Source organism: Manis javanica, chromosome 10, assembly GCF_040802235.1.
Source record: "Manis javanica isolate MJ-LG chromosome 10, MJ_LKY, whole genome shotgun sequence".
Classification (NCBI taxonomy): domain Eukaryota; kingdom Metazoa; phylum Chordata; class Mammalia; order Pholidota; family Manidae; genus Manis; species Manis javanica.
In genome coordinates, this window is record NC_133165.1 from 73,217,540 (window position 1) to 73,289,628 (window position 72,089).

General features: G+C 38.2%; 1 protein-coding gene across 1 annotated transcript; it reads right to left on the bottom strand.

The window, feature by feature from the left end:
- Positions 1-12,409: 12,409 nt before the first annotated feature.
- LOC140843576 (endogenous retrovirus group K member 7 Env polyprotein-like) lies at positions 12,410-20,386 on the bottom strand. The gene is made up of 2 exons (XM_073213339.1): positions 19,933-20,386; positions 12,410-14,871 (listed from the first exon to the last, which is right to left on the bottom strand). Exon 2 carries the CDS (start codon positions 14,221-14,223, stop codon positions 13,039-13,041), a length of 1,185 nt encoding a protein of 394 aa, XP_073069440.1. The 5' UTR covers positions 14,224-14,871; positions 19,933-20,386; the 3' UTR covers positions 12,410-13,038.
- Positions 20,387-72,089: the final 51,703 nt, after the last annotated feature.

Genomic DNA, 72,089 nt, shown 5'->3' on the forward strand with positions numbered 1-72,089 from the left:
AGTTGCATCAGATATCAGACATTCCGAAAAAGTCATTATCCAAACTCTTGACGGCGCCTCTTCATCTTCTTATTCCTCCTACTCTTGGTTACAGCTCATTCAAGACACCACCATCTTTCTCAACCACACCCTCAACACCGCCAATTGTTTCTTGTGCGCATCACTACAGCGCCCACTGCTGGCCGCTGTGCCCCTTAATATTTCCAACTACTCCTTCCATGCAGAAGGACAACCCCTCCGTCCCCTGGCAGACATACCCCAATGGAACCAGAATACCCAGATAATCTCACCATCCACCACTGTGTAGGCCCAACTCCACCCCCCTCCAGTGCATTTCACTGCCTCTCTATCTACACCCCTACCTCCGGCTCTAAGACTTTTATACAACCGGGACATTTCTTTTGGTGTAATGGCAGCCTTTTCAACTCACTACCTCTCAACTCCAATACACCCTGCATTCTCGTCACCCTAATCCCACAGTTTACACTTTACAGCATGGCAGAATTCCTTGAGCTCCAACCTCCCTTGCACTCGCGCACAAAAAGGGCTGCTTTCCTTCCCATCATGGTCGGTATCTCTTTAATCACCTCAGCCATTGGGGTGGGGTTTTTGGGAGGAGCCTTGGGTCACTCTCTATGGGCAGTTAGAGATCTCGACGCCAAACTTGAGGGAGCCCTGACATCCACTGCCGATTCCCTAGCCTCTCTCCAAAGACAGGTCACTTCGCTAGCTAAAGTCACCCTTCAAAACCGGCGGGCCCTAGATCTGCTTACAGCCGAGAAGGGCGGCACCTGCGTCTTCCTCCAGGAAGAGTGCTGCTATTACATCAACGAATCCGGCATTGTAGAAACTCACATCACCAAACTCACTGACCTTGCCTCCAGCCTCCACTCTGCTTCCAATTCCAACCCATTCTCTTCAATACTAACAAACCCCCTCCTCACCTGGCTCTGGCCCATTGCAGGCCCCATAATAGTCATTCTTCTCGTCTGTCTCTTCTTACCCTGTATAATAAAGTTCATCAAATCCCAAGTCGGAAAAATCTCTAATCAAGCTTTCAACCAGCTTTTACTCAGGAACTACCAGCTTCTGGCCACGGAAGACCCCTCACTCTCACGTGACCTCCTCACCACATGCTGAGATGGACCCCTCTCTCCGCTGGAAACTGTTGCTGGAAACAATGGCCGCAGACGCCTGGCTCCTGACACCCATATCCTCTTGGCACCATTGGAATCAACAGGTCCTCAACCTATGGTTACAGGGAACCTTCATTGATTTCCAACCTGAAGAAGTCCACATCTACTCATCCTTACTGTGGGGAGTCCTATCAACCCTTTCCTCCCAATCCTCAAACCCTCACTCCCTTCTCCGCCCCTGTTCAGCAGGAAGCAGTCAGAGAGAAAGCAACGTCCACAAACCCATAGAGGAGAAAGGGGGGAATGAAGGGTCCCCACCAGTAAGATGGCAAACTTCCGGCTTCTTTTCGGGGTCCTCGGTTCCCGCCGGCGCCACCTGAAGCCCAATCACCTCTCGCCCCCCTCCTAATCCCAGCACCTAGCCAACAGCCACCAGCCCCGTAGAAGTAACACCACAATCACCCTATGCCCCATCCTATATAACCCAGTACCTTTCCCTAATAAAGCGGAACTCTCCGGTGAATTGCTGTTGTGTGTCGCTCCTTTCCTTTCAGCTATTTTATTTCTTTGTCCTTTGACTCTTTACGTGGAGAGCAGTGCTGACAGAAATGTAGTAGAAAACAAATATTCAGTGGTTGATATATGTGGGCTTTTCTTGCTAGCTCTGTGTGGCCTTTTTCTGAAATGCACAAAAGAAATTGCTTGAGATACCAAGACAAAGCATTCATGCTCAAGTTTGTCAAAGCACAATGTAAGTCCAGGGAAAGAAAATCCTGGGGCAAAATACTCTAAAAACTGAAATCAGTCAAAGGGAGAAATAAAGTTTAAAATCCGTTTATTGCTCACAAACTGCAGTCCAGGTTCATCTCTCTCCTCTGCTCCTGCAGAAGCAAACAAGCAAGCAAACTCTCAGGTTCAGACATGCCCTCTGGTTGCCCAGGTAATTACCCGTTGACATGGAGATGAACTTCTCTTCTCTCCCACCTGAGGATATGCAAATGCACTAAAGCCATACTTCTCTCCACCCTTGAGTGCCTGTTGATATGCAGATGAACTAAAGCCAGGCAAGATATTCTTGAAATATTACAATTTTTCCCACACACACGAATCTCCTTGTATCGTAAAAAGTTATATTCAGTTTCCTTTTGAAAGAGGATTAGCTCTTTTAAAGGATAAAAGGGTGTCCTGTCAACAGGAAGATTCCAGGTTATTATGCTCAATCCTAAAGGCCTGAAGTAGAGGTGAATAAAATAAAGATGTTATATAGAAGTTGACTTAAGTGACTTGATCCTTGAAGTTATCCAATTTTCAGAGCTTCTCTCTCATTATAAACTCAGAACTGCTTCAAACTTTATATATATATAAGCCCACAGGATCCATAGTTTTCTAGAGGGACCTTGGTTGAACTTTAACACCACGTATAAACTTTCAATATTCTTTTCTTGGTGTTCCAGAGACAACACATATGTTGGACTCGTCTAAGGCAAAACATTAACTTTTATACTTCCCTGACAATTCTAAGGCTTTAGAATTGTTTAAGTCCATTTCCTTTTGTGGTAAATTGGACAATATTCCCCAATTCTTCACTTCTTCCCTATGATAGACATAGATACCCATAACCTTTATGTTTAATGTTGGAATACCCCCACTAGAGTAAATTTATTTCCTTGACAGTCTAGCCAAGCAACTTGTGTCAGCCAGTGGCATGTTACTGAAAATAACATGAGCAGAAATTTTAAAATATGCTAGCATATTTTGTCTTGTACACTTTCCATGAGAAGGGAATGCCCTTAGGAAACCCATGATCCAAGAATAAGACACATGGAGTATACCTGAAATCAAACTGCAGTTTATAGCCAAGCCCAACTGACCCATATACTCATGAGTGATATATACACATATATGTTTATAAATACGTAATAAAGTTATATATTTATGTGCCAGTGAGATTTAGGAATTATTTGTTATTTTATTATAGCTGATTAATAAAACCCCTGCTTAGTATGTTTGCATTTTATTAGAGAACAATTGAAGAAAAATAAAGTATAAATTGGCTTCTTCTTAGTGGTAGCCTCTGTAAACTTAAAAATTTTTCCCAGTACTGACCACAGCTATTTATTGCTCTATTTTTTCCTAACTGATATTTACATAATGTTAATTAAAAGCACCATTCTAAAATATCATTATCTATAAATTTCTCCTTAAATAGCTATTTAATTTTCAAACATTTAAAAATTTTTACCAAAGTTTTCTACTACACTAACAAGCATATCTTTCACATATATTTCTAAGTATTTTTAATGCTGTACTCTAGAAATTCCTCTATTTTTCTTATCAATATTGAAAATGAAAATCATGATTTGCTCCTACTATTGAATGAAACTGTCTGGAGCTCACTTAAAATAAAATATGTTCTGTAGAGTAATCTATGTAATACTGAATGTAGACTTTGTAATTACTTAACCGTACCTCTCCCCAAATGAAGTGTGTTGTTAATACTGTTAAATTGCATTCATCCAACCTAATGTAAAGCATCTTGATAAAAATCTGAACTGGAGATACTGTTAGAAATGCTGTGAAGTGAAAATTATAAGTTAAATATGTTCAATGAATGTTTGGAAGCCAGGCACACAAGTTTGGAAAAGGATCTATCAGTATAGCTTGGATACATGTGAATACAAAATTACTAAAGAAAATTACCCTCCTCTCCATTAATAAAATAGGGATACCAAATAGCAAAGTAGGGGATGAAAGGCTAACATTGGTACTTGAGACCGGAATGAAGTTAACTCTTCAGAACTAAGACTGAGAAATGAAAACAAAACCTGTTACCAATGGTGAAACTCTTTCAAGAGAAGGGAGTGTCATGAGCATTGCAGGGGAAACTGGAAAAGTTGGGGTTCCCAACAAGGAACCCCAGCTCCAAAGGAAGAGAAAAGTTTGCCTCAGGAAGTATGCAAGTGATCTCTGGCCTCACTGGGCCCACACTAGTGCCTGGCACCTGGAATCTGTGCAAGGTATAGTGGTAGTAATGAGAACATTACCCTAGGGGATAAAATGGCCGCTGTGGAGTGTCCGCAACAGTGGACAATTGAACTGCCAGGGGCAGGATAACCAGCTGAGAGCTTTGAAAGATGAGGAGGATCCAGGTCTAGAAGGACACTCTTGGACCCACAGTGTTTGGCTCTATAATTTGAGGTTATAGAGTTAGAACAGTGTTTATTGGGACTAAAAATAATTTCTTTTATGCTGTCTGATTCTAATGATTAGTCTTAATCCAAGGTAAATAAAGAAATCCTGTCACAAATTTAGATGCCTGGGCTACCAAGCATTCATTTCACGTAATCGGCAAGATGAAGCTATAGGCAGAGATATAGTAACCTGGTCGGTAAGGCAGGCTCTAAACCAGACTACCTAGATTTGAATCCTAACTGTCTTGGGCTGGTAAATTCCTCTGTGCAATTTCCTCATCTATAAACTGAAAATAATAATGGCAACTTCTTCATGGGTTTGGTAGGACAATTAGTTAACTCCTAGAAAAGATTTAGAGCAAGTCTGACACTAAGTAAAAACTAAATAACCGCTAGTTATTATTACTGCCTGTTTTATCAAGGAGAGTTTATAGGGCCTCCCCTGTTTTCTCCCCCTGCCCCCCTGAACCAAGAAGACCACAGTGAGAGTACCAAGGAGTGGCTGACAAGAACCAGATGTGACTGATAAATTCACAGTATTTTTGCCTTTGTGTGTGCTTGCTTGTGTGTGTATGAGGAGTAAGGGAGATACCTCTCTTCTTCCATTCCTCTGGCTGCAGCCTGGGAAACCAGTAGACAAGAGCAATGAATCTCACATTGTGGAAGAAAGAGACAGATGACAGAAATACCTTGGTAATGCCCTGGCTCCTGGATGGGAGGGATGTTTGCCTTTCTCTCCATTCTGACTGTAGGAGTTAACTGCTTTCATGAAACAGTTCAGCTCTAGCACATTCATTCTGGAATAAACATTACTAAATTTGGAAGAAGAACAGTCTGAAACTAATGGAAAGTGGCCAAAGAAAAATGCAAAATCCAAATTACCAAAGTTTGTTGCACAGGGGAATAGAAAAAGCATGAATGTTACTCCATATTACAATACTATATGTAATTATTTCTAATTTTATGCATATGTAATCAAATACTCATAGGCTAGATGACTCTATTATGTATTAAAAGAGTGCATATAAATAAAAAATTTATAATAGAGATCAAGTCTTGCAAGGAACCTGAATGACATTTCCTAAGAACAAAAAGTTCAGGGAAAACTGAATGTGAGGGTTGAGTAAATAAATCATGGCAAGAAATGGACTAGTCATTAAATTAATGCTATAGCTCTATGTTTTCTGGAATCTAAATATGTCTGTGATATTTGTTCTGTGATGAAAGCTGATTATAAAGTTGTCTTAGAGCATTAAATAATTTTAATTATTTAAATTAAAAAGCAGAGGGCAAGATGGTGCGTGTCCCTACAAGTACATGTGCATGCCTACCAAAGTTTTGGAAAGATGTATATAAAATGTTAATACTGGTCATCTTTGCATGATAGGAATAATAATGATATTTTTCTTTGTAAAGTATCTGTTATCATCATCTAAAATTGTATAAGTCTGTGTTTATATGTATTCAGGGGAAAATAACATAAGGCAATTTCCATTTTTATAAAATTTGATTGAAAAAGTTAAGCTTACTCATAAAATTTTAAATCTGATTCTGTGTTTATATGAGTCACTCTTGAAGAGCAGTTAAAGTAGTGACCGAAATAGATGGCAAAGATTAGGGAAATGAGTAACATTCACTTTTTCAATGAGCAAACTTGAATCAGACTAGACTTCCAGGGAAAGGATGGTATGAGTATACTTTTGCATAACACTCTAACCAAAATAACAAGCACAACAGAAAACCATAAAGGAATCTCCAACTATAAGGAAATTAGCAAATTACCAAAATTCGTTACTATAGAACCTAAAATAGATTTGCCATTTACAGCAGTATTTGATCTAAATAAGAGAAAGATGCTCATCTTCGACACATATCTTCCACAATCAGGAGTAGGATGTTTGGGGGAAGAAAATGAGCAGGATCCCTAAAATTCCTCAGCTTGGAGAGGGCCCCTTACATTTGGGTGGGTCACAGGGAAGTGTGGGTTACCACTGTGGATCCTTTAAACCACGGGCTCTGTGAAGTCAGGGACTGTAATGGTTTTCGTCAACAACCTTATCTTCAGTTTCTGGCATATAGTAAGAGCTGAATAAATATTTGTTGAATAAATGCCTGGGACTGCCTTCCTCCCACATAATGATAAGCAAAGGAAGGAGAAATGAAATGGTAATTTCATTTTAATTTAACCCAACCTATTCCCATAACCAAGAGGAAACAGCTGCTCAGTCACAGAGCAAAGTTAACCAAACGGACACAGATGAATATTCATCCATCAAGTGAAAATCTTGTGAGTATTAGAGTAGTAAACTGATAAGGAAATCTGTCAGGTTTACTTGATAGAGGAAAGTTGAAATCTAGAGACTTAATATTTGAACTTGAACCTTATGCTTTTGATCATTCTATTGTACTGCATCTTTAAGGAGGATATAAGTTATCTTCCCAATGACTAAATTATAATAATATAGTTGTCATAAGATAATATTAGACTAAAATGCTATCTTGCTTTTCTAGATGGCCCTCAACTAATTAGAGCAATAAGAGAACTGCTCTGATGAAGCTTTAATCAAAGGCTTGGTGATTCAGACCATCTCCTGAGAGACTGCACAAAAGCTGTGTGAGACTCACAGGAAGTTATTGTGCAACCTACCAAGATCTGGTCTCAAGCTGTGTCCTATGCACCAAGAAGTCACAGGGTCCCACTGGGTTTTGGAATAGACAAAAGATTTTATGGCCATGCCTTTTAAGCATGAGGAATTCTGCACCAAAATAACTCCACTAGGCCACAGATTTCTGTACAAGTTTTAACAATGCACCTAGTCTCCTCTGCAGTAGATAGCTGCCCACCATAATTTGTGATTATCAGTACAAATAGCTAATTAAAGATGCTGGCAATGTAGAAAGCCTTATAAAGGAAACTCTTGTCAATACAAGAAAAACATGACAAAGTAGTAAATAATTGTAACAAAGTAAGCTTATAAGAAAAATCCATAAAAAGAAAAAAATGCACAATTTAAATAATTTATATTAATACAAAAGCAAAACGTTTTGAGGCAAAAGAGTTCAAAGTTGTGGGTCTCTTGCTCTACAATTAACTGGTCCATTATACTTTTTCATAAGAAAAGGAAAGGAGGATAGCCAAATTCCTTAAAAATGAAATAGGAATGATTATATTTATATATATATTAATCTTTTTAATAAACTATATATACAGATACCCAGAATAAATGCCATATGGAATGCATAAAGTAGCTGAAACATAAACAAAGAAAAAGAAAATTAACAGACATTGGAAGAACAACTTAAAACATCTAATTGAAGTATGTTAAAATCAACATGGTATGTTTTACTTAGGAACTGGCAGATGGTATACCATACTAGTCACCCTGAAGATGCATCCCTCAGATGACAGGAAGCTCTCCTACATGTTTTATTTCAAGAGGAAGCATGTGTAGGTAAAGCCAATAATGATACACTGGTGCACTATTCAGAAATATGGGGAAAAATTTTTAAATAAGCATTTTCAGATCAATTCACTGGAGAATTTATAGGAACACAGTGATTGAAAGCTTTAAAATGATGTCAGCAAACCAGTGGCCCCAGTATTCCCAGCAAATCACAAAGATTTACAGAATGTCAACAATGTGAAGAGCATTGTGCACCAGAGGGCGGAAGCCAGTGAACCACAGTTTACTTAATTACTTTGTCTTATAATAATACTTTTTTAAATGTTTAGTATTTGGAAAAAATTGAAAAGCATAAGAAAGAAAACATAAAAGCACCTAAAATAAACATGGTTAAAATTTTTATGTTTTCTATTAAAAATTAAATGTGTTTTTGTATTTATATGTATACATAAATTAAAACGGATATATACTTTTTATAAACTGTTTTTGCAACTTTCTTTTTGCCCATCTATGTCAGGGTTTGCTTTCTTTTTTCCCTATATTAGTGAATATCCTTTTTAAAACATGACTTTTGGAATATATTTAGTGTCCTATTTGTGGCTATAACCTAATTCATTATATCTGCTCATATAATGGATGGTAGGTTATTTCCAACCTAAATATTTATTTTGTTCATTTTTGAAATTCATGCAATGGTAAACATCCTAAACCAAAAATGCACTGGTCATTTATAGGGCAGCATACCATCTATGTCCTCAGAGTTCCTACTCTGCTGGGGAATAAAAGCAGTATAAACAATTACATTAACACAAGGAAAGTTCTAACAAACATCAACTCCTGTGCAAGTATAGGTGATTTACCTGCCTTCTGCCTACATAAACCAGCGAAGGTCTCACAGAAATATCACTTGCCTGAGCCTTCAAGGTGAGGTATGAGCTTGTTAGACAGACTATTAGCTTAAACAATTTCAGAAAGTAACACACGCAAAGTGGCGTCTGAACTGGGCTTGTTTTCTTCTTAAAACATTCTCTTCTCCTGATTTCTAGGACTCCAAACTCTCCCTCTTTTCCTCCTGTATCTCTTTGGAGTAGTGCATGTATTTCCCATTTGTTGGTTTCCTGCAGATGGACTCACACCACAAACTGAAGGCCTGGTCCCCAACCCCTTAATCATGCATCTCCATGGACAGGTTGGCAGGTTCTCTATGGCGGGAAGCCCTTGGTCCATAATTCATGTCAATCAGCCTCTATCACTGAGGGTTTGAATGTTTTTCTTTCCTTCTTTCTCTACCAGACCAGTGGGAGGTAGAAAGGTTAAGTTAGTTTCTCAACACCAAATCTACCTACAGAATTTCCTAAGACATAGGTGGGAAGTCTTAGAAGAAGAGGGGCTACCATGACATTCTAGTCAGTCCATTCAGGTTAAGAGTGTTAGTGTCCAGAAATCCGTGGATTTCCTGAGAGAACAAAGCACACAGGCATGGAGATGTAAGTACAAACAAAGCCTTTATTCAGCCAGCTAGCTGGGGCCAACAGCACCTCCCTTGACACACAGGCCGGGTCAGAGCAGTCGACCCCTAGGCAACTTTAGGTACGGATTGTATAGGGTTTTCACAGCCGTTACACCTAAGCCCGCGCATTTCTACAACCAATAATTTTAAAACACATTCTATATTGTAACCAATGGGAAACATTGTAACCTTTTAGGGAACGCGTCAGTTGCCTGACTGCTTCAGTTGTTATCTCTTGCTTACCCAAGCATGACTACATGACTTATCACGGATCACGTCCCCAGGCTGTTGCCCACTTCTAGTTATCCAACTTAGGGCAGGCGCATTTCTAAGAAGCCTCGGGTAGTTTACACAAAACTGGGTGGCTCTTGCTCTAGGCAGGCAGGTTAAGTGTCATTAGTTCTTTTTCCTGACTCTTGATGCTCTCTGTACTCCTTTACAAGAGTGACTTCAAGAGTTTAGAGCAGTTAAAACAAATTATAATCTCTGTTTTCTGACACCCTATCTCTCAACTGGTTCTGCACTGGACAATGAAGTGAGGATATTATATACTGATGACCTAAAATCCCAGTAATTCATATCATACTTGAAATTATATTTTGTGTGTTGTGAGAATTGGCAGTTGGTTGGATTTGGGAAATGAGGGAGAGAGAATGAGAATGACTCCCAGATGCTAGAAGAGAAACTTTCCAGAAGGGGCAGAATGGGGTGAATGCAATGATTCTGTTTCTTGAGCTTGACGCAACTCTGAGGTCCATAATGGGGAAGGTAAGAAAGAAGTTATAAGAAGAGTTACAGCCTAGTCATGTGAGATGCCAAAAGTTGATTTCAGAGTACATCATAAAGTTGATCATAAACCGATAAGAAAGTTGACCTGAAGATTACTAGAGGCCACACGACATAATAAGAAATAGCAACCATCTCATAAAAACACTATAAGTCCCAGAAGAAAAAGTTTAGGAATCAAAAATACTGAAGGAATTTCATTAATTTGAAAAGGTGCATAATCTGAGGAAAAGTAGCAATGACAATTATTTACTGACATCTCTATTTCTATAAAGTGAAAGTATGACAGTCTATTCCATGTCCTTGTCCTGCCCTGATCTCAACAGTGTTTCTGTTGCATATTTAACCAGAAAATGTCAGTGGCTTGGCAGCCTAAATTAATCTTAGCAGGCTAGGTAAATGAAATGTTCTAGGTTATAATTTGATAGGTAAACTCTAACAGCGGGAAGCATGCCAGCTTTTAAAGAATAATTTATGACTCAAAAGTAGGAAGGAAAGTACCTAGCAGGTACTTAAAAATACTAGCAATGAAGATAAAACATAGCTTCCAAGAGGAATCTATTTGCAGGAAGTGACAACCTTTCCTATCATTTTTGTCTTAATAAATATGTGTGTATTTATAGCACTTTGTCATTTAGCTGGTTCTCTAAAGGTTACACACAAGGTGTCACATAAAGCTTCATAATATATGTCAACCCAGGCTTCTGTAAGTTTTCAAACCTGTAAAACCAGTTTACTATTTCACTGTGCTGACAAACTTGTATTCTGTATAAATAGCATAAATAAAATCTGCAGGATTTAAAGGGGAAATCACGTCCAATCGAGGAACTGAAGATTTCAGAGAAGAGATGGAACCTACACTAGACAATCATGGATTTTGACAGAGGAGGATGTGACAGAAAGAAAAAGATGAGAAATATGGATGTTTCTCAAAGTATATTGAACATTTCTATCGCGTCCCGCCACCTAGGGCGACGGCAGGAGAATGATCACCGAAGGCCTGGTTCATTAGGAATCTTTATTATGGGCGTCTGAGCATCCATCTAGCAAAAGGCAAAAGCAAAAAACAACAACCACACCACTTCCTCCAGGGCAGCAGCTTATATAGCATATCCCAGCCAATCAGCTGACTGATCACACGCCAGGTTCAGTCTTATTGGAAACATGTGAAAAGCATGCTATGAGCACAAGCACGGAAATGGGGACAAGCCAATCATGGAGACTTCCTTATGCGCTGAGCTGTAGGGCCAGGAAGGGTGGTGTCTAGGAAGCAGGCGCCATCTTTAGGGCATTGTCCAGCTAGAGTGGGGCTCAGCCTCGGCTGTAGTCCGGGCCCCCACACATTTCAAAATGAAATTTGGTATTTTGAAATCAGCTTTTTCTTCATCCTTGCTATGTTAACACTATGCACTCAAATCAGCCTAACCTCCTAAGAATGAAGATTAGCCTCAGGTCTTTTTTGAGTGATCCTGGCAACCAGCAGTGGTGTCGATTCCTTCCTAACATGCTCTTAATCTCATCCTTTTTTTTCTATCCAGCTTGGCCCTGGCTCTTACTTGAAACTGTATTTCACCTTTTGCATTGAGGTGTCTATATTCAGTTTCCCTGATTTTTTGGTTATTAATTCTCCTTAGTAATTTTTTGAGATATAGTCAACCCTGTGACACTTGCCACTCTAGACTGTCTCTGGAAGGATGACTGTCCTTTGTTTTGGCCTTTGGGACCCATCCCCTGTGCCAGGAGTGGTTAATACCCAGGGCAGCCTTAACCCAGACCTACATGAGGAAGGGTCCTGGACAGTGTCAGTCCTGGAAGTTACTTTTGTTTTATTGCTACTTATTATTTTCTGGTAATAAAACAAAACATATGTTCATTGAAGTATAAAAAAGAAGGTAAAGTCACCTGCAATTCTACTGCTCAAGAACACTATTAACTTGTTGATATTTCTTTGTCTTTTTTTCCTATGTATTTGTTTATATACACATTTTTTAAAAATAAAACTGTGTTCATAGTATATGTACAGTTTGAATCTTGCTTTTACATACTTATCATTTTATCATGACCATTTCCCAGTATCACTAAATAGAGCAGGAAAAAAAAAGGCTTCTTAATGGCTGTACATTTCAACATATAAATACAACATGATGAAACTCTGTTCCTCTCATTTAAGTTGTTTGAGATTTTTCACTATTGTGCAAGAAACCCTAATACCCAGTGGCCTATGCAGTGCAAGCCACAATGAAGAAAATAAAGCTAAATGTAACTGAAGATAACACAAATACTAAACTTGCATATTTAAAACATTTTTAGGGAACCCATTCACAGGCCACTTGTCGCGTGCCCTGTCCTCGCTGGCAAGAACAGCATGCAACAACAGCAGGATTCTTCTGCAGAAAGCTTTATTCTTCAGCTCTTTGTGAAACAAATGAGTTGGGCAGGACCCAGAGGGGAAGGAGAGGCTTGCTTATATAGTTCTCATGCTCTGACCTGGTTGGTGCGGCTCCATATGCCTTATTAGCATAACCATTTGGTGGGTCTCATTGGTCCTTATGCCAAGGCACAATTAGCATGTAGTTTAGTGGTGTGGGATGATTTGTCATTAGGAAGTTCGGGGCCTTCCGGCTGCCCTGCATTGGGCGCTATTTTCTGAGCGTGGCTGCCAACATCTCCCCCTTTTTTGTCTAACAGAAGCTCAAGGCGGAACTTGCCAGCAGAGGCGGAGACAGAGGCCTGACCTCCATCATACTTCCTGATGCCCCCTTTTTGGAGAGGGGTTCTGGGCATCTACCCCTATGCAGTCAGGCATGCCTCTCAGAGGGGTCCAAGACCTCTTGCAGTGCTTTGCCTCGCATCCTCTGGCTGGCGTTGGGACCGCTTGGTACAAAGGGTTTGGACCCTTTTTCTCAACCCTCTTGCACCATGAGCTTCTTAAAGAAAGCTGTGATTAAGCATTGAGGTACTCGGGCCTGGTGCAGTGCCACATGGGCTCAGGGTGCAAGAGCTGCCTCAAGCTAAAGCCGAGCTTCCTTCTTAAGCATGTTGAGCCACACTTGGGGAGAGGCGCCAACGTCTATCGCCATTAGGGCTTGAGCAAGGATCACCTTGTCCTGCTTATGTTGGTTGCGGAGTCTGCATAACAACCAGAGTAAGAGCATGAGACCTCCAAGCAGGAACACGCCCATCCCAGCCATGCCCGCCCACTCCTTGACGTGGGAGAGAGCTCTGAGGAACCAGGAAGAGAGTCCTTCTGCTACGGAGATATCTAGACGGGTGGAGTTGATGTGGATAATTTCTCGCCGCAGCTCTTCTAGTGTCCCATCGAAGTCTTGGGACCAGTTTCCTGAAAGATACTGGGACAGGTCTCGTGACAGATTAGCTGCCCGTGTAAAATTTTTATATTGAATGCTAGTGATGCAGAGGGCACGATATTTCCGCTCACATCCCAATTGGGCCATTTGCCAGAGCACCTCTATTTGTTCTTCCACGAGATCTATGCGTTGATTGAGGATCATTATTCCTCCTTTCAGTTTGCCATCAAGTGTGGACTGTTGGTCCAGGGCAGAAGCTACTGAGGCTGCAAGGTTATTGAGCTCTGTAGCCGATTTGATGGAGGTGTCTAAAGCTATACCAGCGGCGGTGGCTGCGACCGCGGTCGCGGAGATCAGGAGCACTATGGCGGCTGTAACACCGAAATCGCGCCTTTCTCGAAACAGAGTCATGGTGTTAGGGGCGTCTACGGGAACAGGGACCCAACGGGGGATGCGGACTACCAAAGCATTGGTAAAGTTACGCGCATCCCAACACTGAGACAGAAAGCAGGTTTCATTGGAGCAGGAGTCAAAGCTACTATTGGATAAGATAAACAGAAATGGGGGGTATACGCATACTGGAGAAGGTGGAAAAAGGGAATTAGGTGACTCTGGACCTGATTTTGCTGAACACGTGTAGTTCTCGTTGTTATGGGTCATGATCATGTTCCAGTGTGCGCGCATGTGGTTATTCTCGCACCAAAAGGTGATATTTTTTACACCGATTCCCCCACCCTGGAGGGCGGAAAAGGGGGAGAGGTCGGTACACGAGCCATTGACTCCACACAGCATCCATTTATGGAAGGGGTTCATGCTCAGCTGCTGACGAAACTCGCCTTCGAGCACCTTTACTGGCCACCAAGCCTCATTGGCTGGCCGTCCCTCCATATCTGGGGAGATGGTAAACTCCTGCCTCTCAGTTGCCCACGTTACTACAGTTGACTGACAGTCCAGGGCCACAGCTCTCCCTCATAGTCGCCCACACAATGGGAGGCATATTTGGGTTGACGAGGCCTGTCGGTGGAATTGTTCCTGGGAGAGTGTACAAATGTGCCATTGATCCAGAGAACCATCTGGTGGATAGTCATGTTCTTATAGGGCGGGCTCCCTTCCTTATTAGGCCCTTCAAATTTAGCTGACATAACGGGGAGGCTACTGGCCTCTAGAATTATGTCACTGAACCATCCGTATTTCCTCCGTTTCAGGGAGATACAGCCAGCTAGATTCTGAGTGGTGAAGCATAATGACCCATTAGTTACGAAGGATCGGTTTTCTCCCAGGGGAGCTACTAGGGTGTCTTTAACTAAGTAGGGCAAGTTCATACTAGCATTGGTAGTGAAAAAGCGTGGAAAAACGGCTGCATTGAAACGGACAGGCATAGGCTTAGGAAAGGCAGACAGGATTCCCCATCTCAATACTCCCTGAGTCGGGGTCTCCAGTGTCAGGAGCAGGGTCAGGAGGTATAGCGAAGTCATCTCCTTTGTTTAGGACTTTCCTCGTTAGGCGCTCGGGGATCCAGAAGGGATTTTCTTCACCCTGGGGGAAAACACACACAGCTCCCCTGGATCTGATTATGATTGGATCCGGGCCCTTCCATTGGTTAGATAACACGTCCTTCCATTTTACTAGTTCTTGTGGGTCTTTTGGCCACTGATTATGGCGATCCGCTGCTGTATGGCCTTGACCATCCAGATTCAAAAAATTTATAGTGAAAAGTGCTAGGGCTATGGCAGTTTTTGGTGTGGGGGGTATATCTTCAATTCCCCCTTTTTGTTTAAGTAAATAGGATTTGAGCGTGCAGTTCGCGCGTTCCACAATCCCTTGACCCTGTGGGTTGTAGGGAAGGCCAGTGATATGTTTTATCCCCCATGTGATGACAAAATTGAGCAAATTTTGTAGAGGTATAGGCTGGGCCATTGTCTGTTTTCAGAATCTGTGGTAACCCCATGCGCTCCAAGCCTCAAGGCAGTGCTGGATGACACTCTCCTGACAATGGGGAGGCAAAGATGACTCCTGAACAAGTATCCACGGATACATGTACATATTTCAGTTTCCCAAAAGACGAAATATGCGTCACATCCATTTGCCAAACTTGTAAAGGCCTAATACCTCTGGGGTTGATCCCAACATGAGGTGTGGGAAGGAAGCTGCAGCAATGTTGGCAGCTAAGGACAATGTTCCTAGCTTCGGCCCTGGTTATGCTAAACCGCTTGCGCAGTGTTTCGGCAGTGACATGAAATTGTGTATGGAATTTTGAAGCTGTGGTGATAGGGTCTAGCAGGGGAAAAGCTATATTTCTGGTTGCGAGGTCTGCCAGGTGGTTGCCTTGGGTCATAGGCCCGGGAAGGCCTGAATGTGCTCTGATATGAGTTATATACAAAGGAGATTGCCTATGAAGTAGTGCTGATTGTATCTGTTTGAACAAAGTGGCTACTGGGCTGGACGCTTTGATTAGCCCGGCCACTTCTAGAGATTTGACTGCATTAACTACATAACAGGAGTCAGACACAATATTTAAAGGTTCAGGAAAGATTTGTAGGACCTCTAAGACTATGCGACATTCCACTATTTGTGGAGTGTCAGGCGTGTAGCCTTTTGTCACAACTTTGCCATCATGGACATAGGCACCTGTGCCTGTCTTAGACCCGTCCGTGTAAACTGTTTTTCCATGAGGCAGCGGGGTTAGGCTAGTGACCCGAGGAAATACTAGGAGATGATTTTTGGCGAAGTTGATGAGGGGATGTTTAGGGAAATGATTATCAAAGGTTCCTGAGAAACTGTAAGCAAGTATGGCCCAATCATCGTTCATAGCACATAATACTTGTATCTGTTCTACGCTGTAAGGGGTTATAATTTTAGCTGGAGCCTCTCCGAAATGTGTCATGGAGGTTTTTACTCCTCTCAAAGCAAGTTTGGCCACGGCTGCCGGATAGTACTCTATTGTCCTAGCCTGAGAGGCTTGGGGATGGATCCAGATCAGTGGGCCGTGCTGTCATAAAACTGCTGTTGGCAGCTCCGGGGTGGGAAGCACACACAACTCAAAAGGTTCATTCGATTGCACTCTATTTAATTGTGCTGTCATCAAAGCCTGTTCTACTTTGCGAATGGCTTGTAATGCCTCAGGTGTGAGGGAGCGCGGTGACGTTAGTTGTGGGTTTCCTTCTAGGGTTTTAAATAGTGGAGTCAATTCAGTGGTGGGTATCTTTAAGTATGGGCGCAACCAATTAATATCCCCTAGGAGTTTTTGGAAGTCATTCAAATTTCGCAATTGATTATGTCTTATCTCAAGCTTTTGGGGGCAAATTACATCTGTGTAAATGGTTGCTCCTAGGAATTTGCTAACACTAGATTTTTGGACCTTCTCGCTTGCTATATTCAGTCTCCAATTTTCTAGGGATCTAGTGAGATCTATATATGCTTCTTCTATTTCCGCTGGTTGTGGGGAGCAAAGAAGGATGTCATCCATGTAATGGATGATCTTTAGCGTGGGATAGGTCTTACGAATTGGGTCTAGCGCTCGCTGAACGTACAGTTGACATATGGTGGGGCTATTTGCCATTCCTTGAGGGAGGACCTTCCACTGAAATCTGGCATCGGGTTGTTCATGGTTAATAGCTGGCAAAGTAAAAGCAAATCTTTCCCTGTCCTTGGAGCTTAGAGGTATAGAAAAGAAACAATCTTTAATATCTATTATGAGCACTTTCCATTCTTTGGGTAAGGCAGAGAGGAGTGGCAGTCCCCGTTGTACGGGTCCAAGCATTCTCATTTGAGCATTTACTGCTCTCAGATCATGAAGCAACCTCCATGATCCTGACTTTTTCCTGATTACAAATATGGGTGTGTTCCATGGGGACACAGAGGGTTCTAGGTGTCCCACTTGGAGCTGCTCTTGGACTAAGCAATGAGCTGCTTCTAATTTTTCAGAGGATAGGGGCCACTGAGGAACCCATACGGCCTCCTCTGTGAGCCAAGGTATGGGCATGGCATCTTCAATGGCCCCTATGAAAAACCCAGGCCGTGACGGTCATTCTTTACTTTGGGCAGGATGGGCTCTATGTGTCCCTGTTGGTGTTTCCCCAGCCCCTTGCCAGGGATGTATCCCATGTCCATCATCATGCCTTGGGCGGGGGTGGAGTATTCATTAATGAGTTTGAGGCCTAAGTCTCTCATGACATCCCTCCCCCATAAATTGACCGGTAGAGGGAGTACATAAGGGGTGACTGTACCCTCTTGTCCTTCAGGGGCTCGCCATTTCAATGGTTTGGCACTAATTGAAGGGCTTGACTCATATCCTAAACCTTGTAATGAATGTGAGGTTTGGGTCACAGGCCACTTGGAGGGCCACCAGGTTGCAGAGATAATACTTTTATCTGCTCCAGTGTCTAGGATTCCCTCAAAGCTCTTTCCCTCTATTTGAAGAGTTAATTTTGGTCTGTCTGCTAAATCTAATACTATGAAGGCTGAATCCCAGTCAGAGGAGCCGAAGCCCCTTTCTCCCCTCTCCGTGTTGGTAGCAGGATAATTGGCGTGGAGACTAGGTAAAACTAAGAGCTGGGCTATGCGGTCTCCCAGAGATATAGGGTAGATTCCTCTGGGAGCCGAACACATGATTTTTACCTGTCCTTCATAATCTTGATCTATAACTCCGGGATGAACTACCAGGCCTTTCAATGCAGCAGAAGAGCGCCCTAGGAGTAACCCAATGGTATTTGGTGGTAGGGGGCCTTTAAAGTCTGAAGGGATAGGCTGAACTCCCATCTGTGGAGTCAACACTATTCTGGTGGTGGCACGGATGTCCAATCCCGTGGAACCTGAAGTGGCTCTCCTTGGGGGGCCTGGTTGTTCCCGAATGACACTTGCGTGCTGGTTGCCCCATATATTTGTGGGCCCTGGTGATGGGGGCCCCTCTGGGCGTTTTTTGGCAGTTCTAAGGGTTTCCCTTCTATATCTTTAATAGACCGGCACTCATTAGCCCAATGCCTGCCTTTCTTACACTTAGGGCACAACCCAGGGGTCTTTTGGGTTGTTTGTTCTGAAGCTGGGCTCCTACACTCTCTCTTTATATGTCCTAATTTCCCGCATTGAAAGCATTTGATACTTCTGTTAGTGATCCTGGCTTTTTTGTGGCTTTGTAATATGGCCGCGGCTAGGCCCGCATTGGTGAGTGGCCCTCCTATTTCTCTACAGGCTTTCAACCAGGCATGTATCCCTTTTTGTTTCCAGGGTGTTATTGCCTGTCTGCATTCCTTGGTACATTGTTCAAATACTAATTGCTCCACTAGGGGCATTGCTTGTTCCTGATCTCCAAATATTCTGCCTGCGGCCTCCATCATACGAGCGACAAAGTCAGAAAATGGCTCGCTCAGCCCCTGAATAATTTTTGTCAAATTGCCTGATACTTCTCCTTTGTTGGTGAGGGCTTTCCATGCCTTGGCGGCACACGTGTTTATTTGTGCGTATACCTGTAAGGGGAAGGTGGTCTGGTTGGCTACCCACTGTCCTTGGCCTGTCAGCATATCATATGACCACGCAGGCTGTCCTTCGGCTGCGTTTGCGCGTGCCTGGGTCATGCTGATATCATGCCACAATGCCTTCCATTCTATGTATTGCCCCATACTAGAAAGGCATGCCTTAGTTACATATTGCCAGTCTGCGGGTGTCATGGCTGTCTCTGTTAATCTCTCAACTTGTGCTATGGTATAGTTAGCACTGACTCCATAAGCCCGAACGGATTCTGCTAACTCCTTAACTTGTTTATGGCTCAGGGGCTGGTGAGAGCGCACGCCATTATCCTCAAATACAGGAAACATTTGTCTAATTGCCTGAAGAGTATCTGGGTGGCAAAAGGAGAGTGCGCCACTCACGTAAGGTGGCGGGGCAACGGGCGTCGGGGGACACCCTGCTTTCATTTTTTCCTTGGTCCGCTTTTCAACTTTGCTGGTTCCCTTACTTCTGCACTCTGCGGTTTTATTCTCTTCCCCTTCCTCTGCGGACGTTAATTCCTCCTCAGATTCCCTATTGGAGAGTTGGAGGTCCCTCAACTCTTTCCAGGGGTATTTACTATTTTCTCCAAGGCGATCGTCACTCGCTTCTCGGGGCTCTTTCGCTTTTGCCCTAGGCGGGCTTTCTCCCTCACTCTGAGGTTTCTTTACCTTCGTTTTTGTGGCCTTTTTTCGGCCGCGCGCGCTCTCTGTTTCCCGTTCCGTTTCTGACATGCTCTCTTGGATATCTGTCAATGCTCTCTGACCTTCTTTTATTACCTTTTCACATCTCTCATCTTGCAGACAAGCTCTAATCAGTTTCCAGAGGGGCCTGGTGCCTCCCCTCAGGCTACCCTCCTCCTCCTCTCTATCAAGATCTTTCCCCAGTTTGTCCCAGCTCGGGATTGAGAGGGACCCTGAACAAATGAACCAGGGGGCCACACGGTCTATCTCCTTCACAAAAGATCCTAAGACTTTGCTGGAGACCTTCAAGTTTCGCTCTTTGAGAGCTGTCTGCAGCGCCGTGACTAATGACGGTGCATTCCCCATGGTGCCTCCTTATTTACAGAGAACCATCAACCATCATCCTAAAAAGCAGGGGCCTCTCGGAACTTACCCCTCCGGGCTTTCTTCTGACCTGCAGTTCTGAATCCTCTCCAGAAGTCTGAAGGGTCCTCCCTGTGCCGGTGATGTTCTGGTTCCCGGGATTCGGCACCACTTGTCGCGTGCCCTGTCCTCGCCGGCAAGAACAGCATGCAACAACAGCAGGATTCTTCTGCAGAAAGCTTTATTCTTCAGCTCTTTGTGAAACAAATGAGTTGGGCAGGACCCAGAGGGGAAGGAGAGGCTTGCTTATATAGTTCTCATGCTCTGACCTGGTTGGTGCGGCTCCATATGCCTTATTAGCATAACCATTTGGTGGGTCTCATTGGTCCTTATGCCAAGGCGCAATTAGCATGTAGTTTAGTGGTGTGGGATGATTTGTCATTAGGAAGTTCGGGGCCTTCCGGCTGCCCTGCATTGGGCGCTATTTTCTGAGCGTGGCTGCCAACAGCCACTGAAAATTTCTGTAACACTCCCTAATTGTTTGAGTCTATACAAATATCCTATTTCTCCTTAAAGCTTTGCCCACTAAGAATAGTATTCATCAGTGGATCTGTCTACATCAAGCTGTTCTAATGGTGATTTTCTATTTCTGACTCTATTATTTGTAATTCTTCTGTAAGGAAAATTTATCATTCCCTCTCCATTTATTTATGTATTCAGTCATTCACTTATATCAGTATAGATTCGTATATTGGAGGGATTATAATCCAATAATATTGTTCTTTATTTTGTTCAAATCATTCTAGCATGGACCATTTGGAGCTCTTTCAGGTAGTCCCCCTTGTCCTTTTGATAAGACTCCATCTGTACATCTTTTTCGTCCTCTTTCTCTCTCTCTCTCAATCTCTTTCTCTGTCTCTCTCTAGCATTTCCTTACTTTTTAGTACTGTACAATGCTTTAGGCTTATTTTGCATTTTCCCTGACCAGCCCTGCTATCAGCCATTTCTCTAAGGAGCCCACTTTTTTGAGAAATGTATTTAGAAATCAAGATCTAGGCACTAGGGATATTCATTGCTACCAGGATGTCCCTGTTTATAGGTCTTCTCAGCAGACAAAACTAGGAAACAAGTGTTTGCATGCTAGCTACCTATACATATATATATATATATCTACATCTATATGTATATATATACCTATATTAAAATAAACATGAGCTTATTCTGTTATCTCAAACTCTAATCCAGCACCATCAGATTCATTCTAGTCTTCCCCCAATTTGCTCAATTGTAAATTCTTTTTCTGGAAGTGAGAGAAATTAGCCACAACAGCAGCAATATGCAGAATAGTTCCATCACCCTAAAAATTCCATTGTGTGGCTCCACATAGCCATTTCCTTCCTTCTTTCCCAGTCCCCAGCAATCTGATATCTAGTCCTACAATTTTCCTTTTCCAGAATGCCATGTAAAGGAACTATACTATTTTGTCTTTTGAGGTTCTAACTTCTTTTACTGAAGAAAATTAAGGGGGTGCTTTAAAACTTTCTGCTAAGCCCCAAAGGGTATAGAGGTATTGCACATCCCAACAGGAGGTGAGAGGGATATAAAATGAATAGCACATTGAATCTTCTTCTACTCCTGCTTGATCAGAGTAAAGGTGTCATCATTATGTATGGGCTTTCATATGCCATTTTGTTTTAAATCTTTTTCTACTGGTTTGAAAGTGTTTTATAAACTATGGTTATTCTGAAATAAGGCAGCATTGGTAGTAACAGAAAGCTGGGAGCTGTTGAGAAAGGTATTAAAGAGGGAGAATTGAAAAAACATAAAAACTGGTGTGAATGTTTTGATCAAGTGTACTAAGAAGATTCTCAGGTATCTGGGTTAAAGAATATATATATGTAGATATCATTCATCAAGACAGATTCAGGAGAAGGGAAGATCTAGAGGAGCTAAATTCTAGTCTGAGTATTTTCTAAATGGAGAGATACAATAATCATTTGAAGCTCAGCAATTAAGTATGGGTTAAAGATACAGATTTCGTAGTTACTGATTCATAAGCATTAAGAAAATGTATGGATATGGATGAGTTACCACAAAGAGAGGGTCAAAAGGAAAAAATAATAAAAGCTTAGGCTGCTGCTATATGAAACACTGATATTCATTAAGCAAAATATGGGAAGACCACACAGGGGAAAAGATAGCGATGGAGAAGAAAATCCAGAAAAGAATCATACCACCGACTTCAAGAGAAGGGGGCGTTTCAAGGATTAGGGGGCTCAACAATGTCAAAGATCAAAAAAGTTAAGTGAAAGACACTACCAGAAATGCTCCCTCTAGTGCTGACCGTTAAAGGTTGCACATGTCAGAAGCTGAAACTAGATAGCAACTGATTAGTAATAAAAGAAAATACAGGCATATTAGAAAGAGTGAGGATAGTCTATTCTCTCTAAAAGTTTGAATTAGGAGAGAAAGAAATGTGATCTGGGGAATTTAAAGCTCTACTTTAAAACATTTTGAACATAACTTGGCTTTTCAAGTGTCTTAAAAATAATCGCTATCATTTGTATCTCAAAAGTACTATGGTAAATGTTCCTTAATGTGCTTCAGTTAAATTTGTACTCGTTATATAAGAAATAAATAAAATTAGATAAAATTACATCCAGTTAGCAACAAATCCCTAGAATTTCTGGAGTTAGATAAAGTAAAAAAAAGTTGGGGGGAGAGTGTTAAAAGTGTCAAAACTTACAACTGGCTCACTACGGCAGAAATGTTAGATTTTCTATTACAGTTCTTCAGGTTCTTTTTTCAGGGTTTGTTTTCTTCTTCTTTTTCAGTCTATTCAGTCTATTTTCTCTGTTTTCAGACTGGATAATTTCTATTTTACAATCTTCAAATTTACTGGTTCTGTCTCCTGTCCACTCCATTCTATTATTGAATCAATCCTTTGAAACTCTGTTTCAATTATTATTCTTGTCAGTCCTAAAATTTCCATTTGGTGATTTCTATTTTTTTGTTGTTGTTGAGACTTTCTATCTTTTCATGTTTCAAGCACGTTCATAAATGCCCACTGAAGTATTTTTATGATGGCTGCTTTGAAATCTTTATCAGTTAATTTCAACATTTGTGTCATCTTGGTGTTATCATCTACTAATTGTCTTTTTTCATTCAAGTTGAGATTTCCTGGTTCTTGATTTGACAGGTTCTTTTCTGTCTTCCAGCCAGAGTGGTGTCACCAGACACATAGCAGGGAACATCTCTGCTATAACAAGGTATTCCTCCCTGCTAGGATATCAAAGAAGACTGAGTGGACAACTGAGACTAGCATGCCCCACATGTCAGAAGAGGTCTGCTAAAACAGAGATTTCTATTAGGTCCACAGTACATAACATAATACACAAAATGTGCAAGACACAATAAAAAAATGTGTGCTTCCCACATGACTTCCACTGACACTGAGGTGGGAGAGGGCTCCTTACTACTTGGTTATTGTGAATGCTCAGGCTTCCTACTTGGTGTTCTCTGACACTGGTGGGAAGAAGGAAGGTGGTCTACATGGCTGGATGGCAGTAGAAATCCAAAATCCTCTCATGGCCTCCACTGAAATCATGGGATACAGTACCCCCTCATCACCAGGCAGGGATGAATGTCTCAGCCCCCTTCTCAACCTTCTCTGACCCACCCTGGTGAGGAAGTGAGGCACCTCATCACAGCCAGGTAAGGGCTTCCCTTTGGGCTTTGGCTGTCTGGGATTGGGGAGGAACAGAGTCTTTTCTCTGAAATGTTTGGCTAAAGTAAGGCAGTATTGTTCTAAAGGTTTTCTGTTTTGCTGGGTAACCCCTCTCCTGGTCCTCTGTCTAGAGAGAGTGGGAAGTTTTTGTACTTAGTTGTACCTAACAAGACGATTAGAGGGAAGTATGCCTACTTGATCCAGAACTGTGTTTTTAAAATTTGATTATTTCCACTCTGTATGTCATGAACATTTTCAAATGTTGTTACACCAATTTTCAAATATCATTTTAACAGCAAAGATCTACAGTAGATAATAAGAGAAATACCTCTGTCTAGTAGAATTGCATGTGATTTTTATTTTCTCTTTTTTCTTCTCTTTGATGTCTAAATTCCCTTGTAATTGCTTTTGTGAAAGCATACTACTAGGTAATTTTATTAATAAAAAAGTATTTTTCTAATCAGATTAACATTGCATATATCAATTACAAATAAATAGCACAATATTATAGAGTGAAATCACAGGAACTCTATACGTAGTATAAGATTTGACAGAAAAGTTCTAAGAGTGCTATGTCTAAGTACCATTAACTTTGAAAAAGTTAAATTCCTAATTCCTACTTTATAATTCAGTAATATTTAAAGCATATCCCTCTGCATTCCCTCTCTTCCTCCATCCCCGTTTACCCACCTAGGTATAGCATAGAAAACATTTCATTTTTTGTCTTCTCTGTTTTTACGTTTAAAAGAACAAAGTTAAGAATATCCTTAATAATCTGGGTAGGGATAGATGGTCATGCAAAAATAACCAAGTTTACCAAAATGATGGCAAAAATGCCACATTTCTCTGAATAGTCACTGAGCAATGGAAATAAAATTCAAGAGTTTTATGCCCCCTTCTTCAGAACTGAACAGTAAGGTAAAATAACACTATTGGACTCAGTTAAAAGAATACTTTCCCTGTTTATTTCACTTTATCAGATAAACTAAAGCTTTAACATACAAACCGTTTGACCTCTATCTCAATAGTCTGTCTAGTCATTAAAAACCCGCAGGTTATGTATGTTCTCTTTTCCCTCTGTCCTGCAGAGGAAAATAGGACTTCTTAATTTACTTTATCTTTCAGTTTCCTCCTCTGTGAAATAAGGATTGACATCCTGGAATTTTTTCCAAATCTGAACTGACTTTTTACTCTGAGGTGAGGAAATGGGAGTGGCTGTGACTTCCTGGGAAGCCTCGGACCTTGTTTTCATTCTGGTCACACGCTAACACACCCCACACCACATAGCTCAGCATCCTTTGCTAATTTTTATTAAGCTAAACATAGTTTTTACTTAAGTGATAAACTAGGCAACAGTTGATTGAAGAGAAGACTTTGAATTTACTTAAGTATTATTTTAATAGCAGTATTCAGTAATTTTAAATCTCTAGTAGAAGACTGGGTTCCATTTTTCTGATTTTGGTCAAAGAACCTCCAAACATTCAAGTAAGGTGGATCTAGGCATCAAAAAGAGAAATTTCTCCATTTCTAAGACAGAATCAAGCTGGCAGAAACTTCTTAGAGTCAAGAGAACTGTCTTTTAGTAAAATGATTAGGAACTTTTAGTAAAATGATTAGCAACTATGTGGTTAAAAAAAATTTTTTTTTAAGAAAAGCACTGTTGTACCTTTTTTTCATGTTGATAAAGTCCAGATCTCTAAGTTCTTTTCATTCATTCGTTCATTTATTCATACATTCAACAGACATTATATTAAGTACTAAATGATAAAAGTAAGACATCTTCATCACATTTATGAATCTTTAAACTTTTTCATTTATGCTGGAATCTGTCTTCAGAAAAGATCAATTAGTAACTTAGCTTGTCTGTTTCTGTAATGAAGACAGCTCCAAAAATGTGCTAATGGATTTACAAAGTCATAAAAATAGGTGCTAGTGAAAAAAGATAGAGAGGGGAATCATTCACCTTGTCCTGAGGAGGTATTTCCTATAGAGGACCATCAGTGAATACAGACAATTATTCGTTGTCTATAAAAATGATCTGGATAGGGAGAGGAATGGAGGGAGAATTTATGTAGAAAAGCTGACAAAGGATCATTTCTTTGCAATCCCATATTAAATTTTACTTTCTCATTGAACTAATTTTAGTGATGTTTCCAAGATATTAAAACTCCAGTCCTGCACTGCATCTGTACCTCACTGCATTGCTTGCCACTAAAGGTGACTGAGCTATATGACACTAGCTATACCTCAACAAAATGTATGAACATGATTCCTTGCTAAGGCTCCTCCCCCAGATTTCTGCCACATGAGTTAGGCTGTTTATGTCATAAACATCAGAGATCCCTTTTGCTTTCATATATATTCCTTCAAGTCTAGTACACAGCTAGTCCATCTCCCCTTGATCCCTTCTCCTTTGGTCCTGTGCTGGCTCCAAATGGCCATCGAGTGCAGAGGACCTCCCACACTGTTTTACAATCCTATTGAGAGATATTGATCCTCTGTCATAGAGGATATCCCAAAAAGAAATTGCCAATTCAATCATAACATTCCACTGGAGAAGAAAAATCATGGGGAGAAAGGGCTCTGATTCTCTTTTCTTCCCCTAAAAAGCTCCATCCCTGTGAGAGATTTCACTGTGTATCAATTAACCATCCACTTCACTAGCCTCTCTCTGAAGCTAAAATGATGAGGGCGTGGGAAGTTATCTTTACTAAAATGAGTAAGATTACAGGAAATCCAGTGTTTTAACCATGGCATTCTTTAGCCAAACAGAGGAAAAAAGAGAGAGAGTACCTAGTCAAAAGAAATTCTTGGGTTAAAAAAAAAAGCTGCTGTCAAGATTTTACAGAAACGACTGTCTTAATTCTATCTTTGTCCAAATAGTACTGAGCAAAAAATGATGGCAACTCTGTTTCAAAGTCTGAATGATGAACAGTTCCAGGTAGGGACATTAAGAGTAGTGGGCAATTATATTTAAAGTCCCTGAATCTCCTCCCTGATAAAAGGGAAGTGATTATTTCAATTCAGACAAGGATTGACACAGAGTTAGAAGATGGAGAAAGAATTAAATGTTTTAATAGAAATAAAAATCAAATAGTACTGATTTGATCTCTTTAGAGATTTTCCTTGACCATATATGCCTAAGGGTTTCACCATGGAATCCAGGATGGAGATTCCAAAGGACTGCATTATTTAGGGCAGGCAGTACTAACAGTTATTCTCAAGATAACATATATATATATTTTTCAAGTCTTAGTGTGCAGTTGACCCTTAAGCAATGTGAAGGTTAGAGGCAACAACTCCTTGCACAGTCAAAAATCCATGTATAATTTGACTTCCTAAAAACCTAACTACTAATATCATACTGTTTACCAGAAACCTTACTGATAAGAGTCGATATACACATATTTTGTATGTTATATGTGTTATGTACTGTATTCTTATAATAAAACAAGCTAGAGAAAAGAAAATGTTTTTTTCAAACTGTCACAAATCTCCAAAAAATTTCCAATATATGTATTGAAAACGTCTGCATATAGGTGGACCCATGCAGCTCAAAGACCAACTATAATTAATTACTTTCAAGGTATTCTTACCTTATTTTTTTATGAAGTCCTAAGTAAAGTAACTTTAAGCTTTCATTAAAGACAACTATTTAATCCAATAGATACAAAGGAATTGCTAACATTCAGATGTCAGATGTTCTGAACAGCTACAGGACCAGAGCCCTCCAAGAATAATGCTTCAATATTACTGATTGCTACTAAGGCAGGCAGTGAGTTCCTGGACAACTGTTTCACAGACCCTGCTACCATTCAGTGAATAGGAGAAAATTCTTTACACAATTTGAAATCACCAGTGAGCTTGTTTAGGTGCTTTGATTGTCACTGAAAAGAGTTCTGCTTTCCTAATCAAAACTGTAATGGAAAAAATAGTAAGTAGCAATAAATATTACTACTATCTAATATAATCCTAAAACATACAGTTTCACATTTAAATAATAGATTCTAAAAAGCACTTTAACAAAATAGTAGCTGTCAGTGACAGAACTGATAACTTAATGCATCCTGAAATTTATTCTATATATAAGGTGCCTCTATTTTCTTCTAATTTCAGATATACTAGCTATTCCTGTGTGATTCATTAAGACCAACTACAAGTACTATGTCTTTGGTGAAGCTCTCTCTATCCTCTTTGCAAATACACACTTCTTCTCCAGCAGTACTCATTGTTCTCTAAATAGGCTCTTAGAACACTTTGTACATAACTGTCATAATTTGTTATTAGTTAGTTGTTGTTACATATTCTTTTCCCACTAGCTGTGAAATTGTCTAAAGCATGGACAGCACTTTATTAGCATGCTTATCCCCAGTGCTTAATACAGTGTCCAAACTGAATGGTCACTTACTAAACATGGATTTGGAGGAATAGCAGATATGCAGCCAGTTCCACTGAAAAGTGACTATGGATTATACTAGCAGCTGCCACAGATGATACTTTTTGGCCATAAAATTCTACATTCAGTTTATTTGTCTTTGGCCTCTTAGATCATGCTCCACACGCATCTTTATTTTCAAAATTCTCTGTGGATTATGTTCAGCCAAAAGACATAGAAAAAAGAAAATGCTTTTTTGAGCTCTCTTCTCAGAGCTCTTAAAGCAACCCTCAGATTGTGATGACTTTACAGTTATGGAAATAAATTATGAAATGTATTGTCAGTGGAGCACAGAGAAGACAAGTAGTGACCTTGTGGCATCTTACTACACTGATGGACAGTAACTTCAATGGGGTATGGGGGGGACTTGATGATATGGGTGAATGTAGTAAACACAATGTTTTTCATGTGAAACCTTCATAAGAGTATATATCAATGATACCCTAATAAAAAAACTAATGTATTATCAGATACATTATATGTCTGGATCAAGTTTTTAAACTGTATTTTATTTAAAGTCATGATGATCCATCAGGAAACAAATCCACTCTTAAAAAACAACAACAAAAAAAACTGTATGCAGCCACTGAAGGACTTTATGTGATAGATCAAGTTTCCTTACAGCCCAGTAAAGGGTGTCAAAGAGCTTCTGACTGAATTATAAAGGAGTTCATCTTCATAACCCTTGTAAGAATGAAATAATACATTCTGATTAAGTAGTGTCTAGCTGACAATAGGGAGTCCTGAGTTCTTCTGCTGATAAGGCTTTACTCCGAACTACCCTAATTAAAGTTGCTTTCAAAAACCTAGCTCACTGATGGGAATGTGACAATAATCATGAGCACATGGTAATCATTAGTCTCACCAGAAACAAGATTTTCCTTTTTTGTAATTATAACCATTCTTTCTAGCACATTTATTATGGCTTCCACCTTATAATGTTTTTGCTGGTTTGTTTATAATGTTTGTTTAGATGGAAACAATGAGATTTTTTGGTTAGGTACAGGATACAGAGAAATGCATTAGGATTATGCTGATGTTTTCAATCTAGGCCACACACAGAAGGCAACACTGTCAGTGTCAGTGCCATGCCCTCAGTGCATGAGAAGATGACAATATAGAGACTGAACTGAATTAGTAGTGAAGTCTAATTTAACAAAATCCTGTAATATTCAGCTATTAAATAATTACTCCCATTAGGAAAAGAAGAATACTCCTCATCTACCAGTGAGACATCAAAGATAGCATCAATTTCAATCTTAACTCCAGCAGGCTTTTATAGAGACATTGACAGGCTAATCTTAAAATATATATGGAAATGCAATAACCCAGAATCTCCTACATAGTCATCAGGAAGAAAACCAAAATTGGAAAGCCTATGTTACCTGATTTCAAGACTTAATATAAAACTACAATAATTAATCATGTGGGTCTGGCATACATATCAACAAATAGTTCAACAGAACAAAATAGAGAGTTCAGAGTTGGAGCCTTTACCTAAACAATCCAATGATAAATGAAAGTCTTTCTAGCAAATGGTGCTGGAATAAATACATATCCACATAAAACAACAATCCCTTACCCATACCTCACACCATATACAAAAATTAATTTGAGATGGATCATGGACCTAAATGTAAAAGCTAACATCATATTTATAGAAGAATATAGAAAAATAACTTTGTAACCTGAAGGTAGCCAATAGTTTCTGAGATAAGACAGAGAAGGAAAGAATCATAAGATTAAAAATGATAACTTAAATTTCATCAAAACAAGAATTCTACTCATCAAAAGGAATTTTTCTACCATTAAGAAATTTAATAAGTCAATTGAAAGTAGGGGGTGTGGAAATATGGTAGAGTAGGAAGGCAATGTGGAAACCTCCTCCTACACACGCACCAAGCAACTACAACCCAGAAAACAACCTGAAGACTGCAGAACAGGCTACTTACACCTAGTGAAGACCAGACTGAGAAAGTTAAAGTGGCAAAACCATGATCATTTGGGACCTCTGCCCTTCCCCCCATCCCAGCCCACAAGCAGAGGAAGAGGAATGGAGCAGGGAGGGGATAAGCATTTAATAACTCTGACAACTAGCCCTGGAGATCTGCTCTGGGAACACAAGTCCACATTACACTGGGCTTTAGTGATTAACAGGGCTAGATATAAGGGAGAGTTGGAGCACTTTGGGAGGCTGACTCCAGCTGCATGTATAGAACAGGCATACCCCACTGAGACTAAACACAGATGTAGCAGTTAGAAAGATTTACCAGCAGCAGGAAGGGTACGAGAGGGGCAAGGGTTAGATGGAGCTCTCGCACAGGAGAAAGGGCAGGTGACTGATACTTTCCCAGCCCTCCCTCAGCCTAACTAGTCATGCAGTGGTGGGAGCCCCAAATGCTCCATCACCCTTACTGGTGGCTCAGCCCCAAGGTGCTTCCCTGCCCACCTGCAAGCCTGCCTGACTGGTTTGGCCCATCAGCATCAGATGTTGCTGCCTGGCAGGTGGAGGGAGACTTTGCTGCCTGGCAGGTAGAGGGAGACTTTCCCAGCTTTCTCAGGCCTCTCTAAGACCAGCTGGGGAGGTAACTGTGGGGGCCAGCTCCCAGCATTCCTTCCTTCTTACTAGTGGCCCATCCCACCACTGTACACCTGCCCTACCCACCCCATTAGCCCAGCAGCACCACCATTGCTGCAGGACAGGCAGAGGGTGGCCCAGACCACACGGATCCCAGCAGAAGCACCACTGCTTGGCTCACAAATGGCTCATAAAAGGCCAGCTGAAGTGAGCTGCCATATGCAAGGAACAGTGATCAGCCACTGCTACCAGACAAGGAAAAAGTCAGCCTCACCTACAGCCCACCAACAGCAACTGGGGCTCCACTTCAAAGGAGAATGGGTGCTGGTTAGTAAAGAGTTTTGAGCTTTCTGGCACCTCAGGACACCTTTCATAAAACACTACTTTCTAGAGCAGAAAACAGAAGATCTATCTAATGCAAACAAAGAAACACAGAAATCCTGACAAAATGAGGAGGCAGAGGAATATGTTCCAACCAAAACTATAGGATCAGACACCAGAAAGAGGGATAAATGGAAGAGAGATCACCAATATTCTTGATAAATTTCAAAGTAACAGACATAAATACACTCACTGATCTGTAAAAAAGTATTGACAACCTCAGGGAGGACTCCAACAAAGAGATAGAAGGGTTGGAAAAAGAGTGACTCAGAGCTGAAGAATAGAGTAACTGAAATGAAATGTACAGTAGTGGAAATGAATAATAGATTGGTGCAAGTAGAGGAGACAATAAAAGATGTAAATTAGAGGACAGGAAAACAATGAAACTGAGGAACAGAGAGAAAAATAATCCTTAGAAATGAAAGGATGCTAAGGGAGCTGTGTGAAAACTCCAAATGAAACAATATTCACAAAACAGGGGTACCAGAAAGAGAAGAAAGAGACAAAGGAGTAGAACGTCTCTTTGAACAAATAATTTAAGTGAAAACTTCCCCAGTCTGGAGAAGGAAATAGACACACAGGTCTTAAAAGTGCAGAGAACACTTAACAAAAGGGGCCTCAGGATGAAATCACCAAGATATATAATAATTAGAATGACAAAGATTAAGGATAAGGTAAGGGTACTGAAAGCAGCCAAAGAGAGGGAAAAAATTGCTAATAAGGGAAACCCATCAGGCTATCAGCAGACTCCTCAGCAGAAACTTTACAGGCCAGAAAGGAGTGACATGAAATATTTAATGTACTGAAACAGAAGGACTTTCAACCAAGAATCTTCTACCCAGTAAGATATCATTCAAAATTGAAGGAGAGATTTAAAATTTCCCAGACAAATGAAGGCTGAAGAAATTCACCACCACTAAACTGGCATTACACAGGAGTAGCAGTACTTATGTCAGATAAGATAGACTTGAAATCAAAGAAAGTAACAAGAGAAAAATAAAGAGATTAGATAATGATAAAGGGATCAGTCCAACTAATGGATATAACAATTATAAATATCTATGCACTCACATAGGAACACCTAAATAAGTAAAACAAACACTAACATAACTAAAGGAGGAAATATAATGCAACTCATTCATATTAGAAGACTTTAAACCACCACTTACATCAACGGAAAGATCAACCAGACAGAAAATAAATAAGGAAACAGAGGGACTGAACAACACATTAGATGAGATGAACTTAAGAGATATATACAGAACATTCCACTGAAAAGTAGCAGGGTGCACATTTTTCTCAAGTGTACATAGAACGTTCCCCAGAAGAGATACATACTAGGCCACAGAAAGTGTCCCAATAGATTCAAGAAAATTTAAATTGTATCAAGCAACTTCTCAAACAAAAATGGTATGAAACTAGGAATAAATTACATGAAAAAAAACCCCAAACACATGGAGGCTAAAAGCATGCTTCTAAATAATTAATGGATCAATGAACAAATCAAAACAGAAATCAAGCAATACATGGAGACAAATGAAAACAGAAATACAACAGTCCAATATTTGTGGGACACTGTAAAAGAGATTCTAAGAGGGAATTCATAACAATACAGGGCTAACTAAAGAAATTAGAAAAATAACAAACAAAACCCAATGTTAGTAGAAGGAGGAACATAATGAAGAGCAGAGTAGAAATAAATACTGAAAATAAAACAATAGAAAAAAATCAATTAAGCCAAGAGCTGGTTCTTTGAGAAAATAAACAAAATAAACAAAATAAACAAACTTCTGGCCAGAGTTATCAAAAAAAAGAGGAAACCAACAAAATCAGAAACAAAAAAAGAATAGTCACAAATGACATCACAGAAATACAAAGGATCATTAGAGAACTATATAAAAAATTGTATACCAATAAGTGGGACAACCTAGAAGAAATGGACAAATTCCTAGAAAAGTAAAACCTTCCAAGACTGACCCAGGAAGAAACAGAACATCTGAACAGACCAATTAACATTATCAAAATTGAATTGGTAACCAAAAAACTCACAACAAAAGTCCAGACCCATATGGCTTCACAACTGAATTCTACCAAATATTTAAGGAAGAACTAATAGCCATACTTCTTAAAGTATTAGAAAAAGTAAAAGAGACGGGAATACTTCCAAACCTACTTATGAGGCCAGCATTACTCTAATACCAAAACCAGACAAAAATGGAACAAAAAAAATCATAGACTAATAACACTGCTGAAACATAGATGCAAAGTCCACAATAAAATATTAGCAAAAAAATTAAAAATACATCAAAAGGATCATCCATTATAACCAAGTGGAATTTATTACAGTAATGTAAAGATAGGCCATATTCATAAATCAGTCAATTTGATGCACATTGATTAACAAAAGGAAGGATAAAACCCATATGATCATTTCAGAATTGCTGAAAAAGTATTTCACAAAATTCAGGATCCATTCATGATAAAAACTCTCAACAAAATGGGTACAGACAGTATGTAACTCAAAATAATAAAGGCCATATATGAAAAACCCACAGCTAACATTATAGAAGAAAGCTTTTTCTTTATGATCAGGAACAAGACAAGGATGCCCACTTTCACAACTTATATTTATTTATTTGTTTGTTTGATTTTGATTATCTTTTTGTTATTTTATTTTGGTATCATTAATATACAATCACATGAGCAACATTGTGGTTACTAGATTCCCCCAATTATCAAGTCCCCACCAAATACCCATTGCAATCACTGTCCATCAGCTAGTAAGATGCTATAGAGTCACTACTTGTCTTCTATGTGCTATACTGCTTTCCCCTTGCCTCCCCCTATGTTATGTGTGCTAATCATAATGCCCCTTATTCCCCTTATCCCTCCCTTCCCACCCACTCTCCCATGGTCCCTTTCCTTTTGAAAACTGTTAGGCCATTCTTGGATTCTGTGAGTCTGCTCCTGTTTCGTTCATTCAGTTTTTGCTTTACTCTTATGTTCCACAGATGAGTGAAATCATTTAGTACTTGTCTTTCTCCACCTGGCTTATTTCACTGAGCATAATACTCTCTAGCTCCATCCATGTTGTTGCAAATGGTAGGATTTGTTTTCTTCTGATGGCTGAATAATACTCCATTGTGTATATGTACCACCTCTTCTTTATCCATTCATCTACTGATGGACACTCAGGTTGCTTCCATTTCTTGGCTACTGTAAACAGTGTTGTGGTAAACATAGGGGTGCATATGTCTTTTTGATACTGGAATCCTGCATTCTTAGGATAAGTTCCTGGGAGTGGAATTCCTGGGTCAAATGGTATTTCTATTTTGAGTTTTTTGAGGAAGCTCTATACTGCTTTCCAAAATGGTTGAACTAGTTTACATTCCCACCAGCAGTGTAGGAGGGTTCCCCTTTCTCTGCATCCTCATCCACATTTGTTGTTCCTAGTATTTTCTATGTTGGCCATTCTAACTGGTGTAACGTGATAACTCATTGTGGTTTTAATTTGTATTTCTCTGATAATGAGCGATGTGAAACATCTTTTCATATGCCTGTTGGCCATCTGAAATTCTTCTTGGGAGAGATGTCTGTTCATATCCTCCACCCATTTTTTAATAGGGTTGTTTGCTTTTTGTTTGTTGAGGTGTGTGAGTTCTTTATATATTTTGGATTTTATCCCCTTGTCATATATGTCATTTACAACTATATTCTCCCATACTGTGGGATGCCTTTTTGTTCTATTGATGGTGTCCTTTTCTGTACAGAAGCTTTTTAGCATGATGTAGTCCCATTTATTCATTTTTTATTTTGTTTCCCTTGTGCAAGGAGATGCATTCATGAAAAAGTTGCTCAAGTTTATATTCAAGAGATTTTTGCCTATGTTTTCTTCGAAGAGTTTTATGGTTTCATGACTTACATTCATGTCTCTGATCCATTTTGAGTTTACTTTTGTGTATGGGGTTACACAATAATCAAGTTTCATTCTCTTGTATATAGCTGTCCAATTTTGCCAACACCAGCTGTTGAAGAGGTTGTCATTTCCCCATTGTATATCTATGGCTCCTTTCTCATATATTAATTGACCATATATGCTTGGGATTATAACTGGGCTCTCTTGTTAGTTTCATTGGTCTATGGTTCTGTTCTTGTGCCAGTACAAAATTGTCTTCATTACTGTGGGGACATAATCCTCCCGCTTTATTCTTCCTTCTCAGGATTGCTTTGGCTATTCGGGGTCTTTTGTGCATCCATATGAATTTTAGAATTACTTGTTCTAGTTTGTTGAAGAATTCTGTTGGTATTTTGATAGGAATTGAATTGAATCTGTAGATTGCTTTAAGCAGGATGGCCATTTTGAAAATATTAATTCTTTGTAGCCATGAGCACGGGATGTGTTTCCATTTATTGGTATCTTCTTTTTTGTTGTTAACAGTTCTTAGTTTTCTAAATAATATAATTATCAAAAAATAAAATATTTTATTTTCAAAATAATACTTGAATACTTTAATCATTACCAGTAATAATAAGTAAAATATATAATTATTTTACCATTATACAATTATTCCACAGTGAACATGTAAAACAAGAAACATAATAAAAAACATTCAATTCAATAAATCAAGCATTATTAATATAAACATCCATTCATGTCAATAACCATTCTGTTTATATTGTTAATTTTTCACGAAATTTACATCTTATTTCTTTTTTTCTTTTTATTTTTTTATTAAGGTTTTATTGATATACACTCTTATAAAGGTTTCACATGAAAAAACAATGTGGTTACTACATTTATGCATATTATCAAGTCCCCACCCATACCCAATTGCAGTCACTGTCCATCAGTGTAGTAAGATGCCACAGATTCACTATTTGCCTTCTCTGTGGTACACTGTTCTCCCCATGATCCCTCACACCGTGTATACTAAATATAATACCCTTCAATCCCCTTCTCCCTCCCTCCCTACCAGCCCTCCCACACCCCTCCCTTTTGGTAACCACTAGTCCCTTCTTGGAGTCTCTTGAGTCTGCTGCTGTTTTGTTCCTTCAGTTTTGCTTCGTTTTTATACTCCACAAATGAGGGAAATCACTTGGCTCTTGTCTTTCTCTGCCTGGCTTATTTCACCGAGCATACTACACTCTAGCTCCATCCATGTTATTGCAACTGATAGGATTTGTTTCTTTCTTATGGCTGAATAGTATTCCATTGTGTATATCTACTAAATCTTCTTTATCCATTCATCTACTGATGGACACTTAGGTTGCTTCCATATTTTGGCTATTGTAAATAGTGCTGCAATAAACAAAGGGGTGCACATGTCTTTTTGAATCTGAGAAATTATATTCTTTGGGTAAATTTCAAATTGTGGGATTCCTGGGTCAAATGGTATTTCTATATTTAGTTTTTTTGAGGAACCTCCATACTGCTTTCCACAATGGTTGAATTAGCTTACATTCCAGCCAGCAGTGTCATAGGGTTCCCCTTTCTCCACATCCTTGCCAGCATTTGTTGTTCTTAGACTTTTCAATGTGGGCCATCCTTACTGGTGTGAGGTGATATCTCATGTGGTTTTAATTTGCCTTTCCCTGATGATTAGTGAGGTGGAGCATCTTTTCATGTGTCTGTTGGCCATCTGAATTTCTTCTTTGGACAATTGTCTTTTCATATCCTCCACCCATTTTTTAGTAGGGTTATTTACTTTTTGGGTGTTAAGGTATGTGAGTTCTTTATATGTTTTTACTCTTAACCCCTTGTTGGATATGTCATTTACAAATATATTCTCCCATACTGTAGGATGCCATTTTGTTCTATTGATGGTGTCCTTTGTCTCACAGAAGCTTTTTAGTTTGATGCTATCCCATGTGCTCATTTTTGCTTTTGTTTCCCTTCCTCAAGGAGATGAATTCAAGAAGACATTGCTCACGTTTATATCGAAGAGATTTTTGCCTATGTTGTCTTCTAAGAGTTTTATGGCTTCATGACTTACATTCAAGTCTTTCATCCATTTTCCATTTCGAGTTTGCTTTTGTCTACGGATTAAACAATAATCCAGTTTCATTCTCTGGCATGTAGCAGTCTAGTTTTGCCAACACCAGTTTTTGAAGAGGCTGTCATTTCCCCACTGTATGTCCATAGCTACTTTATTGTGTATTAATTGACCATATGTGGTTGGGTTAATATCTGGGATCTCTAGTCTGTTCCATTGGTCTAATTTTCTCTTAAACAAATTGTCTTGATTACTGTGGCTTTGTAGTAAAGCTTGAAGTCAGGGAGCAAAATCCTCCCAGCTTTATTTTTCCTTCTCAGGATTGTTTTAGCTATTCATGGTCTTTTGTGGTTGCATATGAATTTTAGAACAATTTGCTGTAGTTCATTGAAGAATGCTGTTGGTATTTTGGTATGAATTGCATTGAATCTATAGATTGCTTAGGCAGGATGGCCATTTTGACAATATTAATTCTTTCTATCCATGAGGATGGAATGTGTTTCCATTTATTGGTATCTTCTTTAATTTCTCTCATGAGTATCTTGTAGTTTTCAGAGTATAGGTCTTTCACTTCCATTGTTAGGTTCATTCCTAGGTATTTTATTCTTTTTGATGCAATTGTGAATGGGATTGTTTTTCTGATTTCTCTTTCTGCTAGTTCGTTGTTAGTGTATAGGAATGAAACAGATTTCTGTGTATTAATTTTGTATCCTGAAACATTGCTGAATTCAGATATTAGATCTTCTAGTTTTGGAGTGGCTTCTTTAGGGTTTTTATGTACAATATCATGTCATCTGCAAACAGGGACAGTTTGACTTCTTCCTTGCCAATCTGGATGACTTTTACTTCTTTGTGTTGTCTGATTTCCATGGTTAGGACCTCCAGTACTATGTTGAATAAAAGTGGGGAGAGTGGGCATCCTTATCTTGTCCCGATCTTAAAGGAAAAGTTTTGAGCTTCTCACTGTTAAGTATGATGTTGGCTGTGGGTTTATCATATGTTACCTTTATTATATTGAGATACTTGCCCTCTATACCCATTTTGTTGAGACTTTTTATCATGAATGGATGTTGGATTTTGTTGAATGATTTTTCAGCATCTATGGAGATGATCATGTGGTTTTTGTCCTTCTTTTTGTTGATATGGTGGATGATGCTTATGGATTTTTGAATGTTGTACCATCCTTGCATCCCTGGAATAAATCCTACTTGATCATGATGAATGATCTTTTTGATGTACTTTTGAATTTGGTTTGCTAATATTTTGTTGAGTATTTTTTCATCTATGTTCATCTGTAATTTTCTTTTTTTGTGGTGTCTGCCTGGTTTTGGTATTAGAGTGATGCTCTCCTTGTAGAATGATTTTGGGAGTATTCCCTCCTCTTCTACTTTTTGGAAAACTTTAAGGAGGATGTGTATTAGGTCTTCACTAAATGTTTGATGAAATTCAGCAGTGAAGCCATCTGGTCCAGAGGTTTTGTTCATAGGTAGTTTTATGATTACCAATTGAATTTCCTTGCTGGTAATTGGTCTATTCAAATTTTGTTTCTTCCTTGGTCAGACTTGGAAGGTTGTATTTTTCTAGTAAGTTGTCCATTTCTTCTAGGTCATCCAGTTTGTTAGCATATAATTTTTCATAATATTCTCTCATAGTTCTTTGTATTTCTGTGGTGGCCATAGTGATTTTTCCTTTCTCATTTATGATTCTGTTTATGTGTGTAGACTCTTTTTTTCTTGATAAGTCTGGCTAGGAGTTTATCTATTTTGTTTATTTTCTTGAAGAAGAACCAGCTCCTGCTTTCATTCATTCTTTCTATTGTTTTTTTCTTCTCAATTTCATTTATTTCTGCTCTAATCTTTATTATGTCCCTCCTTCTACTGACTTGGGGCCTCATTTGCTCTTCTAGTTTCATTAATTGTGAGTGTAGATGGTTCATTTGCAATTGCTCTTCTTTCCTGGGGTAGGCCTGTATTGCAATGTACTTCCTTCTTCGCATGGCCTTTGCTGTAGCCCACAGATTTTGTGGTGTTCAATTATTGTTGTCATTTGTCTACATATATTGCTTGATCTCTGTTTTTATTTGCTCATTGATCCATTCATTATTTAGGAGCATTTTATTAAGCCTCCATGTGTTTGTTGGCTTTTTCATTTTCTTTGTGTAAATTTATTTCTGGTTTCATACCTTTGTGATCTGAGAAGCTGATTCATACAATTTCAATCTTTTTAAATTTACTGAGACTCTTTTTGTGGCCTAGTATATGATCTATTCTTGAAGATGTTCCCTGTGCACTTCAGAAGAATGTGCTCCTGTTGCTTTTAGATGGAGTGTTCTGCAGATGTCTGCTTGTTCCATCTGTTCTAATATTTTCCTCAGTGCATCTGTCTCCTTACTTACTTTCTGTCTGCTTGATCTCTCTTTTGGAGTGTGTTGAAATCTCCTAAAATCAATGCATTGCATTCTATCTCCCCCTTTAATTCTGTTGGTATTTGTTTCACATATGTAGGTGATCCTGTGTTACATGCCTAGATATTCATAATAGTTATATCCTCCTGTTGGACTGACCCCTTTATCATTATGTAATGTCCTTCTTTGTCTCTTGTGACTTTCATTGTTTTGAAATCTATTTTGTCTGATACAAGTACTGCAGTTCCTGCTTTTTTTCTCCCTTTTAGGTGCATGAAATATCTTTTCCCATAACTTTACTTTCAGTCTGTGCATGTCTTTGGGTGTGAAGTGAGTCTCTTGTAGGCAGCAAATTGACAGGTCTTGTTTTTTTATCCATTCAGTGACACTATTTCTTTTGATTGCTGCATTCAGACAATTTACATTTAAGGTGATTATTGATAGGTATGTACTTATTGCCATTGCAGGCTTTAGAACCATGGTTACCAAAGGTTCAAGGGTAATTCCCTTACTATCTAATAGTATAATTTAACTCACTTAGTATGCTTTTACAAATACAACCTGAGCATTCTATTTTTTCCTCCTTTTTCTTCCTCCTCCATTCTTTATATATTAGATATCATATTCTGTACTCTATTTCTATCCCTTGATTGACTTTGGGGATAGTTAATTTAATTTTGCATCTGCTTAGTAATTAATTGTTCTACTTTATTTGCTGTGGTTTTATTTCCCCTAGTGACAGCTATTTAGCCTTGGTAATACTTCCATCTATAGCAGTTCCTCCAAAATGCACTGTAGAGGTGGTTTGTGGAATTTAAATTCTCTTAGCTTTTGCTTATCTGAAAACTTTTGTATCTCTCCTTCAAATTTAAATGATAATCTTACCAGGTAGTGTATTCTTGGTATGAGGCCCTTTTGCTTCATTGCATTAAACACATTATGCCACTCCTTTCTGGCCTATAAGATTTCTGTTGAGAAGTCTGGTGATATCCTGATGGGTTTTCCTTTGTATGTGATATTTTTTCTCTATCTAGCTGCTTTTAAAAGTCTGTCCTTATCCTTGATCTTTGCCATTTTAATTATTATATGTCTTGGTGTTGCCTTCCTTGAGTCCCTTGTGTTGGGAGATCTGTACACTTCCATGGCCTGAGAGACTATTTCCTTCCTCAGATAGGGGAAGTTTTCCACAATTACCTACTCAAAGACACTTTCTATCCCTTTTTCTCTCTCTTCTTTTTCTGGCACGCCTATAATGCAAACATTTTTCCATTTGGGTTGGTCACACAGTTCTCTCAATATTCTTTCATTCTTAGAGATCCTGTTTCTGTCTGTGCTTCAGCTTCTCTGTATTCCTCTTCTCTAATTTTTATTCCATTTACCATCTCTTCTACTACATCTAATCTGTTTTTAAATCCCTCCAATGTATGTTTCATTTCAGATATGAACTTTCTTAGTGATTGAATCTCCATCCTAAATTCGTCCCTGAGTTCTTCAGTATTTTTCTGTACCTCCGTGAGCATGTTTATGATTTTTTTTTAACTCTCAGAAAGATTCATGAGTTTAGTTTAATTTGGCCCTTTTTCTGGTGTTTGTGAGATTTTTGTTTGAACCAGGTTCCTTTGACATTTCGTATTTGTATGTTGTGCCCTCTGGTGCCCAGAAGCTCTAATCTCTGGAGCTTCTTATCCTCTAGAGTGATGTTGGGTGTCACAGGTGAGTGGCACTGGTGCGTAGAGGGAGGAAAGAGCTGTTTCCTGCTTTCGGGCTGCAGTGACTGACTCCACTGTCAGAACCAGTGGGCCGAGCAGACAGGTAGTAGCCTCTGTGCTTTGCATCTGTAGCTTTGTTTGGCAGGGCATCCCTCTAGCTGGCCTGACTCCAGGGTAGGGACTGCCAGTTTGTGAGCTGGTGCCAGCAGGCCAGGAGGAAGGTGCAGTAGTCCACGTATCCCAGTGGGGGACCTTGGTGCTGAGTAGATAGCCAGGGGAATGGAGCACCTGAAGCTCCTGAAAGTTCCCAATTTTTTGGGCAGAGTGCACCCAGACAACCTTGTCCACCTATTCCTTTTCCTGCACAGCAAGCTCCATGTAAACCCTACCCCTTCAGCAGCCCTCTTACTACTATGAAACCTCTCAGACAGCCCACTTTTTCTTTGTCCCAGAGCAGCTGGATGTGGATCCCTGTCCTCCACAAATGGCTGGCATCTCAGTCTCTCCAAGTATTCTGCCTGTCTTAGCTTTCCATTCCCACTAATCTCCAGAGCACCATACAATATAGGTCTGTGCTCCCTCCAGTGCTGGGTGTTCAGCAGTCCCAGGCTTCCACACCCTCCCTGCTCCATTTCTCTTCCTCCCGCCAGTGAGCTGGGGTGGGGAATGGGCATAGGTCCCACTGGATCAAGGCTTTGGTACATAACCTTATTTTGTGATGTCTGCTCTGTTCTCCAGGTGCATGCAGTATGGTGCAGCCTTCTTTCCGGTTGCTCTTTTAGGATTAGTTGTATTAACTATATTTTCATATCATATGTGGTTTTGAGAGGAGTTCCCTGTCTTACCTCTCATGTTGCCATCTTGAATCCAAGATCCCAGCACTTTTGTTCAACATAGTACTAGAGGTCTTAGCAATGGAGCCATGACAATCAGATAAAATAAAGAGATAAAAGGCATCCAATTGGTAAGGAAGAAGTTAAACTGTCACTATTTGTACATGTAATTATTTTATATGTAGGAAACATTAAATATCTACCAAAAAAACTATTAAATATCTACCAAAAAAACTATTAGAAGTTCTAACTAGATTCAGCAAAGTTGTAGGATACAAAATTAATACACAGAAATCTATTGCATTCTTATACACTAACAAAAAACTAGCAAAAAGAGAAGTCAGGAAAACAATTAATTTATAATTGCATCAAAAAAGACTAAATTCCTAGGAATAAACCTAATCAAGGAGGTGAAAGACCTGCACTATGAAAACTATAAGATGTTGATGAGAAAAATTAAAGAAGGCACAAAGAAATGGTAATCTATCCCATGCTCATGGATTGGAAACATTAATATTGTCAAAATGGTCATCCTGCCCAAAGCAACTTACAGGTTCAAAGCAATCCCTGTGAAAATTCCAATGCCATTTTCAATGAACTAGAGCATATAGTTCTAAAATTCATATAGAATCACAATAGACCCTAAATAGTCAAAGCCATCCTGAGAAAGAAGAACAAAGCCAAGGGTATTACACTCCCTGACTTCATATTCTACTACCAAGCTACAGTAATCAAAACAGTGTGATACTGACATAAGAATGGACCACAGATCAATGGAACAGAATAGGGAGCCCAGAAATAAACCCATGTATTTATGGTCAATTAATATATGATAAAGGAGCCATGAATATACAATAGGAAAAAGACAGCCTCTTCAATAACTGGTATTGGGAAAACTGCATAGCTACATGCAAGAGAATGAAACTGTCTAATTCCAGACACAAAAGTAAACTCAAAATTGATCAAATACCTGAATGTAAGTCATGAAATGCAGAACTCTTAGAAGAAAACATAGATAAAAAATCTCTTGAACATAAACATCAGCAATTTTTTCCTAGACACATCTTCTCAGGCAAGGGAAACAAAATAAAAAATGAACAAGTGGGACTACATCAAACTAAAAAGCTTCTGTACAGCAAAGGACACCATCAACAGAATAAAAAGGCAACCTACATTATGGGGGAATATATCCATAAACAATTTATCTGATAAGGGGTTAACATCCAAAATATGTAAAGAACTCATACACTTCAACACCAAAAAAACCAAGCAACCCAATTAAAAAATGGGCAGAGGACCTGAACAGACACTTTTCCAAAGAAATACAGATGACCAACAGGCACATGAAAAGATGCTCCACTTGCTAATCATCAGGGAAATGAAAATCAAAACTCCAATGAAATATCACCTCACATCAGTCGAATGGCCACTGTCCAAAAGATAAGAAATACCAAGTGTTGACAAGGATGTGTAGAAATGGGAACAATCCTACACTTTGGTGGGAATGTCAATTTGTGCAGCCACTATGGAAAGCAGTATGGGGGTTCCTCATAAAACTAAAAATAGAAATACCATAGAACTCAGTATTTCCACAACTGAAACACTGTGTTGTATACCTTAAGAAAACAAAATCTTTGATTTGAAAAGATATATGTACCCCTATGTTTATTGCTGCATTATTTACAATAGCCAAGTTATGGAAACAACCTAAGTTCCCATCAACAGATGAATGGATAAAGAAAAGGTGGTACCTATATAAAATGTAATATTATTCTGCCATAAAAAAGAATGAAATCCTGCCATTTGCAACAGCATGGCTGGACGTAGAAAGTATTATGCTAAGTGAAATAAGTTAGGTGGAGAAAGACAAAATTTCATTTATTTGTGGAATCTCCAAACAAAACAAAATCAACAAAATAGTGGTAGACACAGACACTGAGAAGTGACTGGTGATTACTATGGGGGATGGGTTGGGCTTGGTAGTTGGGAAGTTTGAGGGAGAAAAGGGGCAAAAAATTCTCAATCATAATATGTTAGTCACAGGACCTGTAGTACAGCATGGAGAATATAGCCAATCATTTTGTAACTTATTCCTATGTTTATAGATATTAACTGCACCGATTTGGGTGAGGATTTAATAATGTGGGTAACTGCTGAATCACTGTGTTGTATACTTTAAACCAATATAATATTTTATATTAACTATACTTAAAAAAATTAAATTGATAAGATACAGAGTATGAAAAGTATTTATAAAAATTATATTTACTAAAGGACTGGTATCCTTTCTTATAAAAATAGATATGGCCATATCAAGAACATGGTGATTTTGTTTGCTGTCGATAGGTAGGAACTAATAAGAAACCGTCAGCATTGGTAAGAGGAAGTGCAGGTTGTTGAGTCCATGTGCAGTCTCTGTCCCTGTCACCATGGCTACTTTGCCTACAAGCTCATTGACCAAGTACTGGCTGGAGAAAGAGGCATCTGACATTCAGAGACCATGTCATTTGGTATATATAATTACTGAAAGACTCTGCTACAGTAGATGTCATTGATGAGCACTCACATGAGATACAATTATTTTCATGCTAGATGTCAGTCCAGTTTAAGAAGTTCATCCATATACATCTTTCTAAGACCTCTTTGCCACTAAACTTTAATCCTATTCTTCCTAAGTCCCTGGTTATAAAACCAAACCATTACCAATTTCTCATAAATCAATGTAGATCCATTCTTCAGGTCATCTCTTTGTCTAGACAAGATGGACAATAAAATGTCTCACTAATGTTCTGCCTACTAGGATAATTTCCATTTATCCTTTCACTATAGGCCACCTCTGAGTGGGACTATAATGCTGCAGAGCACTGTAGCTGTAGGTGAGTTTTTTTGTTTTTATAAGCATTTGTTACATTGTACAAATGGTTGTGGTTGGTGTTAGCAAATTGTGCTGAACCATCTGTAAACCAGGCCTGGGTTTTTTCCCTCCTCAGTCAACTGATTATAAGAAGCTCCCCATAAGATTAAAGATATGTGTTGAAGAAGAGGAAACAATGCAACAGGACTCCACGTCAAAGGAGCCTGAGCCTGTATACCACTCCCAGGTGACGACAGGATGCTGCCCTGGTGGGTCAAGAAGGAACGCTCAGGCCACATGGTCACTTGATGTCTCAGGGCAAAGCTTTCAGTCTCTACCAGGACCCAGTAGGAAGTCAGGATGTATTTCTCAAAGGAGAAATAATTATCTGCAGAAGAATGTAAAGGTTTACCCCAAAACCTTAGAGGTCTGACATTCTCCTCCTGGTGCTTGCAAGAGGCTCCATACTGAATCACTACTTGCTATAGACACTCTTGAGTATCATGGGAGATGCCAGGCCACAAGGCACAATTGGCGGCGCAGCTTACATTGAAGCCTTAACTTCCACAAACCTTCTCTTGCTCTTGTCCCCACTCCACATCAGAACCCTCATTGGTTACTCAGTAAATAGTCTCAATTCACACATTCAAATAAGGTATATGTTGGCTCCAAAATCCAAGAAGGCCATCAAGCATTGAGCCCCTTTTAGTACTAGGTGGTACAAGGTACAATCTGTCTTTACTTTTGAGGGGTATGTTCATAGGTTCAAACACTGCACTCCAGAAACTCCACTTAGGTGGCAGACCCCTGAATTTTGTTGGGTTTATCTCCCTTCCTCTGCTTTGCAAATATCATACCAATTAATGCAACATAGGAGTTGTGGTTTCTGTTTTGCAACTATGACAAATCCATCTGTGGTCTATCCTTAACAATGATTAGACTCCTTCAGTGGGTACATCATTTGACAACTTTACATGGCAAATAGATATCTTCTGTATAAATTTACCATTCCTGCTGTAACAAATTGCCATTAATTTAGAGTCTTAGAAGAACATGTATTTATAATCTCACAATTCTGGAGGTCGAAGTCAAAATGTGTCTGCAGGGATGCATTTCGGAGGCTTTAAGGGAGAACCCCCTTTCTTCCTTTTCCAGCTTCTGGAGGCCACCTTCATTCCCTGTCTCATGTCCCAAGATTCCTCTCACCTCTGCTTCCATGGTCTTATCACCCTCTCTGACTCTGACATTCCCACCTCCCTCTTACAAGGAATCTTTGATTACTTTGGGCCCATTCAGATCATACAGGCTAATCTCCCACATCCCAAAATCCTTAACTTTATCATATCTGCAAAGTTCATTTTACCATGTAAGGTAGCATATTCACCAGATTTGGAAGTGGACTGATTTGGGTACCATGATTCTGCCTTCCACATCCTATACCAGGGGCTGCCTAGAAAACATTTCAGAAATATTTCAATCCATTTCTCCCCCACTGTGGTTGTTGCCCAGAACTTCTATGAAAATCAAAGAAAATGCTTTTTCTTTGGCTGGTTTCTGGCTGATACAAGTGCTGTCTGTTTAATCGTTGGTTTGGTATATTAGGGCACAGTGGAGACAAACGGTATTTTGGAGGAAGACATGAGGTCTGAGTCTTGGCACCACTGCTGATTATTAGCGGGTTTGGGTAACTTTTGTTATAAGTAAAGGAAGTCTATTCTTACTGTAGAGATTAAATTGGATGATGTATGTTAAATATCTAGCACAATATTTGACACAGAGGAAAGTGCCCAACAAATGAGAGTGGTTATTATTATCACAGCTACAATTATTCATTTAGATTAGATGTTCTCCACTCTGAATGTACATGAGAATTATCAACAAAATAACAAATTCCAGGAACCATCCTCAGAGATAATGATTTAATTGGTCTATGACAGGTTCTGGACATCAGTATTTTTTAAAAAGCTCCCCGGGTAATTCTAGTTGACATCAGGATAGAAAAAATACTGACCTATATGAAGTTGGATAGGAAATTATCTAAATTTTTTGGTATTCACCATAAACATCATTGTGGTACATCCTCTAAAACTTTTTTATAATCATTATTTTAAAAATATTTTTCACAGATATAATTTGACTAAAGTATGTGTGGTGAAAAAATGTATGTTGATTGCAAGAGACTTTTTCCTTTAGTGTGTTTAGGCTTGGAAAAATTTTCTGATTTTGTCTTTTGACAAGTGATAATTTTACTTGAAAAAAATTTCCTTTTTTCTCTATTGGGAATCCATAATAGGCTTTCAACATTTTATGTCGTTTCTGAAGATAGTGGGACAGAGTGACTTTGTTTAAAAATTATCGTTTGATATTTATTGTGAGGATTTTAACATAGCTCAGAAATTATTGTTCCCAGCGTGTTTAAGGATGGGCTTTTATTAAAAATAATCTCTATGTTTTTTGCCATGTGGCTTTAGAATGAGAATTCCTCTAAGATTATCTTTTGAAATAAAGATTGTGATTGTGTCTCCATAAAGCTAAAAGATGATTTAATTAAACCAAAACAACTTAATGAGGGTATGATAATTTTTGAAGAAAACTAATTGAATGACCTGACAGGTTATTTGGATTTATCTACCTTTCTAAATGTTGTCTGCAGGTTTAAAAATAAATTACTGGTGCACTATAGAAAAGAGAGTTACATTATAGTTCAAACTGCAGGGGCTTGAGTTAATGTCACTGTTTGGAATCAGTATTCAAAAGATAACTTTGGGAGAAATAAGCCTTTTTGGGAGTTCAAAGAGACTCATGTTTTATCCTAGTAGAGAATGAAATAGAGCTGTGTATCCATAAAAAAATTACTCATGAGGATAATTGGAACAATTATCTTTCACAGCCAGTTATTTTTATGTCATATGACAAATAATGAGAAACAGAATTATCTTTTGAAATATGTATTTGTAGGAACAAGCTAACCAAAGCAAAAATCAATGTTTCATCACTAATGAAAAAAACTATAAGTATATATATATATATATATATATATAGATTGTCCCTTAGTAATATATGTAGAGTGTATTGCTCCCCTGAGTATTTCCAAGAAAATCAGTCTCTTGATAAGAGTACCATTCTAGTAAACATCAAAAGAAAAATACATTATATTCTTTTTTACCAATTATTTACCATTTGTCAAAAATATTATTTTACTAGATAAAAAGAACATATTTTTTGTGAAAAGGCTTTTCATTTTCTTGTTAAAGGAAAGGTAATCTTGGGTCTTTCTGGTCCTTTCTGTAGATAAAGTTTTGGTAAATCAGTAGTCCACAAAATGAGATAATTCATTTCCCTCTGTGAATGGAAAGAAAATGTTAGAACCTCTTTTTATCATGCTTCTTTCATAAAGAAAGAAGTAAAATGTATGCAGATTTAAAATGTGAATTGATAGCAGTATGTTTATGATTTAGAAATAAATTTCCATGCATTGGGAGTGCAAGGAAATCATTTTGCTGTTGGTGATGGATGATCAAGAGTATGGAGACTCTTTTGTTAGTGCCTTTTTCCCAGCTACATACCTTGTGGGCTTTGGATATGCAAGATTGGTTGTAGAGTGCTGGATTTAGACGTCTGAGGAAGGCTAAATTTCTCTGCCTAATAGAGTGAGAAGAAACTGGAGGAAAAAAGAGTGAAAGGCTTATTCCCACGGGGAGGGATGAGGAAAGGAGATGTGGAGAAAACAGGAGAATAAGGAGCCAGGAAAATGTTCAAAGCCCAGGTTGTTACCATGAGGGGAGCACATTGAGAAATCTTACTGGGTGGGGTAGCTACAAAGACTTTTAAAAACAGGGGTGTTTTTCTTTTACTTGATGTTAGCCAATTCAAGTGTTGGTCGACCACCTTTTCTTCTCCCATGACTCCTAAATCTTCGGTAAAAATTCCTCTAGCTGCCATAGCCTTGAATGTATGGACACTGAGAGGAGGGGAAAAAGGAGCAGAGGCCATAGTTGAGTCATTGCCAAGAAGCAAAGAAGATACCAACTGCTTTATTTGCTTCCTAGCTGTGGAAACTTGAGCACTGTAAGAACTTGAGATTCATCAGTCCAACTCTAAGCCTCTTCTTCCAGCCTAGACCAGCCCTTCCCTAGAACCTGACCTGCTAGGCTGTCTAATCTGGACCTCACCCTTTTGGGTCCTATTTTTTCTCAGTTACCATCCTTGATACTTAGCTCCTGTCAAGATCAGTAAACTGTGGTTAGTATATTTCAGGTTGCCTTCAGAACTTGAAATATTTTCAGAAAGATGAACATCATTGATGATGAGGCTGCGAGTGTTCGTAGAGGAAGAAAAGATAATGTTCCAGGAGACCACAGGGAGCTTCCTAGTATATAAAAGGAAGAACAAAGTCTCTGGAGTCTATCTAAGAAAAGTGAGCTTAAATTCCAGCCCAGGCCCAGCACTAGTTAACCAAGGAAATCTGTGCTAAGATATAACTTCTTTAAGTTTTGATTTCCCCATTCAAAAAATGGAGATAATAAATACCTGCCCATGTCCACCTGAAATAAATGTTAAATAAAAACTTAATTATATATATGTATGAATTATAAAATATTTACTATATAAATTATACATTTAATTATAATTTATTATATAAATTATATAAACATAAAATTGTATATATAGCTATATATATATATGAAATATCTAGCATATAATAGATAATTAATGGTAGCTATTGTTATTATTATTATATATAATTGAGTCTGGTGGTCTTAACATTTATTGCCCTCTCATTGTAACATGGGCTAAACTAGGCAGCCAAACTAACTACACAATTAGTGTCCCAAAGGGCCTTATTTCTATCTTAAGTCAGATAAGCATCCCCTTATATATACATATATACATTTAATTTGTTTTATTTTACTCAAGTTGTAATATTTCTTTCCTTGTATGTCACATTAACGAACAAGAAAATATCTTTAAAATCTCTCCACAATTTTGATTTTCTTCACTACCTTACATTATCTTCGTTTTCATTTTTAGAATGTTTATGTTGCTTGTAAAAACAACAAAGACTTGTAAAAGTTCCTTGCTGTTGACAGAAGCAGAGAAAAAAGTTTAAGTATTTTTCAAAATCTGTTTTGTGTGTTTATGTGTGTATATACTACAATAGAATATTGAAGAAAGATTTCTAATAATTAATTTAAAAGTTATTACTATTAATAACTTAAAAGTTATTAGTGTGTTTTTCTGTTTTGCTTTACTTGTCCATCTTGAGGTATTCATTTAAGAGGAAGGAGAAAAGAGGTTGTTACTAGAGAAATACAGGAAGTAAAGAGGTCAGATTCAGCTACTAATATTCAAAATAGAATTATGTAATAAGTATCCATGAAGCAAGACTACCGCTGAAAGAGCAAGAGATAAAACGGTTCAGATTACTTCATTTCCTCCATTAAAATATCAAGGGCTGGAAAGACCCATCTCACAGAGCTCTCCCATAGTACAGAGATATTTCTTAGCCCATAGCAGAAAAGCAGCCAAGCTAAGCTTAGTGCTGTGCTCAGTGACAAAAGGGAGAGATGACACAGGGAAAAGAAAACAAACAAAAGCCTCTTGTCTGGTCCCAAGGCAGAATAGGAAGAGATGGGGAGAAAGGGAAGTGAGATGAAGTGGATGACAATCTCCTCCCCCTGCCCTGGCCCCTGACTTAGTTTCAGAGAGAGGAAAAAGTGATTTAGAACAGTGAAGGTAACAAGGGGATAGCATGGCTGTTCCTCAGTTTCTTATTTAGGATGCAGGAAGAACTTACCTTGTGTGGTGCTCTTGCACCATCCTGAAACACGGCCACACTTCCTTGACGTTTCTGAGACAGGAGAGAGGCAGCCCTCAGGGCTTCATTTCCCATGCTGTTTTGCAGAATTAAATGACATGGATGAGTGTTGATGGTAGAGGACTTCAATGGAGCCCGCTGGAAGGGGCACAGTGACCCCTGGCAGAGGCTGGGGGCTGAGTCAGAGGACATGGAAGAGCCTCTTGGGTCTGTAGCCAGCAGAAAAGTCAGCCAGGGAATGCCATCAAAACCTGGCTAAGACAAGAGGTACCAGTTTATGAGTAACATTACTTACAAACGAGCCTTGGTGAATGCTCTAATTGGGACCAGATGCTAGCAGGCCTGCTCCACAGCTGGTCTAGGACTTTCTTTCCAACATCATCTTGGTAATTCACTTGTTTTTTCTGGTTGGAACACCTCTTTGTTGAATCCCGTATTTCTTTGTTTTCATCCTCATTATTTTCTGGAGCATAGTAGTTTCCTGAAGAGGGGTGTTTGGGAGGAAAATTTTCAAGAACTTGGATACCTGAAAATGTCTTTATTATACACGTATCCCTCAGTGAACAGTTTTAGTTTATTGCTGAGAACATAGTTGCTAAGTAAAACGTTGTTAAATGAAAAAAATTTTCCACTAATTTTAAGGGGAAAAACTATGATGCATTCTTTCACAATTCAAAAATACACAAATGATTTTCACAGAAAAATAACTTGCTGAGAAATGAAAAAATGTTTTTAAATATAAATTACATATAAACATATACAGTATATTTATATAATATATTTTTTATATGGAGAGAAACTATATCTAAAATATAACAATCTGAAAATTGAACATGGTTTTTATGTAAAATATGGCACCATGAACATCTGTTGTACTCGCCAAGGGAAGTGGGTGGTGGTTGATGGAGGAAGGTACAAGGAAGCATTTCTTTGAAAGACAGTGGAGAATGAGATAGATAATCAACTTTCAGGCAGGCATTCAATATCCTCACCAGGTATGCTTGATGATAATTTGTTTTCTTTGAGACTTTGATAAAGTGAAATCTATGCATGAGGACATGTTAAAATCCGTAACTATAATATACATGCACTGGCGGGTCAGAGAAGATCGTGCCTTGTCCTCTTCGGCTGTTCACTCATGTTTAAGAACATGGCACTAAAATGCCGATTGCACTACATGTTCAGGGGTGCAATGTGTTAAGTGGGGGTTATGACTGTGTGGTGATTGAATGCTGGTTTTAGGATGCCCAAGTGGTTGAATCTGTAGAATTGTCCTTGTAGACTGGTCTGTTCCCTCAGAAAGTACCGCTCCAATCTTTTATTAAGGAATGTGTTTGATGGATGGCATGGGCTTAACTGTCAGCATTCTTGAAGCTGAATATGGGAGGAGGGTTGAAGCCTCAAAGTTCACTCTGTTTACTTTCAAGTAATCCTCAGGTCTTCAGTATATGTCTCTAAGTGTAGTGCCAGTCTGATTTGTCTCCAGGGAACAAATTTCTTTCAAACTACCAGGAAGCAAGAAGGTTTACATAACCAGAAGGTAAGGCTGGAATAAAGATATGAAACTGTTTCTTAAACCAACTTTCAAACAATATTTCTGCTTCCCTGGGTACATAATGCCTCTGATTCCTGAATCTTTATGGTTCTATGACACTTACCCGCTTGTGCTACGTGACATCTCTCTTTACAAAAACTTCCTGCTTTTCCTTCTTTGCTTAAACCAGCTACCAGTGTACCTCTCAGCTTTCCATCTTCAAAATTTTGTTGACATCTTTTACGTATTATCATCTCCCATTCCTTTTACCCCTTCTGGTTTATGCACTGTTATTACATTAGTTTTGGAAGGGAAGAGGGCAAATAAGAAATTGCCTAAAATATTTAGCAAGACATTTCCTCTCGGTGTTTCTCTCAGAGTCCCTAGAAGTTTGCTAATATCAAATAATTTTGAGCTAAAATTTCAGTATAGACCAAAGAGCAAACTTGAAAGGTGAAAGTCACAAAAATTATAATGTAAGAAGTATTACAGTTTATCTGAAAGTGAAACTTGAAATAACGTGTTATTAGGAATTTAATTTTATTAAATGGTACCACATTGATTAATGTGTAAGAAAAAAGACTTTGGACTCAAGTAAACCCAGGTTCTGTTTGGGCTCTGCCACTTAGCTTTGTGACCTAGAAAATACTACCTTGACTTCCTACTTTGTGAAGTGAAGACCTTCCTGATAAGGTTTTTTTGGTATCATTAACATACAATTACATGAGCAACATCGTGGTTACTAGATTCCCCCCATTATCAAGTCCCCACCACATACCCTATTACAGTCACTGTCCATCAGCAAAGTAAGATGCTATAGATTCATTACTTGTCATCTCTGTGCTATACTGCCTTCCCCGTGCCCACCCTCTACATTATGTGTGCTAATCGTAATGCACCTTTTCCCCCTTTATCCCTCCCTTCCCACCCATCCTCCCCAGTCCCTTTCCCTTTGGTAGCTGTTAGTCCATTTGTGGGTTCTGTGATTCTGCTGCTGTTTTTTTCCTTCAGTTTTTCTTTGTTCTTATACTCCACATATGAGTGAAATCATTTGGTACTTGTCTTTCTCCACCTGGCTTATTTCACTGAACATAATACTCTCTAGCTCCATCCATGTTGTCACAAATGGTAGAATTTGTTTTCTTCTTATGTTGCTTCCATTTCTTGGCTATTGTAAATAGTGCTGTGATAAACATAGGGGTACATATGTCTTTTTCAAACTGGGCTGCTGCATTCTTAGGGTAAATTCCTAGGAGTGGAATTCCTGGGTCAAATGGTATTTCTATTTTGAGTTTTTTGAGGAAGCTCCATACTGCTTTCCAGAATGGTTGAACTAATTTACATTCCCATCAGCAGTGTAAGAGGGTTCGCCTTTCTCCACATCCTCACCAACATTTGTTCTTAATTGCCTTTTGGATGGTAGCCATCCTTACTGGTGTGAGGTGATATCTTGATGTGATTTTAATTTGCATTTCTCTGATGATTAGCGATGTGGAGCATCTTTTCATGTGCCTGTTGGCCATCTGAATTTCTTTGGAGAAGTGTCTGTTCAGATCGTCAGCCCATTTTTTAATCGGATTATTTGCTTTTTGTTTGTTGGAGTGCATGAGCTCTTTATATATTTTGGATGTCAACCCCTTATCGGATAGGTCATTTATGAATATACTCTCCCATACTGTAGGATGCCTTTTTGTTCTTCTGATAATGTTCTTTGCTGTACTGAAGCTTTTTAGTTTGATATGGTTCCACTTGTTCATTTTTGCTTTTGTTTCCCTTGCCTGTGGAGCTTTGTTCATGAAGAAGTTTTCATGTTTATATTCAAGAGAGTTTTGCTCATGTTTTCTTCTAAGAGTTTTTTGGATTCATGACTTATATTCAGGTCTTTGATCTATTTTGAGTTTACTTTTGCTTATGGAATTAGACAGTAATCCAGTTTCATTCTCTTACATGTAGCTGTCCAGTTTTGCCAACACCAGCTGTTAAAGAGGCTGTCATTTCCCCATTGTATATCCATGGCTCCTTTCTCATATACTAATTGACCATATATGCTTGGGTTTATATCTGGGCCCTCTATTCTGTTCCTGTGGGTCTATGGCTCTGTTCTTGTGCCAGTACCAAATTGTTTTGATTACTGTGGCTTCATAGTAGAGCTTGAAGTTGGGAAGTGAGATCCCCTCTGCTTTATTGTTCCTTCTCAGGATTGATTTGGCTATTCGGGGTCTTTTGTGGTTCCACATGAATTTTAGAACTATTTTTTCCAGTTCATTAAAGGATGCTGTCAGTATTTTTATAGAGATTGCACTGAATCTGTAGACCTGATAAAGTTTTGTGAGGATTAAATGAGATAATATCAAGTGCTTAATCTAATAACTCACAAATTTGGTGTTCAGTGGTAGTCATTACATTAAATTTGGCATCCCATCATAATATTTCATACTCTAGAAGAGTTCTACATTTTATAATGCCATTATCTCATTGTTTTTATAAAGGATGTATTTAATACCTGTGGTATATACATGCCATACAGTGTGAGTGTATTCTTACAAGTTAGCAATTTTGAGAGGCACCGGCAGAAAAGGGATGCAGGAAGAAACAAGGACTAGAAGCTAAAGTTTCATCTTTGAAGTTACCTATTACTATTCTTTTTCCTGCCCTCCACATTGTAAAGACATTTCTTCTAGCGCTGGTTGCTCAGTTATCCACTGGGCCCTCCTGTGAATATTGAAAGGATTAGATCTATGCCAGAAGAATCAAGAGAGTAAAATTTATAGCTGAGGTAAACTTCTGAGTGTCATGGAGGGTTGAGACTTTGAATTGGCATTTTATGTGGCTTCTCCCATTGACTCTATTCTCTTCTTTTTTGTAGTCCTCTTTGGGCTTTTAGTGTAAGACTATCTTCAGAACTATAGTCAAATTTCCATTAGAATCCTTGGCCAGCGATAAAATGTGCAGGATCATGTTTTGGTATTTGTTTAAGGTCCTTAAGGTTGGAATCCTTAAGGATTCCAAACCCTGCAAAAAATCCTATAACAAGGCATGTGCCGGTCCTTCATTACAATTGAATTTACTTAAGTTCTAAATCTGAAACTTGAGCAGCAAAAGGAAAATTATAAATATTAAAACCACTTTTCAATCATTTTCCAAGCTAGCCAAATTCTCCTAAACTTAACCTATAATACATATGTCTGTCTGTTGATTGATTGATCTATATCTATCAATCTATCTATCTATCTATCTATCTATCTATCTATCTATCTATCTATCATCTATCTACCTATCATCTATCCATCTATACCATCATGGAGTTACTAAAATAATTTTCTTACTCAAAGCTTTTTTTCCTTGCCATTCTAAGATGAGCATGGTGACAGACAGGTCAAAATATCAGAATCATTTTTTCAAAAAATTTATACTGGGAGGAAAAGAGGAGCTCTGCACAGGCATGAAACTCGACCTAAATAAATAATACCACATGTAAATAAGCACATGTTATTTTATCTTAACAACTTTCAATATTAATTCATCCATACTTATGCTTTTGGTATCTTCAATTAATTTCCAGATTTATAACCTGACAATTTCTTCTGGGCATAGAGAAACATTCTTTTCTTTGCTTGAGGATTGAAAAGATTTTTCTCAATGTACTTTGTCTTCTCAGTTATTGGCAAGGGAAAAAATGAATAAAAGGCAGTTACAGATAAGAGAGACTTTTGAGACTTTGAAGAGAGGGATTAGGTTTCAGGCTGAATTTACTATCTTCTCCATGCCCAAAATACATCGAAAGCATGGTATTTTTAGTAAGCTAAGTTATAATTTTAAAAATTCATATGTGGAAATTAAACTGGCATCTTTCAGATTTTTAGGCCCAATCTAATCATGAGTCCTTCAAAATGGAGAACGTTTCCTGACTGTGATGAGATGCAATGGACTAATCGGTTAGATGCAACATGAGAAGGACCTGACCCGCCATTGCTGGCTTTGGAGATAGAGGAAGGGGTGCACAAGCCAAAGAATGACAGTGGCCTTGAAAAGCTGGAAGAGGCAAAGAAACAAATTCTTTCCTAGAATTTCCAGAAAGGAACACAGCCCTGCCAATGCCTTAATTTTAGCCCAGTGAGAATGTGTTTGACTTCTGGTCTATGATACTGTAAGGTAATAAAATTCTGTCCTTTTATGTCATTAAAACATGGTAGTAATTTGTTAGAGCAGCAATAAAAATTAACACACAAACTTTAATACATTTTATAATCTGTGCATTTCTTTGGTGTTCCAACTATATTAATATAGAGATGATCTTGATAAAATAGTTTCCATAATAAAAAGGGTAGGTAATTAAAAATTTTAAATATATCATATGACAAGTTTAGGAGTCAATAACTTTTGTACAAAATGTCTTTACTTACAGGAAGGCAAAGAGCTATCTTCAAGATAGGTAAGTTCTAAAATTCAAAAGAAATTTCCCATTGTAAGAGAAATAAGTTCTGGGGATGTAATGTACAGCATGGTGACTATAGCTAACTGTACCATATTGTATATTTGAAAATTCATAAGGGAGTAGATCTTAAAAGTTGTCATCATAAGAAAAAAAATTGTATACTGTGAATTGATGAATATTAACTTATTGTAACATTTCATACTATGTATTTATATCAAATCATTATACTGCATACTTTAAACTAATACAGTATTATATGTCAATTATATCTCAATAAAACTGGAAAAAAATATTAAAAAATCAAATGAAAGTACTTTAATACCAAATAATTTTTTAAGTATTTTGATTTTATGACATTTTTAAAAGTAATATGCAGTACCACTTGTCACAAAGACACCATCAAATTAATTTCTTTTTCTAGCTCTCAGAGACTTAGCTAGGCCCTAAGTGAGGAGACATTCTTTTAAGGATTTCAAAAGCACTTTATAAAGTTGATTGTGACATGTATTAAATGTTTTTCAATTCTAGGACTTTTGTGAATGAATATCAGAGATATTAAAATATGAAATATCAAGATTCACAACAGATGTTGAAGGAAACACATTAACATTTGGAAATTTACATCATGGAAAGAGATAGTGTACTGGAAACAAAGTAATAAAAGATTAATCATCTGGGAATGTTGGCTTCTTGGAAACTAAAGGCAATTTTCCTATAAAGTGAGAAGTGTGAATTAAATACGAAAACAAAATAGATGAAAACAACCTAATAAACTCAAAATGAAACTCTTATAGAATAAACCGAATATTTTCTATAATAACATGATATAAATCAATATTTGTTATCATATTTAACTTGTGCAGAGCATTCTGTTAGGTATTGTGACAGGATTCAGAAAAATCAGTCTATGACATTAAGGAGTTTAAATACTATCTGGGGAGTCAAGATAAGTGCAATTGAAGTGACAAAGGAGTACTGCAAGACAATTATCAAGAAGTGCACAAGAATGTTAAAATGATGTAGAAGACTGATAGGAATAAAATGTGATTAGGCAGGGGAGACATGAGATGGACAGCCATACCCAGAACAAAACTGGTTTGCCAGATAGACAATGCAAACGGAGATCTGCTGAGAACGTTACTTTCAGAGAAAAAAAAATGTCTCCTAGTCCTTGAAGATGATTTAGATTTTCACCATCAATCCAAAGCACTAGCTATTTATTTAACTAGAAAATATTTATTGAATACCACACACCAAATTGCCTGGATGCCATTATAAATATTTTTCTTTCTTCCTCCTTTCTTTTAGTTTTGGGCCATTTTAAATATGATTGTTCTCTGGAACAGATAACAGAAAATCATTACAAAATAGAATTTAAATCGCTTTTTAGATATGTTCGAGCCATCCATTGTCTACACTATTGACAGAGCAGTCCTCTAAATCATAATTCTCATTGTCTTCTCATATTTGCTATTAGTAAATCAAAATTCAGTGGCCCATTTCTTCAGGGCCCTAAAAGAATAGCTGAAGTGAAAGTAAGAAAAGTTTGGGTAGAGATGAGGAGGAGTTCAGGAAATGACCAGAGCTTGGTCACTTCTTTGAAGTCAGTAGGTCCTGGTGAGAGACCCAAATGAGAGATAAAAGGCAATTACACAATGGAGAATGAAAGGCTGAATATATATTTGAGCCTTTTCGGAAAAGAAAGATTAAAACTTAGTATTTACAATGAGCATGATTGACCGACACACAAGTATCCAGAGTTTGGAACTTAAACACTTAGCCATCGGTCCAGACAAAGTTGGTAATTTATTCTATGAGAATGGAAGAGCTTCTGAAAAAGATAAATGTTAAGGGAAAGGTGCAAAGAAGAAGAGATTAATTCCTGGATTCTGATGGGTGGTAAGAAAAAAGAAACAAGAGAAAGTGCATTAAAAAGAGAATTATAGAAGCAATGCATGTTATAAAATTTTTATCGGCAACTTTTAAAAAAATTCTATTTTATTTGCAGTCATAGAGTTTGTGTAAGGGATGATGTAACTAAAATAAAGTGTTCTTTTTTGGGTCAGGTAGGTTTTGATATTAAGCAGGCTAAATGGTTCCAATTCTTCTTTCTGGGAATTAAATAAACCAGAGCTGCTTTTTTGACTGTTTATAAAAGAAGAAAATGAGCTGCCAAGACATAGTTAATAATATTGTATATCTTTGAATTTGTCATGGAGGAACTTTTTAATAAGACCTAGCATGACATCTTGTTTTTGCACAACCCAGCCAAATAACTTCCCAAATTTCCTATTCTCAAAATTGCTCAGTACTATAAGCTGGTAGCCTAATAAAGCAACAGCCAAAAAACATTGCTTATTCAGCCACTAGAACAAACTGAGTTGCTTTAAACTGATTTTACCTACTGACTCATTAAAATGAACCATGATAATTCCATCTTTTTATTTATGTTAAAGTAGCTAAAGGCTAACGGTGTTTTAATTTATCAACATGAGTTTATATAGAACTTGACTATGAAGAAATAGATTATTTTAGGATGTTATCCAAGAACAGAGACCCTACAAGACAGGATTCAAGGAATAAAAAGCAAATAAAGCAAATGAAGAAAACTTATACAGTCCTAAAACTCTTAAATTCCCATTATCAGAGTGTGTTAGAAGTTGGTAAAGGATGGCACACACTGCCACTCCCTCATCCCCTGCCCATTGCCATTGATCAGATTCCCTTCTGAATAGGGATGAGCCACTACCACATGATCTGAGCTGGCCTGCTATTTGAAAACAAATTATCATACCCAAGACATTCTAAAGGCATACAGAAAAAGAGTTTGAGAGGGTTTAATGTACTTTCAGAATAGTATATGACCATAGTTTCATGAATCAAAATTCAAGGAGAATAGTATATTATTATCTATCATCCATCCACTCATCATTCCATGTACCTATTTTTTTTTAAGTTTGCATTCTCCTTGCACAGGCTCCTGTGAGATATTGCTATAGTAAGGGCTTAAAATTATCACTTTGAATTTCACTGAAATTATTAATTACACGTGAAGAATACCTAATTACACTTGTGATGATCTTATATTGGCGTTACTGTAATTTTTTTATGAATCTCTGCTTTACTCCATGCAATCTGCATCATGCTCTAGTGCCAGCTCCTCCCACTCTTGAGAGAGAGGGAAAGCAGAGCTGCCATATATATTATTTGTATTTACCTGAAGCACTGCAAGCATGTGATTTGCACTGAGGCAGGATTTAGGAAAACAAGAGGCAAATCACTTAAAAATATGCTGCTGTGGAAGCAAAGTTGAAAGAGCACTAACTCTTCTGAGGGGAGCTGGAAGCTTTCACAGAAGAGGTGATGTTTTTCCAGAGAAGTAAGTTTCAAGGTTCTTCAGCAGAGGGAAAAGAGGGTTTGGCATTTTCCAAGGGTATTATGAGGACCCAGGGGATGCAGAGGTGGAAAATGAAGCCAATATTGTACATAAGACCAGATGTGAATTGACTTTGGCAGCCAAGACAGTGTTTGGATTTTTATGCAGTAAATGAGTCTGTCAAGGTTTTTAAAGCTGGAAAGTTAAGTGATCAAATTTGGAGTGGGGAAAGTGTAACCTTTTTTCTTTTATCAATTTTATTTTTTCTTACCTTTTTTACTATTATCAGAAAAGAATATTTATGTTTGAAGTTATAAAAGCTACACAAGTAAAATCATAGAACACAAAAGCCACTTTTAAGCCCTTCCACACAGATGTACATCACTGTTAACATTTTGACAGTTAATATAATGTATTTTTCTCCATAAACTAGGATAAACATATATATACATGGTTTGTGGAGACTATTTATATCTTTTAATCAGTCCTATTATACACAGGTTTTTGTAATCTGCTTTTTTCACTTAATACTTACTGTAAACATCTTTCCAGTGAATTCACATTTTTTTCAATTTTTCAATATCATAAGCAATGCTGAGATGATGTTCTTTGTATTTATACTTTTACATATCTGCTTATTTCTCTAGGACAAATTTACAGAAATGGAGTTGGTGGATCAAAGAGTATGCATATTTAAAACCTTATGGTCCCATTTTCTAATTATTTCTTCCAAAAGGCTGTATCCATTTATATTCTTCTTAGCATTCATGGGAGTGTACATTCCTCCCATATCTGCAGTGTTACCATGGTTTTTTGTTTTTTGCTATGTTACCATATCCTAAAGCATCATCTATTTGGAAGATCTCATTTTTTGTCTTTGTTGCTTACTTCTGAAGTTAAATACTTTTTTATATGCTTGTTAACCATTTGTTTTGCATCTTTGGCAATTTATTTATCTATTACTTCACTTTCTCCTGGAGGAATTATTCTTTTCTTTTTTATTTGCAAGAGTGCTTTAAATATAGGAGAATAAACTTTCAACTTTATATCATAAATATATCACATGCTATATAATATATATTTTAAATATTTTTCCAGTTTTGATTTTTATTTGTGGTGTGTCAATTGCAAAATTTTGATTTTTTGATAAAATTCATCAAGCTGTTTTTTAACTTAGCAATTCTATTATGTCTGAAAATAATTTTGACAAATGATGTGACACAGGGCTTTAGTCATCTCAATATCATATATTTTAAAATTAATTTTCTGTATGAAACTAAAATGCCTTTTTCATATTTCAAATTATTAAAGTCAGTATTGCAGTATGAATAAACACATAGGATTTGGCATTATAGAAAACTTATTTTTATCACTTTGACTTTTATCACTTTAAGTCTTAGCTTCCTTAAGAAGGAAAGATGAAAACAGCAATAGATTGTTGTATTAAATAAGATAATGGATCAAAGTATTTAACCCAGTGCTAGGTCTACAATAAGCATCAGTAGATAATGGTATTGTTATTTTTTTTTGAATTTTAATTTATTTTATTTTAATTTAATTTTTTTTTTTTTGAGAGGGCATCTCTCATATTTATTGATCAAATGGTTATTAACAACAATAAAATTCTGTATAGGGGAGTCAATGCTCAATGCACAATCATTAATCCATCTCAAGCCTAATTCTCATCAGTCTACAATCTTCTGAAGCATAACGAACAAGTTCTTACATGGTGAACAAATTCTTACATAGTGAATAAGTTCTTACATGGTGAACAGTACAAGGGCAGCCATCACAAAAACTTTCAGTTTTGATCACACATTATGAACTATAAACAATCAGGTCAAATATGGATATTCGTTTGATTTTTATACTTGATTTATATGTGGATCCCACATTTCTCCCTTTATTATTATTATTATTTTTTTAAATAAAATGCTGAAGTGGTAGGTAGATGCAAGAAAAAGGTAGAAAACGTAGTTTAGTGTTGTAAGAGAGCAATTGTAGATGATCAGGTGTGTGCCTGTAGACTATGTGTTAATCCAAGCTAGACAAGGGCATTAAAACATCCACGGATGCAGAAGATTTCTCTCAAAACAGGGGGGGGGGGTGAAGTTCTAAGCCTCATCATTGTTGATCCCCAATTTCTCACCTGATGGCCCCCCTGTGACTGTGCCTGTCTTAGGTTGTTCCTCCCTTGAGGAATCTTACCCGTCTCTGGCTAACCAGTCATCTTCCGGGGCCATAAAGGGAAATGTAAAGTTGGTAAGTGAGAGAGAAGCCATATTGTTTGAAAAGGTTAGCTTTTTACTTCTTTGCAGATTTATGCCCTGTGGCTTCTATGCCCAGCATTTGTCATGAGGTATCTTTACCACTTGGAGGAATTATGATACTCGGTAAATTCGATATGAGGCACGAATTCTATTTAAGGGTTGTAATTAGAAAGGAAGAAGAAAAGCTATAGAGGTAGCAGATGGAAGAAAACATGGGAGGATTGATTATTTCTTTGACATACCTTCTTGTAGAGTAACTTAAGCATGTATAGGTTTTAAACTACTAATTAAATTGCACACACATATTAACATAATAGGAATACAGTTACATAACCAAAGCAGATCTATAATTACCAGCCATCACCAGTGAAGCCAAGAAAACCAGTTAGGTACCCTAGGCCTTTGTGAAAATTTGTCTATGATATGATGGATATTGTCCAACTGTACTTGAACAGTCTGGGAGAAATCAGACAAATTAAAACAACCCATTCCTGGGACTGTTCACACCCCATATGTTCTTTTAACAGTAGATAGTCTGTAGTTGTAAGATTTTGGAGCGCTACAACTTGCACTTCTCCTAATTCTTGGTTGAGTTCCAACAGTATAGATCCAGTCAAATTTGTTGTTTTACTGTATGCACAGGCCAGCTTAGATATCTCCTCCTTCATTCCAATGGCAAGTTCAGGAACCAGTGGGATGAATGCAGCTACAACTGCAGCATCACTTGGATCTTTGTTGAGGTTTTTTGATGATCATCTTCTGGTATGACTCTTCAGAGAGTGCTGATCTTGGAAGCTCTTCTTCACATCGTATCTTAGTTCATTTTCTGGGTAGCCAAATTAGGCTTAAATCCTCTGTATAAACACAAACAGACCCTTTGCCCACACTTTGATATACCCTTTATACCATTGTGTAGAACTCATTGGAGGTCACCACACAGGAACTGCTTTTTTTTTTAAGAGAAAGGAATATTATCAGAAAAGTGTACCTCCATAGACGATCATCTGACACCCTTTAAGTGATCAAAATTAAAGATATTAAAAGTATGCATTAATCGTTGATTTACAGTTAGTTTTATCCTATCAGGGAGTAATCCCCCTTTTCTTTCTTTTTTTTTATCTTTAATCTACACTTACATGAAGAATATTATGTTTACTAGACTCTCCCCTATACCAGGTCCCCCCTATAAACCACTTTACAGTCACTTACAGTCCATCAGCATAGCAAAATGTTGTAGAATCAATACTTGTCTTCTCTGTGTTGTACAGCCCTCCCCTTTCTCCCTCCACCCCCATGCATGCTAATCTTACTACCGCCTTTCTTCTTCCCCCCACTTATACCTCCCTACCCACCCATCCTCTCCAGTCCCTTTCCCTTTGGTAACTGTTAGTCCATTCTTGGGTTCTGTAATTCCGCTGCTGTTTTGTTCCTTCAGTTTTTCCTTTGTTCTTATACTCCACAGACGAGTGAAATGATTTGGTATTTCTCTTTCTCCGCTTGGCTTATGTCACTGAGCATAATACCCTGCAGCTCCATCCATGTTGCTGCAAATGGTAGGATTTTCCCTCTTCTAATGGCTGAGTAGTATTCCATTGTGTATATGTACCACATCTTCTTTATCCATTCATCTACAGATGGACATTTAGGTTGCTTCCAATTCTTGGCTATTGTAAATAGTGCTGCGATAAACATAGGAGTGCATCTGTCTTTCTCAAACTTGATTGCTGCGTTCTTAGGGTAAATTCCTAGGAGTGGAATTCCTGGGTCAAATGGTAGGTCTGTTTTGAGCATTTTGATGCACCTCCATACTGCTTTCCACAATGGTTGAACTAATTTACATTCCCACCAGCAGTGTAGGAGGGTTCCCCTTTCTCCACAGCCTCGCCAACATTTGTTGTTGTTTGTCTTTTGGATGGCAGCTATCCTTACTGGTGTGAGGTGATACCTCATTGTAGTTTTAATTTGCATTTCTCTGATAATTAGCGATGTGGAGCATCTTTTCATGTGTCTCTTGGCCATCTGTATTTCTTTTTTGGAGAACTGTCTGTTCAGTTCCTCTGCCCATTTTTTAATTGGGTTATTTGTTTTTTGTTTGTTGAGGCGTGTGAGCTCTTTATATATTCTGGACGTCAAGCCTTTATCAGATCTGTCATTTTCAAATATATTCTCCCATACTGTAGGGTTCCTTTTTGTTCTATTGATGGTGTCTTTCGCTGTACAGAAGCTTTTCAGCTTAATGTAGTCCCACTTGCTCATTTTTGCTGTTGTTTTCCTTGCCCGGGGAGATATGTTCAAGAAGAGATCACTCATGTTTATGTCTAAGAGGTTTTTGCCTATGTTTTTTTCCAAGAGTTTAATGGTTTCATGACTTACATTCAGGTCTTTGATCCATTTTGAATTTACTTTTGTGTATGGGGTTAGACAATGGTCCAATTTCATTCTCCTACATGTAGCTGTCCAGTTTTGCCAACACCATCTGTTGAAGAGACTGTCATTTTGCCATTGTATGTCCATGGCTCCTTTATCAAATATTAATTGACCATATATGTCTGGGTTCATGTCTGGATTCTCTAGTCTGTTCCATTGGTCTGTGGCTCTGTTCTTGTGCCAGTACCAAATTGTCTTCATTACTATGGCTTTGTAGTAGAGCTTGAAGTTGAGAAGTGAGATCCCCCCTACTTTATTCTTCTTTTTCAGGATTGCTTTGGCTATTCGGGGTCTTTGGTGTTTCCATATGAATTTTTGAATTATTTGTTCCAATTCATTGAAGAATGTTGCTGGTAATTTGAGAGGGATTGCATCAAATCTGTATATTGCTTTGGGCAGGATGGCCATTTTGACGATATTAATTCTTCCTAGCCATGAGCATGGGATGAGTTTCCATTTGTTAGTGTCCCCTTTAATTTCTCTTAAGAGTGACTGTAGTTTTCAGGGTATAGGTCTTTCAGTTCTTTGGTTAGGTTTATTCCTAGGTATTTTATTCTTTTTGATGCAATTGTGAATGGGATTGTTTTCCTGATTTCTCTTTCTATTGATTCGTTGTTAGTGTATAGGAAAGCTACAGATTTCTGTGTGTTAATTTTGTATCCTGCAACTTTGCTGTATTCCAATATCAGTTCTAGAGGTTTGGAGTGGAGTCTTTAGTGTACATATGATGTACAATATCATATCATCTGCAAATAGTGACAGTTTAACTTCTTCTTCTTTACCAATCTGGATTCCTTGTATTTCTTTGTTTTGTCTGATTGCCGTGGCTAGGACCTCCAGTACTATGTTAAATAACAGTGGGGAGAGTGGGCATCCCTGTCTAGTTCCCAATCTCAGAGGAAATGCTTTCAGCTTCTCGCTGTTCAGTATAATGTTGGCTGTGGGTTTATCACATATGGCCTTTATTATGTTGAGGTACTTGCCCTCTATTCCCATTTTGCTGAGAGTTGTTATCATGAATGGATGTTGAAATTTGTCAAATGCTTTTTCAGCATCTATGGAGATGATCATGTGGTTTTTTTCTTTCTTTTTGTTGATGTGGTGGATGATGTTGATGGATTTTCGAATGTTGTACCATCCTTGCATCCCTGGGATGAATCCCACTTGGTCATGGTGTATGATCCTTTTGATATGCTGTTGAATTCTGTTTGCTAATATTTTATTGAGTATTTTTGCATCTACATTCATCAGGGATATTGGTCTGTAATTTTCTTTTTTGGTGGGGTCTTTGCCTGGTTTTGGTATTAGGGTGATGTTGGCTTCATAGAATGAGTTTGGGAGTAATCTCTCCTCTTCTATTTTTTGGAAAACTTTAAGGAGAATGGGTGTTATGTCTTGTCTGTGTGTCAGATAAAATTCCGAGGTAAATCCGTCTGGCCCGGGGGTTTTGTTCTTGGGTAGTTTTTTGATTACCGTTTGAATTTCTTTGCTCGTAATTGGTTTGTTTAACTTTTGTGTTTCTTCCTTGGTCAGTTGTGGAAGGTTGTATTTTTCTAGGAAGGTTGTATTTTTCCATTTCTTCTAGGTTTTCCAGCTTGTTGGCATATAGGTTTTCATAGTAGTCCTTAATAATTCTTTGTATTTCTGTGGAGTCTGTCATGATTTTTCCATTCTCATTTCTGATTCTGTTGATGTGTCTTAATTCTCTTTTTCTCTTCATAAGTTTGGCTAGAGGCTTATCTATTTTGTTTATTTTCTCATAGAACCAGCTCTTGGTTTCGTTGATTTTTGCTATTGTTTTATTTTTCTCAATTTTGTTTATTTCTTCACTGATCTTTATTATGTCACTCCTTCTGCTGACTTTAGGCCTCATTTTTCTTTTTCCAGTTTCGATAATTGTGATGTTAGACTATTCATTTGGGATTGCTCTTCCTTCTTCAAGTGTGCCAGGATTGCTATATACTTTCCTCTTAAGACTGCTTTCGCTGCGTCCCACAGAAGTTGAGGCTTTGTGTTGTTGTTGTCATTTGTTTCTATATATTCCTTGATCTCTATTTTGATTTGTTTGTTGATCCATTGCTTATTTAGAAGCATATTGTTAAGCCTCCATGTGTTTGTGAGCCTTTTTGTTTTCTTTGTAGAATTTATTTCTACTTTTATACCTTTGTGGTCTGAAAAATTGGTTGGTAGAATTTCTATATTTTGGAGTTTAGTGAGGCTCTTTTTGTGGACTAGTATATGGTCTGTTCTGGAGAATGTTCCATGTGCACTTGAGAAGAATGTATATCCAGTTGCTTTTGTATGTAGAGTTCTATAGATGTTTATTAGGTCCATCTGTTCTAGTGTGTTGTTCAGTGCCTCTGTGTCCTTACTTATTTTCTGCCCAGTGGATCTATCCTTTGTGGTGATTGGTGTGTTGAAGTCTCCTAAAATGAATGCATTGCAGTCTATTTCCGCCGTTAGTTCTGTTAGTATTTGTTTCACATATGCTGGTGCTCCTGTGTTGGGTGCATATATATTTAGAATGGTTATACCCTCTTGTTGGACTGAGCCCTTTATCATTATGTAGTGTCCTTCTTTATCTCTTGTTACTTTCTTTGTTTTGAAGTCTATTTTGTCTGATATTAATACTGCAACCCCTGCTTTCTTCTCGCTGTTGTTTGCCTGAGATATGTTTTTCCATCCCTTGACTTTTAGTCTGTGCATGTCTTTGGGTTTGAGGTTAGTTTCTTGTAAGCAGCATATAGATGGGTCTTGTTTTTTTATCCATTCTATTACTCTGTGTTTTTTGATTGGTGCATTAAGTCCATTTACATTTAGGGTGACTATTGAGAGATATGTACTTATTGCCATTGCAGGCTTTAAACTCGTGGTTACCAAAGGTTCAGGGTTAGCCTCTTTAGTATCTTCCTGCCTAACTTAGCTCGCTTATTGAGCTGTCATATACACTGTCTGGAGATTCTTTTCTTCTCTCCCTTCTTATTCCTCCTCCTGCATTCTTCATATGTTGTGTGTTTTGTTCTGTGCTCTTTTTAGGAGTGCTCCCATCTACAGCAGTCCCTGTAAGATGCCCTGTAGAGGTGGTTTGTGAGAAGGAAATTCCCTCAGCTTTTGCTTGTCTTGGAATTGTTTAATCCCACCATCATATTTAAATGATAGTTGTGCTTGATACAGTATCCTTGGTTCAAGGCCCTTCTGTTTCATTGTATTAAATATATCATGCCATTCTCTTCTGGCTTGTAGGTTTTCTGTCGAGAAGTTGATGTTACCCTGATTGGTTTTCCTTTATAGGTGACCTTTTTCTGTCTAGCTGCCTTTAAAACTCTTTCCATTTTCTTGATCCTTGCCATTTTAATTTTTATGTGTCTTCGTGTTTTCCTCCTTGGATCCTTTCTGTTGGGGGTTCTGTGTATTTCCATGGTCTGTTCGATTATTTCCTCCCCCAGTTCGGGGAAGTTTTCAGCAATTATTTCTTCAAAGACACTTTCTATCCCTTTTCCTCTCTCTTCTTCTTCTTGTACCCCTATAATACAGATATTGTTCCTTTTCGATCAGTCACATAGTTCTCATAATATTGTTTCATTCCTGGAGATCCTTTTATCTCTCTCTATGTCAGCTTCTATGCATTCCTGTTCTCTGGTTTCTATTCCTTCAATGCCTCTTGCATCTTATCCATTCTGCTTATAAATCCTTCCAGGGTGTGTTTCACTTCTGTGATCTCCTTCCTGACATCTGTGATCTCCCTCCAGACTTTATCCCATTGCTCTTGCATTTTTCTCTGCATCTCAGTCAGCATGTTCATGACTTTTATTTTGAATTCTTTTTCAGGAAGACTGGTTAGGTCTGTCTCCTTCTCAGGTGTTGACTCTGTGATCTTTGTCTGCCTGTAGTTTTGCCTTTTCATGGTGATAGAGATAGTTTGCAGAGCTGGTACGAGTGACAGCTGGAAGAGCTTTCCTTCTTGTTGGTTTGTGGCCTTCCTCTCCTGGGAGAATAGCGACCTCTAGTGGCTTGTGCTGGGCAGCTGTGAGCAGACAGGGATTCTGCTTCCTGCTCAGCTGCTTTGGAGTTTATCTCTGCTGTTGCTGTGGGCGTGGCCTGGCTCGGGCCGCTGCTCCAAAATGGTGGAGCCCCGTTGGAGGGGGAGCGGCCAGGAGCCTATTTATCTTCCTGGCCATTTATCTCCATAAGGGGCCTCCATGCTCCCTGCTGCCCAAGATGTTAGAGTGCCCAGAGAACTCCAGATTCCCTGCCTTTGGACTAAGTGTCCTGCCCTGCCCCTTTAAGACTTCCAAAAAGCACTCACCAAACCAAAACAACAGCAACAACAACAAAAATTAAATTATTAAAAAAAAAAAGAAAAACCCACGATTTTCTTTGTCCTCAGGCACCAGTCTCACGCACCCGCTCACCAGTCTTGCTTCCCTGTTTCCCTAGTATTGGGGTCCCTGTCCCTTTAAGACTTCCAAAAAGCACTTGCAAAAAAAAAAAAAAAAAGAGGAAAAAGAAAGATAGCCGCTCCTATTTCTTTGTTCTCCAGCATCGGCCTCAGGCACCCGCTCACCGGTCCTGCTGCCCTGTTTCCCTAGTATCCAGGACCCCACACATGCACTGTGTCTGCGCTCTGGTCCAGATTGCTAGGGCTGGGTGTTCAGCAGTCCTGGGCTCCTTCTCCCTCCCTCCTGACTCCTCTCCTCCCACTGGGAGCTGGGGGGAGGGGTGCTTGGGTTCCACCAGGCTGGGGCTTGTATCTTATCCCCTTCACGAGTCGCTGGGTTCTCGCAGGTGTGGATGTGGTCTGGATGTTGTCCTGTGTCCTCTGGTCTCTATTTTAGGAAGAGTTGTCTTTATATGTGGTTTTGAGAGAAGATTTCTGCTGCTCTACTCACGCCGCCATCTTGGCTCTCGCCACAGTATTGTTACTTTTATGTTAGAATATGGTTCTTGATTTTTTAATTTCTTTATTGGTTAGTGTATCCATTTTTGCAATCAGTGTCACAGTTTTGATTATTTTGTCATTTTAAGAACTCTTTAATACCTAATAGGGAAATTTTAGTAAGTTACTAAAAAATATTCATTGAGTACCTTCTACACACCTCAAATGATCTCAAAGCTTTGATCTGTTGGTATGTGGGTGAAATCAGCACTGGTTCCAGATTAACTAAGCCTGAAATGACATCTTCCCAGTGATTTGACCATTTTATCAAAATCAAAGTTTTCAAAATATCCTTTTTTGTTTGGTTCTGAAGATGCCTTTGTCCAATCAATAACAGTATGCCTTTTAGCAACATACCATTAAATCTGGTTGATATCTACTGATGGTTAATTTCATTCATTTTAATATTGAGTTTATGAGTTTCAGTCTCAAAGGATAAATTTGCATGTTCTTATGACAATACTATTGAGCATATCTTATAACACTGGAATGCTGTCATATTCTTGAATAAGTCATGTTGAATATAAATGTTTTAAAAAAACTTTAATTATACCATTTGATATGTAATATAAAGCAAATCTGTTTGTTGATTTTTGAAAAAAGTGATTGACCACTTGGACTTATCAATATTTACACAGCACCGCCCAAGAGACACAAGTAATATAAGCAGGGGAAAGCATTGTGCTTGAAAAGGAATGGGCTCTTGGAAAGAAATGGATCTGGACTGTGAACTGTAGTTCTCTCCATTCCCAAGACATCTAGGATATGATCCCTTTAAGTTTCTTGTGGTTGCCATTACAAATTACCACAAACTTACTGGTTTAAAGCAAATGTGTGCTCTTACAGTTGTGGGGGTCAAATATCTAAAATCAAGTATTTCTAAGGCTATATTCCTTCCAGAGGCTTCTGGGGAAAATCCATTTCCCTGCCCTTTCCAGCTTCTAAAGGCTGCCCACATTTCTTAGCTCAGGATCTGTTCCTTTATTTCAAAGCACATCACAACAGCCTCTTCCATTGGTCATCAACTTTCTGCTTCTGATGTCCCTGTCTCCCTCTTAGAAGGACTCTTATAATTACATTGGGTCCACTCAATTTATGGGTAATATTCCATCTAAAGATCCTCAATTAATTGCACCTATAAAAGCCCTTTTGCCAGATATGGTACCATATTTACAGACATCAGGGATGGAATCTTTTGGGGGCCATTGTTCAGCTTACCACAGTCGTTTTCTAGGGAACTCAAAACTAACTGGAGAAGAGACACTGATTCATAAGCTTATTTACTCATATCCAAGCTTATTTATCATCAACCTAGTAGACTGAACTGATTTTATAGTTACATACATTTAGTTCAAATCTTGAATTCTTCATTAACTGTTTCTATGGTTATTTTACGTAACCTCTTTAAGCCTCAATTGTATTATTTATAAAACAGAAATTATAATTTGATCCTTTTAGATGTGAGGATAAAATGAGAAAATATAGACTCCTAGAATATCTTCTGTCAATAAATGATAATCATTACCTAAATAACTATTTTCTTAAATATATTTATCAAAACTTTATGAATAGCAAATATACGTATTATAAATGGAAAAATAGAATTATTTAACTCCTTCTGAAGGATATGAACTTGGACCTAATGGCCATTACAAATTATGTGTTACTAAACAGCTTTTCAAGTCTAGTAGTCATCTGGCTATTTAAAATTTCATGTATGCTCACATATACAGACACTAATGCACCTTCAATGATGGCATTCACAAGGATACAAGGAAAGAATAGTGGCACAGTTCTCAAATGTTAGCAACAGCACAGTCATCCCATGTTATAGATCTTCTGAGACTAGGAAATGTAATAGGCTTTACAGATAAGGGACTCAGTGTCCCTCCACTCCACAAGATTGACTCATCTTTTCTATTTTCAATGAACATTTAATTTGGTAAACTTGTCAAACCACCACAGAGGTACCTCAGTTCCTTCTTGTTGAGTCATTTAAAAATTATCTGTTTCGTGTCCATCCAATCCATACTAGCCAGGAGCACTGGAGACTACAAAAGGAAAAAAAATCTTCAAAATGTGTCTGCACACTTTAAGTTGTTAAGGACTGCCTCACTACCCTGAACTTTGTGTGAGTCTCAAGGGTTTGTCTTTTTCTGCCTAAAAATATAAGTAGACCATCTGCTCCTTTCATACTGGCTCCTGATGGAAACAGACTACCTTTCTATGTATCATCATTTCAGCTCACCTTAAGGTAATGAATAAAATGTCAGTCTCACAGACCCTGTCCTCTGAATATCACCTTGGGCATACTTGGCTATTCAAGATTTTCAAAGACCTTCTTCTGAGGAGGGTTCCTAGATGTGACCCATGTATAAGCCATCTTTTCAAAAGAAGAGAACTAAGGACAAAGAAATAATGATCAAAAGAAAATGCAGCAAAAAGAGACCACCGTGCAGAGAAGAAAATTATTAAAAGATGATATTTTACAGAATTATAATTCTTTAATTTTACTCC

Excerpts from the sequence above, each read along its gene's own strand:
- LOC140843576 (XM_073213339.1), bottom strand. The coding sequence starts at position 14,223 with ATGGAGGGACGGCCAGCCAATGAGGCTTGGTGGCCAGTAAAGGTGCTC.